This window comes from Oncorhynchus mykiss, chromosome 30, assembly GCF_013265735.2.
Source record: "Oncorhynchus mykiss isolate Arlee chromosome 30, USDA_OmykA_1.1, whole genome shotgun sequence".
Classification (NCBI taxonomy): Eukaryota; Metazoa; Chordata; class Actinopteri; order Salmoniformes; family Salmonidae; genus Oncorhynchus; species Oncorhynchus mykiss.
In genome coordinates this window covers 4,204,601-4,276,689 of record NC_050570.1, presented here as the reverse complement: position 1 = coordinate 4,276,689, position 72,089 = coordinate 4,204,601, and the positions used below count along the sequence as shown (strand labels likewise).

Genomic DNA, 72,089 nt, shown 5'->3' with positions numbered 1-72,089 from the left:
GGAGGGAACAGCAGTGACAGAAAGAGAGAGAGAGGAGGGAACAGCAGTGACAGAAAGAGAGAGAGGATGGAACAACAGTGTCAGAGAGAGAGGAGGGAACAGCAGTGTCAGAGAGAGAGAGAGGATGGAACAACAGTGTCAGAGAGAGAGGAGGGAACAGCAGTGTCAGAGAGAGAGAGGAGGGAACAACGGTGTCAGAGAGAGAGAGAGAGAGGAGGGAACAGCAGTGTCAGAGAGAGAGAGGAGGGAACAGCAGTGACAGAAAGAGAGAGGAGGGAACAGCAGTGACAGAAAGAGAGAGGAGTGAACACCAGTGTCGGAAAGAGAGAGGAGGGAACAGCAGTGTCAGAAAGAGAGAGGAGGGAACAGCAGTGTCAGAAAGAGAGAGGAGGGAACAGCAGTGTCAGAAAGAGAGAGGAGGAAACAGCAGTGACAGAAAGAGAGAGGAGGGAACAGCAGTGTCGGAAAGAGAGAGGAGGGAACAGCAGTGTCGGAAAGAGAGAGGAGGGAACAGCAGTGTCAGAAAGAGAGAGAGAGAGAGAGTGAGGAGGGAACAGCAGTGTCAGAAAGAGAGAGAGAGGTATGAACAGCAGTGTCAGAAAGAGTGAGCGAGAGGAGGGAACAGCAGTGTCAGAGAAAGAGAGGAGGGAATAGCAGTGTCAGAGAAAGAGAGGAGGGAATAGCAGTGACAGAAAGAGAGAGAGAGAGGAGGGAACAGCAGTGACAGAAAGAGAGAGAGAGGAGGGAACAGCAGTGACAGAAAGAGAGAGAGGATGGAACAACAGTGTCAGAGAGAGAGAGAGAGAGAGGAGGGAACAGCAGTGTCAGAGAGAGAGAGGAGGGAACAACAGTGACAGAAAGAGAGAGAGAGGAGGGAACAGCAGTGACAGAAAGCGAGAGGAGGGAACAGCAGTGTTAGAAAGAGAGAGGAGGGAACAGCAGTGTCAGAAAGAGAGAGGAGGGAACAGCAGTGACAGAAAGAGAGAGGAGGAAACAGCAGTGACAGAGAGAGAGAGAGAGAGAGAGAGAGAGAGAGGAGGGAACAGCAGTGTCAGAAAGAGAGAGGAGAGAACAGCAGTGTCAGAAAGAGAGAGGAGGGAACAGCAGTGTCGGAAAGAGAGAGGAGGGAACAGCAGTGTCGGAAAGAGAGAGGAGGGAACAGCAGTGTCAGAAAGAGAGAGAGAGAGAGAGAGGAGGGAACAGCAGTGTCAGAAAGAGAGAGGAGGGAACAGCAGTGACAGAAAGATGGGAGGGAACAGCAGTGTCAGAGAGAGAGAGGAGGGAACAACAGTGTCAGAGAGAGAGAGAGAGAGGAGGGAACAGCAGTGTCAGAGAGAGAGAGGAGGGAACAGCAGTGACAGAAAGAGAGAGAGAGGAGGGAACAGCAGTGACAGAAAGAGAGAGGAGGGAACAGCAGTGTTAGAAAGAGAGAGGAGGGAACAGCAGTGTCAGAAAGAGAGAGGAGGGAACAGCAGTGACAGAAAGAGAGAGGAGGGAACAGCAGTGACAGAAATAGAGAGAGAGAGAGAGAGAGAGAGAGAGAGGAGGGAACAGCAGTGTCAGAAAGAGAGAGGAGGGAACAGCAGTGACAGAAAGAGAGAGAGAGAGAGAGGAGGGAACAGCAGTGTCAGAAAGAGAGAGGAGGGAACAGCAGTGTCAGAAAGAGAGAGGAGGGAACAGCAGTGACAGAAAGAGAGAGAGAGGAGGGAACAGCAGTGTCAGAAAGAGAGAGGAGGGAACAGCAGTGACAGAAAGATGGGAGGGAACAGCAGTGTCAGAGAGAGAGAGGAGGGAACAGCAGTGTCAGAGAGAGAGAGGAGGGAACAGCAGTGTCAGAAAGAGAGAGGAGTGAACAGCAGTGCCAGAAAGAGAGAGGAGGGAACAGCAGTGTCAGAGAGAGAGGGGAGGGAACAGCAGTTTCAGAGAGAGAGAGGAGGGAACAGCAGTGACAGAAAGAGAGAGAGAGAGGAGGGAACAGCAGTGTCAGAGAGAGAGGGGAGGGAACAGCAGTGTCGGAGAGAGAGAGGATGGAACAGCAGTGACAGAAAGAGAGAGAGAGAGAGAGGAGGGAACAGCAGTGTCAGAAAGAGAGAGGAGGGAACTGCAGTGTCAGAAAGAGAGAGGAGGGAACAGCAGTGACAGAAAGAGAGAGAGAGAGGAGGGAACAGCAGTGTCAGAAAGAGAGAGGAGGGAACAGCAGTGACAGAAAGATGGGAGGGAACAGCAGTGTCAGAGAGAGAGAGGAGGGAACAGCAGTGTCAGAGAGAGAGAGGAGGGAACAGCAGTGTCAGAAAGACAGAGGAGTGAACAGCAGTGCCAGAAAGAGAGAGGAGGGAACAGCAGTGTCAGAGAGAGAGGGGAGGGAACAGCAGTTTCAGAGAGAGAGAGGAGGGAACAGCAGTGACAGAAAGAGAGAGAGAGAGGAGGGAACAGCAGTGTCAGAGAGAGAGGGGAGGGAACAGCAGTGTCGGAGAGAGAGAGGATGGAACAGCAGTGACAGAAAGAGAGAGAGAGAGGAGGGAACAGCAGTGTCAGAGAGAGAGAGGAGGGAACAGCAGTGACAGAAAGAGAGAGAGAGAGAGAGAGAGAGGGAGAGAGAGAGAGAGAGAGAGGAGGGAACAGCAATGTCAGAGAGAGAGAGGAGGGAACTGCAGTGGCAGAAAGCGAGAGGATGGAACAGCAGTGACAGAAAGAGAGAGAGAGAGAGGAGTTAACAGCAGTGTCAGAAAGAGAGGAGGGAACAGCAGTGTCAGAAAGAGAGAGGAGGGAACAGCAGTGTCAGAAAGAGAGGAGGGAACAGCAGTGTCAGAAAGAGAGAGGAGGGAACAGCAGTGTCAGAAAGAGAGAGGAGGGAATAGCAGTGACAGTAAGAGGGATAGAGAGAGGAGGGAACAGCAGTGTCAGAAAGTGAGAGGAGGGAACAGCAGTGTCAGAAAGAGAGAGGAGGGAACAGCAGTGACAGAAAGAGAGAGAGAGAGAGGAGTTAACCTTTCTGATCTCCCCATCCCGGATCCGGGTTCGTGAATACAGACTCAAGCTCATTACCATAACGCAACGTTAACTATTCATGAAAATCGCAAATGAAATGAAATAAATATGCTAGCTCTCAAGCTTAGCCTTTTGTTAACAACACTGTCATCTCAGATTTTCAAAATATGCTTCTCAACCATTGCAAAACAAGCATTTGTGTAACAGTATTGATGGCTAACGTAGCATTTAGCATTAGCATTCAGCTGGCAACATTTACACAAAAAAACAGAAAAGCATTCAAAAAAATAATTTACCTTTGAAGAACTTCAGATGTTTTCAATGAGGAGACTCTCAGATAGCAAATGTTCAGTTTTTCCTGAAAGATTATTTGTTTAGGACAAATCGCTCCGTTTTCTGCGTCACGTTTAGCTATGAAAAAACCCCTGTATCCAGGATTGTGTAAATCTATCAGCAAGCTCATTAGCATAACACAACGTTAACTATTTATGAAAATCGCAAATGAAATGAAATAAATATGCCATCTCTCAAGCTTAGCCTTTTGTAAACAACACTGTCATCTCAGATTTTCAAAATATGCTTCTCAACCATAGGAAAACAATCATTTGTGTAAAAGTAGCTAGCTAGAGTTAGCATTTCGCGTTAGCATTTAGCGTTAGCATTAGCGTTAGCATCCAGCACGCAACATTAACAAAAACATAAAAGCCTTCAAATAAAATCATTTACCTTTGAATAACTTCTGATGTTTTCAATGAGGATACTCTCAGTTAGATAGCAGATGCTCAGTTTTTCCAAAAAGATTCCTTGTGTATTAGAAATAGCTCCGTTTTATACATCACATTTGGCTACCAAAAAAAATCCATAAATTCAGTCCTCAAAACGCAAACTTTTTTCCAAATTAACTCCATAATATCGACTGAAAACATGGCAAACGTTGTTTAGAATCAATCCTCAAGGTGTTTTTCACATATCTCTTCATTGATACATCGTTCTTGGACACATGCTTTCTCTCCTGAATCCCAGGAGAAAATGCCCGCACCTGAAGATTACGCACAAATTTAGACAAAGGACACCGGGCGGACCTCTGGAAAATGTAGTCTCTTATGGCCAATCTTCCAATGATATGCCTACAAATACGTCACAATGCTGCTAAGACCTTGGGCGAACGACAGAAAGTGTAGGCTCATTCCTTGCGCAATCACAGCCATATAAGGAGAGAATGGAAAACAGCGCTTCAGAAATTCTGCTAATTCCTGGGTGATGCATCATCTTGGTTTCGCCTGTAGAATGAGTTCTGGGGCACTTACAGACAAAATCTTTGCAGATTCTGAAACTTCAGAGTGTTTTCTTTCCAAAACTGCATAGTGCATGCATAGTCGAGCATCTTTTCGTGACAAAATATCGCGCTTAAAACGGGAACGTTTTTTATCCAAAAATGAAATAGCGCCCCTAGAGCTCTAAGAGGTTTTAACAGCAGTGTCAGAAAGAGAGAGAGAGAGAGGTGTTAACAGCAGTGACAGAAAGAGAGAGAGAGAGAGAGAGAGGAGGGAACAGCAGTGTCAGAAAGAGAGAGAGAGAGAGAGAGAGAGGAGGGAACAGCAGTGACAGAAAGAGAGAGGAGGGAACAGCAGTGACAGAAAGAGAGAGAGAAAGAGAGAGGAGGGAACAGCAGTGACAGAAAGAGAGAGGAGGGAACAGCAGTGACAGAAAGAGAGAGGAGGGAACAGCAGTGTCGGAAAGAGAGAGGAGGGAACAGCAGTGTCAGAAAGAGAGAGAGAGAGAGAGGAGGGAACAGCAGTGTCAGAGAGAGAGAGGAGGGAACTGCAGTGGCAGAAAGTGAGAGGATGGAACAGCAGTGACAGAAAGAGAGAGAGAGAGAGGAGTTAACAGCAGTGTCAGAAAGAGAGGAGGGAACAGCAGTGTCAGAAAGAGAGAGGAGGGAACAGCAGTGTCAGAAAGAGAGGAGGGAACAGCAGTGTCAGAAAGAGAGAGGAGGGAACAGCAGTGTCAGAAAGAGAGAGGAGGGAATAGCAGTGACAGTAAGAGGGATAGAGAGAGGAGGGAACAGCAGTGTCAGAAAGTGAGAGGAGGGAACAGCAGTGTCAGAAAGAGAGAGGAGGGAACAGCAGTGACAGAAAGAGAGAGAGAGAGAGGAGTTAACAGCAGTGTCAGAAAGAGAGAGAGAGAGAGGAGTTAACAGCAGTGACAGAAAGAGAGAGAGAGAGAGAGAGAGAGAGGAGGGAACAGCAGTGTCAGAAAGAGAGAGAGAGAGAGAGAGAGAGAGGAGGGAACAGCAGTGACAGAAAGAGAGAGAGAGAGAGAGAGGAGGGAACAGCAGTGACAGAAAGAGAGAGGAGGGAACAGCAGTGACAGAAAGAGAGAGAGAAAGAGAGAGGAGGGAACAGCAGTGACAGAAAGAGAGAGGAGGGAACAGCAGTGACAGAAAGAGAGAGGAGGGAACAGCAGTGTCGGAAAGAGAGAGGAGGGAACAGCAGTGTCAGAGAGAGAGAGAGGAGGGAACAGCAGTGTCAGAAAGAGAGAGAGAGAGAGAGGAGGGAACAGCAGTGTCAGAGAGAGAGAGAGGAGGGAACAGCAGTGTCAGAGAGAGAGAGAGAGGAGGAGACAGCAGTGTCAGAAAGAGCGAGAGAGGAGGGAACAGCAGTGTAGTTTAGACTCCCTTTGAAATGTTGCATGTTTGAGATTGACTGCATCGCGGACTGATCTACACATTAGAATGTGTCTGAATTTAGAAGGTGGTTTGTAGTTTGAGCAGTTGGTAATTACAGACTGAGCTAATGGTATAGGTGTGTTAAGCAAAAACACATTAGCTCATCACACATACAAGTATCAAGATTGTGCCTTATAAAAAAACATGACATTTTTAACATACACAGCAAGCTGCAGGGTTTGTCCTTCTAAAAATATACAGTGCCTTCGGTACAGTATTCAGACCCCTTGACTTTTTCCACATTTTGTTACGTTACAGCCTTATTCGAAAATAGATTGTTATTTTTTTTAAACATCCTCAGCAATCTACACACACTACCCAATAATGACATCACAATACCCAATAATGACATCACAATACTCCATAATGACATCACAATACCCCATAATGACATCACAATACCCCATAATGACATCACAATACCCCATAATGACATCACAATACCCCATAATGACAAAGTGAACACAGGTTTTTAGAACATTTTGCAAATGTATAAAACATTTAAAACATCTTCTTCAGGCTAGGGCCTATTTTTCTCCATTTCCGCCTGACTGATGTGCCCAAAGTAAACTGCCTGTTGCTCAGGCCCTGAAGCCAGGATATGCATATAATTGGTACCATTGGAAAGAAAACACTCTGAGTTTTGTATAAATGTTAAGATAATGCAGGAGACTATAACACAATAGATATGGTAGGAGAAAATCCAAAGAGCACATGCTCTTACATTGGAAAGTATAGGGGAAAAATGTAATCTAGCTCCCAGTATGCTATTCTTATTGCTTCCACTGGGTGTCAGTAGTCTTTGTTCAAGGTTTCAGGCTTGTTTCTTCCAAAACAAAGAATAATAATGAGTTTTGGTACAGGGACACAGACTTGGAAATTCGTGTACGCACGACAAAGAGGACACGCACCTGCTAATATCGTTTTCCTATTGAACATACTTCTTTCCATATGAAATATTATAGTTTGATTACATTTTAGGATATCTGAGGATTAAATAGAAAAGTATTTTGACTTGTTTTAACAAAGTTTAGCGGTAGAGTTTTGGATTCCTTTCTTTGCAAGTTGAACAAGTGGATTACTCAAATCGATGGTGCCAACTAAACATACTTTTTGGGATATAAAGAAGGGTTTTATCTAACAAAATGACACTACATGTTATAGCTGCAACCCTTTAGATGACAAATCAGAGGAAGATTTTCAAAAAAGTAAGTGAACATTTAATCGCTATTTGTGAATTTATGAAACCTGTGCCGGTGGAAAAATATTTTGATGTGGGGTGCCGTTCCTCAAACAATCGCATGGCATGCTGTCGCTGTAATAGCTACTGTAAATCGGACAGTGCAGATAGATTAACAAGAATTTAAGCTTTTTAGCGACACTTGTATGTACCTACATGTTTAATATCCATAGTCTGATTATTTATTTGAATTTCGCGCCCACCCGTTTCACCGGAAGTTGACCCCTTATTCATTTAAAACAGAAATACCTTAATTAAGTATTCAGTATTCAGACCCTTTGCTTGGTTGACTTTCTATGTAATGAAAATAAAATGTGTCTCCTTGCCTACGTAACAGACATATTTGGGAAACTGGAAAGAACTTAACGCAAGCATTCAGGAGAAATACAAAGAAATTCTACAGATGAGTGACCAAATCAATTATTTTCATATGTTTGGGGTCACAAGAATTTTCAGATATCAAAACGGGATCGTGGGCCAAAAGAGTTAGGGAACACCTGCTATGTAACCCGATGAAACTGACACCATCGCACAGTCAGAGAGCCTAATATAGAGGACACCATCGCACAGGCAGAGAGCCTAATATAGCTGACACCATCGCACAGGCAGAGAGCCTAATATAGCTGACACCATCGCACAGGCAGAGAGCCTAATATAGAGGACACCATCGCACAGGCAGAGAGCCTAATATAGCTGACACCATCGCACAGGCAGAGAGCCTAATATAGCTGACACCATCGCACAGGCAGAGAGCCTAATATAGCTGTCACCATCGCACAGGCAGAGAGCCTAATATAGATGACACCATCACACAGTCAGAGAGCCTAATATAGCTGACACCATCGCTCAATCAGAGAGCCTAATATAGCTGACACCATCACACAGTCAGAGAGCCTAATATAGATGACACCATCACACAGTCAGAGAGCCTAATATAGCTGACACCATCGCTCAATCAGAGAGCCTAATATAGCTGACACCATCACACAGGCAGAGAGCCTAATATAGATGACACCATCACACAGGCAGAGAGCCTAATATAGCTGACACCATCGCACAGGCAGAGAGACTAATATAGCTGTCACCATCACACAGTCAGAGAGCCTAATATAGCTGACACCATCACACAGGCAGAGAGCCTAATATAGCTGTCACCATCGCACAGGCAGAGAGCCTAATATAGCTGACACCATCGCACAGGCAGAGAGCCTAATATAGCTGTCACCATCGCACAGTCAGAGTTGGACGGAGGGGAAGGAGGAGGAATTTCTTATTTGGGTAAATTTGGGGTTATGACGTCAGATCTACTGAAAAATACATTTTTGGGAATACGTCCCAAATAGCACTGTATTCTATTTGTAATGCACTACTTGACCAGGGCCTTTAAGGAATAGGGTGCCATTTGGCTATAGGCCCTGGTCTAAAGTAGTGCACTACATAGGGAATAGGGTGCCATTTGGCTATAGGCCCTGGTCTAAAGTAGTGCACTACATAGGGAATAGGGTGCCATTTGGCTACAGGCCCTGGTCTAAAGTAGTGCACTACATAGGGAATAGGGTGCCATTTGGCTACAGGCCCTGGTCTAAAGTAGTGCACTACATAGGGAATAGGGTGCCATTTGGGATGCATTCTTGATGTAAAAAAATGTCACATCATGTCTTGAGCTGAGGGTCAAAGGAGAATAAGGAGGACAGTGTGTTCGGTCCAATTAACTGCAATGTGAATTTGTGGGTTTTCAATGTGGTTTTGTTTCCACCTGCTGGTTAATATCGGTAGTGGTTGAGCTGAAACAAACTCTTGTTCAAGGTTGAATGAATGGGTTGCGTTTATATAGCGTGTGCCCACACTGATATTAATCGGCACGTGCGCTTTTGCCAACTGCTCGCAGAAACGGTGAGGGTATAGCCTGTATCCCTTCTAATAGGGATGTATCAGGCAGAACAGAAAACCAGCAGGCTTTCGGATCTTGTAGGGTCAGAGTTGAGTACCACTGGCCAACGTGATGAGATTATTATGGACAAAAGAGTGAGATTATGTTTATTTGTCAAACGGCAACCCAAGCATCGATGATCATGTCACCAGAGTAAGATCCTCGATATTTATTGGGAAGGAGCGTCAAAACTCCTTTCGCCATCCTGTGATGTTCACCATCATTTATTTCATCTGTAGCCTAATAAACAGCGTGGTTTCCCGCCGAGTCATAGTGGCAGGACTACACAACATGGCATTGCATGACTCCAAGTTAACATCGATATAAATGGTTATTAAATAAATAGTTGTGCATAAAAATGATTGCACTGACATTTCTCGCACAATTCATTTTAGCGACACAAAAAGATCCAACCTTGTCTAGCGTGTTTTTGTTACCCCGGGCAAACCCAAACCCGGACGACGCTGGGGCCAATGGTGCTCCACCCTATGGGACTCCCAATCACGGCCGATTGTGATACAGCCTGGAAATCGAACCACGGTGTCTGTAGTGACACCTCTAGCACTGAGACGCAGTGCCTTAGACCGCTGCGCCTCTCAGGAGTCCCATGCTAAAAAGCCAACCTTACTGAAGCAAGTTATTCCTATCACTCTCTATTGGCATCGGTCTAGTCACAGGGAACCTCCTCGCCCTGAACACATCTTCCTCTGCTACTCTCTTCACTGCCTCAGCATATGACACCTGTACTACTCTGATCCTGGCAACCTAAACCTGCCTTTCCCTCACAGGACACTTCTGATCTGGGTACCCCTACAGTAATCACACACAACTTCTTCCACCAATACTACACACTCCTTTGACTCATGCCCTCCTGCACACTTCTCACATCTAGGAATCTCCCTCCTTCCTACACACTACATGCAACATGACCATAAGTTTGGCACCTAAAACACTGTTATGGGACAAAAAGTTCTACAAACAAGAAAGCTCTTACAAGCATTTATGAAATTTCTCCTTCCAGTTATTGATAAACATGTACTTATTAAGAAAGGGACTGTTAGATCTGCTGAGGCACCATAGATCGATGAGGAACTGAAGAATTGTGTGGTTGAGAGAGAGAGGAAGTTAAAGAAGTGGCTAATAAGTCTGGCTGCTCATCTGACTGGAAAACCGACCGCAAATGGAGAAATGATGTGACTGAACTGAACAAAAAAGAAGAAGAAAAACTGTATTATGAAACTTAGATAAATTATATAAAATATGGCGTAAAAAAAAGCTTTGGAGAATTTCATATGAAATTATGGGCAAAAAAGACTAATTCAACATCGTTATTTATTAAATCAGATGACTCATTCATCACCAAACCCTGTGGCCAATTATTTAAATAACTTCTTCATTGGCAAAGTGGGCAAACTCAGACATGAAATGCTAACTGCCGAAGACGTGGATGTCAATTTAAGGCAGCCCCACCCCCAACCCCCCACCCCCCTGCACCTCTCTGATTCATAGGGTTTGGGTTACATGCGGAAGGACACGTTTCAGTTGAATAAATTTCCCTTTCCAGCAACAAACTGTGAGCTATCCAGACATAAAATACCTAATTATGAAAGAAAAGCAATTTAATAAGGTTAGCATGGAACATTTTTCTGAGTGTTCCTGGCCATTAATAATGAGATACCAAAGCTACTGAGGATAATAGCAGAATATGTTGCCGTTATCTTCAATCTGAGCTTGAAGAAAAACAGTTTTCACCTCAGGTAGGGAAGCTAAAGTCATGATACCTTTACTTTCGAATGGTAAAGGGCTGTTTTTTTGTCTCAAACAGCAGACCAATAAGTCTACTGTCGGCTCTTATTAACAAACACTTTCGAAATCATTGTGTTTGAATCAAATACAATGCTATTTGTCTATGAAGAAATGAACAACAGACTTTCAGCATGCCTATAGAGAAGGGTATTCTACATGTACTGCACTGACACAAGGGAAAGGGGGATAGCTAGTCAGTTGTTCAATTGAATGTGTTCAACTGAAATGTGTCTTCCCGCATTTCCTGCCTTAAATCAACATCCACGTCTTCCCGCATTTAACCCAACGCCTCTGAATCAGAGAGGTGCCTTAATCAACATCCACGTCTTCCCGCATTTAACCCAACCCCTCTGAATCAGAGAGGTGCCTTAATCAACATCCACGTCTTCCCGCATTTAACCCAACGCCTCTGAATCAGAGAGGTGCCTTAATCAACATCCACGTCTTCCCGCATTTAACCCAACGCCTCTGAATCAGAGAGGTGCCTTAATCAACATCCACGTCTTCCCGCATTTAACCCAACGCCTCTGAATCAGAGAGGTGCCTTAATCAACATCCGCGTCTTCCCGCATTTAACCCAACGCCTCTGAATCAGAGAGGTGCCTTAATCAACGTCCACGTCTTCCCGCATTTAACCCAACGCCTCTGAATCAGAGAGGTGCCTTAATAATCAACATCCACGTCTTCCCGCATTTAACCCAACGCCTCTGAATCAGAGAGGTGCCTTAATCAACATCCACGTCTTCCCGCATTTAACCCAACGCCTCTGAATCAGAGAGGTGCCTTAATCAACATCCACGTCTTCCCGCATTTAACCCAACGCCTCTGAATCAGAGAGGTGCCTTAATCAACATCCACGTCTTCCCGCATTTAACCCAACGCCTCTGAATCAGAGAGGTGCCTTAATCAACATCCACGTCTTCCCGCATTTAACCCAACCCCTCTGAATCAGAGAGGTGCCTTAATCAACATCCACGTCTTCCCGCATTTAACCCAACGCCTCTGAATCAGAGAGGAGCCTTAATCAACATCCACGTTTTCTCGCATTTAACCCAACACCTCTGAATCAGAGAGGTGCCTTAATCAACATCCACGTCTTCCCGCATTTAACCCAACCCCTCTGAATCAGAGAGGTGCCTTAATCAACATCCACGTCTTTGGCGCTCGGGGAACAGTGGGCAAAATAAATAAAAATAATGTATTTCACCTTTATTTAACCAGGTAGGCTAGTTCACCTTTATTTAACCAGGTAGGCTAGTTCACCTTTATTTAACTAGGTAAGCTAGTTCACCTTTATTTAACCAGGTAGGCTAGTTCACCTTTATTTAACCAGGTAGGCTAGTTCACCTTTATTTAACCAGGTAGGCTAGTTCACCTTTATTTAACCAGGTAGGCTAGTTCACCTTTATTTAACTAGGTAAGCTAGTTCACCTTTATTTAACCAGGTAGGCTAGTTCACCTTTATTTAACCAGGTAGGCTAGTTCACCTTTATTTAACCAGGTAGGCTAGTTCACCTTTATTTAACCAGGTAGGCTAGTTGAGAACAAGTTCTCATTTACAACTGCGACCTGGCCAAGATAAAGCAAAGCAGTTTGACACAAACAACAACACAGAGTTACACATGGAATGAACAACTAATAACAACAAATAACTGATGAATGCATAAAATGCATAAAACTTAAAATAAAAAACAGAAATAACTTATTTACAGAAGTATTCAGACTCTTTGCTATGAGACTCTAAATTGATCTCAGGTGCATCCTGTTTCCATTGATCATCCTTCAGATGATTCTACAACTCTATTGGTGTCCACCTGGGGTAAATTCAATTGATTGGACATGATTTGGAAAGGCACACACCTGTCTATATAAGGTCCCACAGTTGACAGTGCAATATGTCGGAGGAAACACTGTACAACTGGCGACCGAGGTCAGCTTGCAGGCTCCCAGCCCGCCACAAGGAGTCGCTAAAGCACAATGGGACAAAGAAATCCCGTCCGGCCAAACTCTCCCCAGACGAACCCGGGTCTGTAGTGACACCTCAAGCACACGTGATGTAGTGCATGAGACTGTTGCACCACTCGGGAGGCCAACTTTGACACCGTTTAATCAGCTTCTTGATATGCCACACCTGTCAGGTGGATGGATTATCTTGACGAAGGAGAAATGCTCACTAACAGGGATGTAAACACATTTGTGCACAACATTTGAGAGAAACAAGCTCTATGTGCATATGGAACATTTCTGGGATAATTTTGTTTCAACTCATGAAACACTTTACATGTCGTGTTTTATATTTTTGTTTTGTGTATTGTAATTTCACGTTATTTTATTTATTTTAATGAATGTAGTTCTGTATCTGTCTATTCATGTTGTGTATTATGTCATGTTTTATGTTTTGTGTGGACCTTAGGAAGAGTAGAAGCAGCTTTGCCTGTAGCTAATGGGGATCCGGATAAAATACTACACAGGAAAGCATCAGGGGGGAGGGAGCAGTCCTTTCTTCTTCTTGAGACAGCATGTAAACAGGCACTGTGTCAGGGGCGGGGCCCTGATTGCGTCCAAGAACGTCCTGATTGGTTGGAATAGGTAAACTATTGACATAGGAAAGTGATTGACAGACCAGAAAGCCAATCAGATAGAGAGGGCCGGCCTTTATTTTTTTTTTATATAATTCGGAAAGGCTGTTATGAACCAATTGCAGATATGGCAGCAGGCTAGTGAAACAACTCTATTGGACTAGAGACCCTCGAATGATCGGCTTTGAATTGTATAGTGAACGAGTGGGTGAATGACTGAGTGAGCTATAGGAACGAAATATACAGTTAGTAGCCTACTGGTGATTTGATTGGATAGATGATGAGACGGGTAATCAGAAAGAAGTAAATGTATTTTTATGAATAAGAGACGGAGCGAGGAGAGGATTGCACATCTGGAAATGTTGGTGAGTGCAGCTATTCTATTCATTCTGTATCCACATCATCATTGTATAATTGCGTTATATTGTTGATCGCAATATAGCCTGATTTAATGTAATGTCATGTAGCCTGGGGATTTCTGTAACGGTTGACACGACTTTTCGATTTTATCATGTGTGTCATTATACAGACATTAACATGAACCACTCATAAAGGTTTGCACTGTGTGTCACATAAAACTCGGGAAACATATGCGGAAAAGAAGAGGAGTCCATGCCTACACAATGGCGTTATCTTTTTTGTTAGAAAAGGAACTCCACAGAATTACAGGACCCAGACTGGCTGACATTCTTGCGCCTCTACAGGTATTCGTCATTCGATATTTTCAGCAAATGAATTGAACAACACATTTTGTTGTACAACGTTGTCTGGAAAACATCTCCCTTCCCTCTGGCAGAAGAATCGCAGGTTAGCGTTTTTCGTCATGAATGTTGTTCTGGAGGCAGCTCTGCCGAATGGTCACTAGCTAGCACAGCCACAGTCATCAAATCAGATTTTAAACCTAACCCTAATCTTAAATTAAGACCAAAAAGGAAATGTTTGTTTTTATAAATGTTTTAATATAACCAATTTTGACTTTGCAGTTGGCTTATCTAGTGGAAATCTCTCAGATCTGCCTCCAGGACAAGACTCATCCCAATAAACATCAAACTGTAGAAGAGTCACACCATTTCACCATGTAGGTGTGACTTGGCTCAGACAGCATGATCTGATTCTGATTCCATTCCCTGACTTCCTCTCTGTACGTTGCATTTGACTGGTCCTCAGTGTGTTTCAGTTGGACAGACTGGTCAGAGCGCAGCCGACACAGCGACGGTGTGAGTGGAGCAGAGAGAACCGAGGATGGGGGGCGGAGGTCAGCAGACGGAGTCAAGCGAGCCGGCCAAGGGTGACGGGGTTGGGCCCGGTGGAGGGCGAGGTGGCAGTGCAGTCTACACCTGGGAAGAGGTTCAGAAGCACTGCCACAGAGGCGACCAGTGGTTGGTCATCGACAGGAAGGTCTATAATATTACCCAGTGGGCGAAGAGACACCCGGGGGGCATCAGGGTCATCAGTCACTTTGCTGGAGAAGATGCCACGGTCAGTAGCCTAACTATGGAAGTTGTTGGTGAAATGTTTTCAAGTTATTCCAAGAAGACTGTTGCAAATGTTATAATGTTTTAGGTATGACATATTACACTAGTTGTTAGTGGATCGTACATTGTGACTCTATTACATATTACACTAGTTGTTAGTGGATCGTACATTATGACTCTATTACATATTACATTAGTTGTTAGTGGATCGTACATTGTGATAATGACATATTACACTAGTTGTTAGTGGATCGTACATAGTGATAATGACATATTACACTAGTTGTTAGTGGATCGTACATTGTGATAATGACATATTACACTAGTTGTTAGTGGATCGTACATTGTGATAATGACATATTACACTAGTTGTTAGTGGATCGTACATTGTGATAATGACATATTACACTAGTTGTTAGTGGATCGTACATTGTGATAATGACATATTACACTAGTTGTTAGTGGATCGTACATTGTGATAATGACATATTACACTAGTTGTTAGTGGATCCTACATTGCGATAATGACTTATTACATTAGTTGTTAGTGGATCCTACATTGCGATAATGACTTATTACATTAGTTGTTAGTGGATCGTACATTGTGATAATGACATATTACACTAGTTGTTAGTGGATCGTACATTGTGATAATGACATATTACACTAGTTGTTAGTGGATCGTACATTGTGATAATGACATATTACACTAGTTGTTAGTGGATCGTACATTGATGGATCATGATAATGATCTTAAAGCTGCAATATGCAAATGTTTAATAAGCAGTTCTATCTGTTCTATTTCTATGCTTCCTGTTCTTAAGTTTTCATTTTTCTTTTTTCTTTTACTTTCGGTTTTGTTGTTTTGTTTGCTGAGATATGCAAATATTTTTTGGTTATGAAAAAGTTATTTCCCATTTTTTCTCATACAATGATTCTCTACATATTATTATATATGATCCTCTACATATTATTATATATATTCTCTACACTATATTATTATATATGATTCTCTACACTATATTATTATATATATTCTCTACACTATATTATTATATATGATTCTCTACACTATATTATTATATATGATTCTCTACTCTATATTATTATATATGATTCTCTACACTATATTATTATATATGATTCTCTACATATTATTATATATATTCTCTACACTATATTATTATATATGATTCTCTACACTATATTATTATATATATTCTCTACACTATATTATTATATATATTCTCTACACTATATTATTATATATATTCTCTACACTATATTATTATATATATTCTCTACACTATATTATTATATATATTCTCTACACTATATTATTATATATATTCTCTACACTATATTATTATATATGATTCTCTACACTATATTATTATATATATTCTCTACACTATATTATTATATATATTCTCTACACTATATTATTATATATATTCTCTACACTATATTATTATATATGATTCTCTACACTATATTATTATATATGATTCTCTACTCTATATTATTATATATATTCTCTACACTATATTATTATATATGATTCTCTACATATTATTATATATATTCTCTACATATTATTATATATGATTCTCTACACTATATTATTATATATATTCTCTACACTATATTATTATATATATTCTCTACACTATATTATTATATATATTCTCTACACTATATTATTATATATATTCTCTACACTATATTATTATATATATTCTCTACACTATATTATTATATATATTCTCTACACTATATTATTATATATGATTCTCTACTCTATATTATTATATATGATTCTCTACTCTATATTATTATATATGATTCTCTACACTATATTATTATATATGATCCTCTACATATTATTATATATATTCTCTACACTATATTATTATATATGATTCTCTACACTATATTATTATATATGATTCTCTACACTATATTATTATATATGATTCTCTACACTATATTATTATATATGATCCTCTACATATTATTATATATATTCTCTACACTATATTATTATATATATTCTCTACACTATATTATTATATATGATTCTCTACACTATATTATTATATATGATTCTCTACACTATATTATTATATATATTCTCTACACTATATTATTATATATGATTCTCTACACTATATTATTATATATATTCTCTACACTATATTATTATATATGATTCTCTACATATTATTATATATGATTCTCTACACTATATTATTATATATGATTCTCTACACTATATTATTATATATGATTCTCTACACTATATTATTATATATGATTCTCTACACTATATTATTATATATGATTCTCTACACTATATTATATATATGATTCTCTACTCTATATTATTATATATATTCTCTACACTATATTATTATATATATATTCTCTACACTATATTATTATATATATATTCTCTACATATTATTATATATATTCTCTACACTATATTATTATATATGATTCTCTACACTATATTATTATATATGATTCTCTACACTATATTATTATATATGATTCTCTACACTATATTATTATATATATTCTCTACATATTATTATATATATTCTCTACACTATATTATTATATATATTCTCTACTCTATATTATTATATATGATTCTCTACACTATATTATTATATATGATTCTCTACTCTATATTATTATATATATTCTCTACACTATATTATTATATATATATTCTCTACACTATATTATTATATATATATTCTCTACATATTATTATATATATTCTCTACACTATATTATTATATATGATTCTCTACACTATATTATTATATATGATCCTCTACATATTATTATATATATTCTCTACACTATATTATTATATATGATTCTCTACACTATATTATTATATATATTCTCTACACTATATTATTATATATATTCTCTACACTATATTATTATATATGATTCTCTACACTATATTATTATATATGATTCTCTACACTATATTATTATATATGATTCTCTACACTATATTATTATATATGATTCTCTACACTATATTATTATATATATTCTCTACACTATATTATTATATATGATTCTCTACACTATATTATTATATATGATCCTCTACATATTATTATATATGATTCTCTACACTATATTATTATATATATTCTCTACACTATATTATTATATATATTCTCTACACTATATTATTATATATATTCTCTACACTATATTATTATATATATTCTCTACACTATATTATTATATATATTCTCTACACTATATTATTATATATATTCTCTACACTATATTATTATATATGATTCTCTACTCTATATTATTATATATATATTCTCTACACTATATTATTATATATATTCTCTACACTATATTATTATATATATTCTCTACACTATATTATTATATATATTCTCTACACTATATTATTATATATGATTCTCTACTCTATATTATTATATATGATTCTCTACTCTATATTATTATATATGATTCTCTACACTATATTATTATATATGATTCTCTACACTATATTATTATATATGATTCTCTACACTATATTATTATATATGATTCTCTACACTATATTATTATATATGATTCTCTACACTATATTATTATATATATTCTCTACACTATATTATTATATATGATTCTCTACACTATATTATTATATATGATTCTCTACTCTATATTATTATATATGATTCTCTACACTATATTATTATATATGATTCTCTACACTATATTATTATATATGATTCTCTACACTATATTATTATATATGATTCTCTACACTATATTATTATATATGATTCTCTACACTATATTATTATATATATTCTCTACACTATATTATTATATATGATTCTCTACACTATATTATTATATATATTCTCTACATATTATTATATATATTCTCTACACTATATTATTATATATGATTCTCTACTCTATATTATTATATATGATTCTCTACACTATATTATTATATATGATTCTCTACTCTATATTATTATATATGATTCTCTACACTATATTATTATATATGATTCTCTACACTATATTATTATATATGATTCTCTACACTATATTATTATATATATTCTCTACACTATATTATTATATATATTCTCTACACTATATTATTATATATATTCTCTACACTATATTATTATATATGATTCTCTACACTATATTATTATATATATTCTCTACACTATATTATTATATATGATTCTCTACACTATATTATTATATATATTCTCTACACTATATTATTATATATATATATTCTCTACACTATATTATTATATATGATTCTCTACACTATATTATTTATTATATATATTCTCTACACTATATTATTATATATATTCTCTACACTATATTATTATATATGATTCTCTACACTATATTATTTATTATATATATTCTCTACACTATATTATTATATATATTCTCTACACTATATTATTATATATGATTCTCTACTCTATATTATTATATATATTCTCTACACTATATTATTATATATGATTCTCTACACTATATTATTATATATATTCTCTACACTATATTATTATATATGATTCTCTACACTATATTATTATATATGATTCTCTACTCTATATTATTATATATATTCTCTACACTATATTATTATATATGATTCTCTACACTATATTATTATATATGATTCTCTACACTATATTATTATATATATTCTCTACACTATATTATTATATATGATTCTCTACTCTATATTATTATATATATTCTCTACACTATATTATTATATATATTCTCTACACTATATTATTATATATGATTCTCTACACTATATTATTATATATATTCTCTACACTATATTATTATATATGATTCTCTACTCTATATTATTATATATATTCTCTACACTATATTATTATATATGATTCTCTACACTATATTATTTATTATATATATTCTCTACTCTATATTATTATATATGATTCTCTACTCTATATTATTATATATATTCTCTACACTATATTATTATATATGATTCTCTACACTATATTATTATATATATTCTCTACACTATATTATTTATTATATATATTCTCTACTCTATATTATTATATATGATTCTCTACTCCATATTATTATATATATTCTCTACACTATATTATTATATATGATTCTCTACACTATATTATTATATATATTCTCTACACTATATTATATATATGATTCTCTACACTATATTATTATATATATTCTCTACACTATATTATTATATATGATTCTCTACACTATATTATTATATATGATTCTCTACTCTATATTATTATATATGATTCTCTACACTATATTATTATATATATTCTCTACACTATATTATTATATATGATTCTCTACACTATATTATTATATATATTCTCTACACTATATTATTATATATATTCTCTACACTATATTATTATATATATTCTCTACACTATATTATTATATATATTCTCTACACTATATTATTATATATATTCTCTACACTATATTATTATATATATTCTCTACACTATATTATTATATATATTCTCTACACTATATTATTTATTATATATATTCTCTACACTATATTATTATATATGATTCTCTACACTATATTATTTATTATATATATTCTCTACACTATATTATTATATATGATTCTCTACTCTATATTATTATATATATTCTCTACACTATATTATTATATATGATTCTCTACACTATATTATTATATATGATTCTCTACACTATATTATTATATATGATTCTCTACACTATATTATTATATATATTCTCTACACTATATTATTATATATATTCTCTACTCTATATTATTATATATGATTCTCTACACTATATTATTATATATGATTCTCTACACTATATTATTATATATGATTCTCTACACTATATTATTATATATATTCTCTACACTATATTATATATATATTCTCTACACTATATTATTATATATATTCTCTACACTATATTATATATATATTCTCTACACTATATTATTATATATATTCTCTACACTATATTATTATATATGATTCTCTACACTATATTATTATATATATTCTCTACTCTATATTATTTATTATATATATTCTCTACACTATATTATTATATATATTCTCTACACTATATTATATATATATTCTCTACACTATATTATTATATATATTCTCTACACTATATTATATATATATTCTCTACACTATATTATTATATATATTCTCTACACTATATTATTATATATGATTCTCTACACTATATTATTATATATATTCTCTACTCTATATTATTTATTATATATATTCTCTACACTATATTATTATATATGATTCTCTACACTATATTATTATATATATTCTCTACACTATATTATTATATATATTCTCTACACTATATTATTATATATGATTCTCTACACTATATTATTATATATGATTCTCTACTCTATATTATTTATTATATATATTCTCTACACTATATTATTATATATGATTCTCTACACTATATTATTATATATATTCTCTACTCTATATTATTTATTATATATATTCTCTACACTATATTATTATATATATTCTCTACACTATATTATTATATATATTCTCTACTCTATATTATTATATATATTCTCTACACTATATTATTATATATGATTCTCTACACTATATTATTATATATATTCTCTACACTATATTATTATATATATTCTCTACACTATATTATTATATATGATTCTCTACACTATATTATTATATATGATTCTCTACTCTATATTATTTATTATATATATTCTCTACACTATATTATTATATATGATTCTCTACACTATATTATTATATATATTCTCTACTCTATATTATTTATTATATATATTCTCTACACTATATTATTATATATATTCTCTACACTATATTATTATATATATATTCTCTACACTATATTATTATATATATTCTCTACTCTATATTATTATATATATTCTCTACTCTATATTATTATATATGATTCTCTACACTATATTATTATATATGATTCTCTACTCTATATTATTATATATGATTCTCTACACTATATTATTATATATGATTCTCTACATATTATTATATATGATTCTCTACTCTATATTATTATATATGATTCTCTACACTATATTATTATATATATTCTCTACACTATATTATTATATATGATTCTCTACACTATATTATTATATATGATTCTCTACACTATATTATTATATATATTCTCTACACTATATTATTATATATGATTCTCTACACTATATTATATATATGATTCTCTACACTATATTATTATATATGATTCTCTACATATTATTATATATGATTCTCTACTCTATATTATTATATATATTCTCTACACTATATTATTATATATGATTCTCTACACTATATTATTATATATATTCTCTACACTATATTATTATATATATTCTCTACACTATATTATTATATATGATTCTCTACTCTATATTATTATATATATTCTCTACACTATATTATATATATGATTCTCTACACTATATTATATATATTCTCTACATTATACTTGCTTGTTTTGTCACATGAACTGAAATTAGGGCGAACTATTAGAATTGTAACAACCAGGAAACGGCGGAGCGATTTCTGCATGATGCGTCTTTATTTAATCACTCTGTGAATATTAATTATATTTTTGTACTGAGAGACAAATAAAGGACATTTGTATGTATTTCTCTTAAACAACATAGATGAATCTATGTCTCTAATTTCTAGGAAGCATTTGTCGCATTCCATCCCGATCCTAATTTTGTCAGGAAGTTTCTGAAGCCGTTGCTGATTGGAGAGCTGGCACCGACAGAGCCCAGCCAGGACCAGGGGAAAAACGTGAGGAGGCCCATCTTTATTTCTCTCCCTCTACAGCACCACGCCCATAACATACATCGTTGTAGGCTACATAATGAAACATAGAATGTGAAGCCTACAGCATCTCTCCCTCTGACATAGCACCACACCCACTCTAACATACTGTAGGTTTAGGTAGGGACCCGGGGACCAATGTGAGGCCTGTCTTTCTCTGGCTGATAGGGAATTACATGCATCTCAGACTGAATGCTGTGCAGAATGATCCTTTCTACAATGTGTCAGAAGAACCGGGGACCAAGTCGTAGTGTGTCATCTTCAGTCATCTACTATAATAACTAGGGCACATTATACCAGCCTGTCTATGTGCCCAGATGCCCCTATAACTAGATCACATTATACCAGCCTGTCTATATGCCCAGATGCTCCTGTAACTAGATCACATTATACCAGCCTGTCTATATGCCCAGATGCCCCTATAACTAGATCACATTATACCAGCCTGTCTATGTGCCCAGATGCCCCTATAACTAGATCACATTATACCAGCCTGTCTATATGCCCAGATGCCCCTATAACTAGATCACATTATACCAGCCTGTCTATGTCCCCAGATGCCCCTATAACTAGATCACATTATACCAGCCTGTCTATATGCCCAGATGCTCCTGTAACTAGATCACATTATACCAGCCTGTCTATATGCCCAGATGCCCCTATAACTAGATCACATTATACCAGCCTGTCTATGTGCCCAGATGCCCCTATAACTAGATCACATTATACCAGCCTGTCTATGTCCCCAGATGCCCCTATAACTAGATCACATTATACCAGCCTGTCTATATGCCCAGATGCCCCTATAACTAGATCACATTATACCAGCCTGTCTATATGCCCAGATGCCCCTATAACTAGATCACATTATACCAGCCTGTCTATGTCCCCAGATGCCCCTATAACTAGATCACATTATACCAGCCTGTCTATGTCCCCAGATGCCCCTATAACTAGATCACATTATACCAGCCTGTCTATATGCCCAGATGCCCCTATAACTAGATCACATTATACCAGCCTGTCTATATGCCCAGATGCCCCTATAACTAGATCACATTATACCAGCCTGTCTATATGCCCAGATGCCCCTATAACTAGATCACATTATACCAGCCTGTCTATGTCCCCAGATGCCCCTATAACTAGATCACATTATACCAGCCTGTCTATGTGCCCAGATGCCCCTATAACTAGATCACATTATACCAGCCTGTCTATATGCCCAGATGCCCCTATAACTAGATCACATTATACCAGCCTGTCTATGTGCCCAGATGCCCCTATAACTAGATCACATTATATCAGCCTGTCTATGTGCCCAGATGCCCCTATAACTAGATCACATTATACCAGCCTGTCTGTATGCCCAGATGCCCCTATAACTAGATCACATTATACCAGCCTGTCTATGTCCCCAGATGCCCCTATAACTAGATCACATTATACCAGCCTGTCTATGTCCCCAGATGCCCCTATAACTAGATCACATTATACCAGCCTGTGTATGTGCCCAGATGCCCCTATAACTAGATCACATTATACCAGCCTGTCTATATGCCCAGATGCCCCTATAACTAGATCACATTATACCAGCCTGTCTATATGCCCAGATGCCCCTATAACTAGATCACATTATACCAGCCTGTCTATGTCCCCAGATGCCCCTATAACTAGATCACATTATACCAGCCTGTCTATGTCCCCAGATGCCCCTATAACTAGATCACATTATACCAGCCTGTGTATGTGCCCAGATGCCCCTATAACTAGATCACATTATACCAGCCTGTCTATGTGCCCAGATGCCCCTATAACTAGATCACATTATACCAGCCTGTGTATGTCCCCAGATGCCCCTATAACTAGATCACATTATACCAGCCTGTCTATGTGCCCAGATGCCCCTATAACTAGATCACATTATACCAGCCTGTCTATATGCCCAGATGCCCCTATAACTAGATCACATTATACCAGCCTGTCTATGTGCCCAGATGCCCCTATAACTAGATCACATTATATCAGCCTGTCTATGTGCCCAGATGCCCCTATAACTAGATCACATTATACCAGCCTGTCTGTATGCCCAGATGCCCCTATAACTAGATCACATTATACCAGCCTGTCTATGTCCCCAGATGCCCCTATAACTAGATCACATTATACCAGCCTGTCTATGTCCCCAGATGCCCCTATAACTAGATCACATTATACCAGCCTGTGTATGTGCCCAGATGCCCCTATAACTAGATCACATTATACCAGCCTGTCTATATGCCCAGATGCCCCTATAACTAGATCACATTATACCAGCCTGTCTATATGCCCAGATGCCCCTATAACTAGATCACATTATACCAGCCTGTCTATGTCCCCAGATGCCCCTATAACTAGATCACATTATACCAGCCTGTCTATGTCCCCAGATGCCCCTATAACTAGATCACATTATACCAGCCTGTGTATGTGCCCAGATGCCCCTATAACTAGATCACATTATACCAGCCTGTCTATGTGCCCAGATGCCCCTATAACTAGATCACATTATACCAGCCTGTGTATGTGCCCAGATGCCCCTATAACTAGATCACATTATACCAGCCTGTCTATATGCCCAGATGCCCCTATAACTAGATCACATTATACCAGCCTGTCTATATGCCCAGATGCCCCTATAACTAGATCACATTATACCAGCCTGTCTATATGCCCAGATGCCCCTATAACTAGATCACATTATACCAGCCTGTCTATGTGCCCAGATGCCCCTATAACTAGATCACATTATACCAGCCTGTCTATATGCCCAGATGCCCCTATAACTAGATCACATTATACCAGCCTGTCTATGTGCCCAGATGCCCCTATAACTAGATCACATTATATCAGCCTGTCTATGTGCCCAGATGCCCCTATAACTAGATCACATTATACCAGCCTGTCTATATGCCCAGATGCCCCTATAACTAGATCACATTATACCAGCCTGTCTATGTCCCCAGATGCCCCTATAACTAGATCACATTATACCAGCCTGTCTATATGCCCAGATGCTCCTGTAACTAGATCACATTATACCAGCCTGTCTATATGCCCAGATGCCCCTATAACTAGATCACATTATACCAGCCTGTCTATGTGCCCAGATGCCCCTATAACTAGATCACATTATACCAGCCTGTCTATGTCCCCAGATGCCCCTATAACTAGATCACATTATACCAGCCTGTCTATATGCCCAGATGCCCCTATAACTAGATCACATTATACCAGCCTGTCTATATGCCCAGATGCCCCTATAACTAGATCACATTATACCAGCCTGTCTATGTCCCCAGATGCCCCTATAACTAGATCACATTATACCAGCCTGTCTATGTCCCCAGATGCCCCTATAACTAGATCACATTATACCAGCCTGTCTATATGCCCAGATGCCCCTATAACTAGATCACATTATACCAGCCTGTCTATATGCCCAGATGCCCCTATAACTAGATCACATTATACCAGCCTGTCTATATGCCCAGATGCCCCTATAACTAGATCACATTATACCAGCCTGTCTATGTCCCCAGATGCCCCTATAACTAGATCACATTATACCAGCCTGTCTATGTGCCCAGATGCCCCTATAACTAGATCACATTATACCAGCCTGTCTATATGCCCAGATGCCCCTATAACTAGATCACATTATACCAGCCTGTCTATGTGCCCAGATGCCCCTATAACTAGATCACATTATATCAGCCTGTCTATGTGCCCAGATGCCCCTATAACTAGATCACATTATACCAGCCTGTCTGTATGCCCAGATGCCCCTATAACTAGATCACATTATACCAGCCTGTCTATGTCCCCAGATGCCCCTATAACTAGATCACATTATACCAGCCTGTCTATGTCCCCAGATGCCCCTATAACTAGATCACATTATACCAGCCTGTGTATGTGCCCAGATGCCCCTATAACTAGATCACATTATACCAGCCTGTCTATATGCCCAGATGCCCCTATAACTAGATCACATTATACCAGCCTGTCTATATGCCCAGATGCCCCTATAACTAGATCACATTATACCAGCCTGTCTATGTCCCCAGATGCCCCTATAACTAGATCACATTATACCAGCCTGTCTATGTCCCCAGATGCCCCTATAACTAGATCACATTATACCAGCCTGTGTATGTGCCCAGATGCCCCTATAACTAGATCACATTATACCAGCCTGTCTATGTGCCCAGATGCCCCTATAACTAGATCACATTATACCAGCCTGTGTATGTGCCCAGATGCCCCTATAACTAGATCACATTATACCAGCCTGTCTATATGCCCAGATGCCCCTATAACTAGATCACATTATACCAGCCTGTCTATATGCCCAGATGCCCCTATAACTAGATCACATTATACCAGCCTGTCTATATGCCCAGATGCCCCTATAACTAGATCACATTATACCAGCCTGTCTATGTGCCCAGATTCCCCGCTGCCCGCTGTCTGTTTACCTATTCAGGAGTCTTACATCTTATCCTGGTTCTCTTCAGCTTTCTGTTACTTCTATTTCCTCACCCTTCCTCTTATTCTTCCTCTTCTTCTCTACAGGGTTCTCTTCTCAATTTACACTGTCCTTATCCCTCTCCTGTCCTTCTCCCTCTCCTGTCCTCTTCCTCCCCTCTTCTCCCTCAATTCTCATCTTTCTACCATCGTCCATCTTCCTCCTGGTTCATCTACTTTGAGAAAGATCTCATTACATATGTATTGATTATTGATCACCTCTAATCCATACAGGCAGTACTGGTGCAGGACTTCCAGGCCCTGCGCGACCGTCTGGAGAGGGAGGGTCTCCTCCGTGCCCGCCCCCTCTTCTTCAGCCTCTACCTGGGCCACATCCTGCTACTAGAGGCCCTGGCTTTGGGCCTGCTCTGGGTCTGGGGGACCAGCTGGAGCCTCACACTGCTCTGTTCCCTCATGCTGGCCACATCTCAGGTACCATTACAGTATTATTAGGGAGTACAAGAAGATATTTGACAGGCAGATTCAAAGGTCAGGCAAAAGGATCTAAGGTTAGGGTTAGGGTTAAGATTATGGTTATGGTTAGGTTTCAGATTAAGGTTAGAATTAGAGGATTAGGGTTAGCGTTAAGGTTGGGGTATTAGGTTAGGGTTACGATTAAGGTGAAGGTTGGGGGTGGTGAGGTTAGGTTAGGGTTTAGCTTAGTGATAGGGTTACCAAACCACCTTTCAGACACCGTTCAAAATCTGCCTTTCTTTCTCCCTCTCAGGCCCAGGCTGGCTGGCTGCAGCATGACTACGGCCACCTGTCAGTCTGCAAGAAATCCAGCTGGAATCACGTACTGCACAAGTTTGTCATTGGACACCTAAAGGTAGGCTACTGGACAATGGTTGGACATTCGACAATACTGTTTCTTTAGGCTGATCTTCTGCTACTCTTTGGTTAAGTTAACCGGACACAGTTTAAACCTAGTTCTAGACTGAAAACCATTCTCAATGGATAATCTCCTTTGAAAGTACAAGTTTAATCTGTGTTCATGGAAACGGTCCTTTTCACTTTCCTACATTCACCAGAGCAGTGTTACATTTCAAAGTTCACTGTTATACATTAGCCGTATTTCGTGTAGTGTCCAACAGGTGTAAGTTACAGTAAGTGTAATTGTGTGTACCATTACTAAGTAACAGTAGCTGTGTGTTTCCAGGGTGCCTCTGCTAACTGGTGGAACCATCGTCACTTCCAGCACCACGCTAAGCCCAACGTGTTTAGTAAAGATCCTGATGTCAACTCACTGCATGTCTTCGTCCTGGGAGACAAACAGCCTGTAGAGGTAGTTATCACTATAATATATTTGTGATTCCTGCCCCAACTGGACTCACAACCTTAGTGCTTTATGACCCATCTGACTTCCTGTCATATTTGAATAATAATCTAAATATTCATGTAATATTATTAATGTAGTATTTAAATAACCATGTAATAGCTCATTAATTTAATTTAATATTCATGAAATAACCATACAATAATATTCATGTAAAATTCTAATATCCTCTTAACCTGTGTAGTCTTAACATTCTGTCTGCTCTGTACACAATGACCGGCCTTCACTAAACCCCTAAAATAAAACATCTTGATTGAATTTTAAACCCCAAATCTATTTTGCATGAAGAAACAACCTGTCATTCATCACAAACGTTGTGAATATCTGGGGTTTTCCCTCTTCACAATGCAGAAAGACTGCATTCGATCAGTGGTCACCACTCGTTTCTATTACAGCACACCTGTCACACCTGTCATAATTGTTTAGAGGTTTACTATTATTATTAATGGTAAAGGTAGGTGTAAAAAGGTGTAAACAAACTTTTTAGCACACGTGTAGCCGAAGAAAATAGCGGCAAAGAAAGTAGAAAGTAGTTTTGAAACAATAGTAGTCGTGACATTTTTTTGGCAACATAGTGATATATTCTTATATACTGTACAATGAGGAATTCAACTACAAAATACTAGTCTTCTCCCATTTTTTTTAACCATTGCCCCCAACCACAATGTGTATCAACAACAACAATAAATAAGAATAAAATAAGATAATAGATAGAAAACAAAAATGTGAAGAACATAAATCAATCAACTCCAATTATCACATGTAGGACAGTATGTAAGTGTGTGTGCCTGGACATTGCAGATGTATTTCTCACATGTGCAGCACTTAGTATTGTTTTACAGTCCTTCTTTGGGGGGCAGAAGTGGCATCTCCTCCTCTTGTCTACCATCTCTGGCATACCCCAGCTGCAGCCTCAGGTGGATCAGGACAAGATGCAAACCCCCTGAACAGCTTTCACAAGCGCTGCAGATGCTGCTGTGCAGGGGAGGCACTCCCTTCTTTGAATGTGTGGGGTTACAAGTGTCTTTCCCAGCTGCTCCAGGAACACTGCTTATCGGGCATCCAGATAGGGTTGATCTTGTTCCGTATCATGAAGGCATTGTATGAGGACACATCAATGATGTTATGGAAGATGACCAGGGGCCTGCGGGCAGTCATCCTCCTGCAGCTGTAAGTTCAAATCACCTTGTCCAGGTTGTCCACGCCTCCTTTGTTGTAGCCTCGCCTCGGGACCTATACACACCCTCTAAGATTAGCAGCCCTGTGTAGGCACGCAGGTCAATTTCATCCATCCCTCTTCCAGTTGTCTCCATATCTACGGAAACCCTCCAAATTTGTCATCTCCAGGAGGATTTTTCAGATGGCTGGTGTGATGAACATGTAGAATGTTGAGGTGATGTCCTGGGCATGGGAAACGGCATGTCTTGTGTGCCGTGGGGTCATCCTTAGGACATTTTGTGCTGCCATCCCGCCCTGGTTGTCATATGGTGACAAGGAACATGTTATTTTGCTGTTCTTTGACAAAAATGTCTCTCTTTCAGCTTGGGGGATTTCTTCTTCATCTGAAGATGATACATCGTGCTCTGGGTTGTATTCTTCCCCCTCTTCTTCTTCATCTGAAGATGATGCATCGTGCTCTGGGTTGTATTCTTCCCCATCTTCTTCTTCATCTGAAGATGATGTATCGTGCTCTGGGTTGTATTCTTCCCCATCTTCTTCTTCATCTGAAGATGATGTATCGTCCTCTGGGTTGTATTCTTCCCCATCTTCTTCTTCAGATACCTCCTCCTCTTCTAAATCATTGTTCTCTGGTTCCTCCTGGACATCTGATAAAATCAGATCTATGACCTGTTGGGCACTGAAACCTGCACTCATGGCTTCAGCAAAGAGAGAACTGGGAGGATCTGCAGCATCTTTATAGCCTCTGACTGCATTCCCCATTATTAAACATTATTAAAGCTTTCAAGACATGTTTATTTTGTCTGAAAATATGTTTATTTTGTCTGAAATTTGGATGATTTAGTCCCCTCCATGTGTGGGCTCGTGGAAGGGTCATGGAGGGGTTATGGAGGGGTCGTGGAGGGGTCGTAGAAGGGTCGTGGAAGGGTCGTGGAAGGGGCGTGGAGGGGAGACGCTGCACATCCACAAGAAAGTTTTAGTTTGGTCTGAGTTCAATCAGCAGCACATAATCTACATTTATCATTGTGTGTGTGTGCGTGCGTGCGTGCGCACGTGTGTGTGTGTGTGTGTTTGTGGTGTGTAAATTAATTTATAACTGCCGGGTCAAAAATGACCCTAAAACAAGCTTTGTACCCTGGTGGTTTACAGACAATCTTTGTACCCTGTTGGTGTACAGTTTAAATGGAAATATGAACAGAGGCGATGTTTCACTTGTTGTAATGTTGGGGGTCACTCTAGGAAACGTCATCAAATTTCAAGTTGAAAAAATACCCTTTATGGGGTTTTCTCTGCTGTTAAACATAGTGGGTTATGTTTTACCTTTAAGACAACATGTTAATTAATTTAATGTAATATTCATGAAATAACCATGTAATATTATTAATGTAGTATTTAAATATCCATGTAATAGCTCATTAATTTAATGTAATATTCATGAAATAACCATGTAATATTATTAATGTAGTATTTAAATATCCATGTAATAGCTCATTAATTTAATGTAATATTCATGAAATAACCATGTAATAATATCCATGTAATAGCTCATTAATTTAATGTAATATTCATGAAATAACCATGTAATAATATCCATGTAATAGCTCATTAATTTAATGTAATATTCATGAAATATCCATGTAATAGCTCATTAATTGAATGCAATATTCATGAAATACCCATGTAATAATGTCCATATAAGGGTTTGTCTCAGTCGTGTTAAAACGGTATTAGTGTTTCTGTGTAAGATCCATCTGACTCCTTGTCTCTGTCTATTGCAGTATGGTATAAAGAAGTTGAAGTACATGCCCTACCATCACCAACACCAGTACTTCTTCCTCAGTAAGTTGCTGAACACGTTTCATGGATTTCTGTATAGAATCACATCAACTTCCATTGAACAGGTAAAAGACAGACCACTGTGTGTCATACCAATATTTCCCTTCTGTGTTTCAGTTGGACCTCCACTACTTATTCCAGTGTATTTCCACATCCAGATATTACGGACCATGTTTTTACGACAGGACTGGGTGGTGAGATTTCATACCAACTAAATGTAGACTTAATCCTCTTCATTCCCATCTGGAACATAAGGGCTTCCACGAGAGAGTAAAATGATATGATGTTTAGGACCTTGAGCGTGGCTGAGGTGCACCTATGACCAGCTCGGGAAAGCAGATTGCATAGCGGAGAAGGTACGGTGGGATTCGAAATGGTCGGTGATCTGTTTGTTAACTTGGCTTTCGAAGGCCTTAGAAAGGCAGGGCAGGATAGGTATGACTATGTGAACACCTGGGGGCACTAAATCCTTGTCCGTTGCTCACTAAAGCTAGTGAGCAATAATATTGTACTACCAACAACACACTGACTGTACCATCAGAAATGACTAAATCAAATCAAATTTTATCACATACACATGGTTAGCAGATGTTAATGCGAGTGTAGTGAAATGCTTGTGGTTCTAGTTCCCGACCGTGCAGTAATATCTAACAAGTAATCTAACAATTTCACAACAACTACGTTATACACACAAGTGTAAAGGAATGAATAAGAATATGCACATATAAATATATGGATGAGCGATGGCCGAACGGCATAGGCAAAATGCAGTAGATGGTATAGAGTACAGTATATACATATGAGATGAGTAATGTAGGGTATGTAAACATTATATAAAGTGGCATTGTTTAAAGTGACTAGTGATACATTTATTACACCCAATTTTGTATTATTAAAGTGGCTGGAGATGAGTCAGTATGTTGGCAGCAACCACTCAATGTTAGTGGTGGCTGTTTAACAGTCTGATGGCCTTGAGATAGAAGCTGTTTTTCAGTCTCTCGGTCCCCAGCTTTGATGCACCTGTACTGACCTCGCCTTCTGGATGATAGCGGGGTGAACAGGCAGTGGCTCGGGTGGTTGTTGTCCTTGATCTTTATGGACTTCCTGTGACATCGGGTGAACTATCTTCCTTATCACTGTGATAATTGTTGCTTTGCAGTCATCCTATAGGGGAATAGGGGTGATTTTAGCAAAAACAAAAAAAGTGGGATGCATGCCAGCAAAGCCACTACACAACACTAAATAATACATTAATTGCACTATAATGGTGACAAATGGTGCCCACAAACTGTTAGGGCCTACATAAAGCTGTCCCAACAGCAGAGTCCCAACAGCAGTCCCTTCATCTTACCACTGCTACACCTGGCTATCAGCGGAGCCTTGTCTGGCAGCGAAACAGTTCATTCAGCCTCATTTACTGTCTTTTAAAAAACATTGCTGATATGGCTGACTTGCTTAAACAAATGTGGTTTCTACTGACAATTTGAGATGTACAAACTATGGCGTAAGGGGACGACAAGTGGATAAGAGGCAATCTGCAATTTCGTTTAAGACATTAATGAGCGAGCTAGGACGGATGTAGTCAATATAACTACTTGTTCAGCACTTTTGAAATGTACCGCGACAGAATTCAGAACATGGGCCGTTCTTCAAGTGTTCAACCTGTACACCAAGTCACAACCATAGGATAAATAAAGGGGGATATAAGCAGACAAGGAAAGCTCTTAAAATATGAAATGATAACATGTCTCTAAACCAGGCTGTAGGCTACATGTGCACCACCAAGTCAGAACAGTAGAGTAAGTTATGAGGTGGAAAAGGACCAAATTGTTAGGGTGAGGCACATGGGCTACTAACAGCTTACTACACAACATACACTTGTATTACTTTCTTAGCTACAGTATACATATCTCCCTGGTATATTACATCATCAACCAACTTGTTGTGTAATGTCTATGTCCAATGGCGGATGAGCATCGATACGTTCCATCTATAATTTCTAATAAATGTGGGGCTCAAAAAAATTAATGATGTGTTGCCACTGGGTAGGAACCCCAGATGTATAATGTCTGGCCTAATACCAATCTTTGTCTCCTGTGAAGGATCTGGCATGGTCGATGAGTTTCTACCTTCGCTTCTTCTGCTGTTACTATCCCTTCTTTGGTTTCTTTGGCTCAGTAGCATTGATCAGCTTCGTCAGGTAAAGTATGAACTGAGAGGGAGCTCAAAGATGAACTCATTCATTCGTTTTATTCAAACTATCTACAGTATTAGAAAACAACACAATGTTGTGCTTGATGTAATAATGTAATATAATATTGTGGCTGAATAATTATATTGTGAATATTGTACTGTATATAGGTTTTTGGAAAGCCACTGGTTTGTATGGGTGACCCAGATGAATCACCTTCCTATGGAGATAGATCACGAGAGACACCAGGACTGGCTCACCATGCAGGTAACATGTCATTACTAGACAACTGGGTCTTGTCTTGGAGTAGGAGGGCTGATTTAGGATCAGGTCCCCCCTGTCCATACATTCCTATTCATTATAATCTTAAAAGGCTAAACTGATCTGGGAACAGCAGTCCTGAGTACAGGTCCAGGAGTGTTTTCTGGGGCTGTGCCTTCTGTAGTTCTCCAGCAGAGGGAGCTATAACGTGTCTCTTTCTCTGGTCTTAGTTGAGTGCTACTTGCAACATTGAACAGTCAACCTTCAACGACTGGTTCAGTGGACACCTCAACTTTCAGATTGAACACCAGTAAGTGAAGCAAATATCCCACCTTACTGTTATCTGTCAACAGTATATACTGTATTGTTGTGTCTTTGGCATCATTAAACTGAAGACCTTTAGTTTATCAAATCAATTCTCTGTAATTATTATTACGTGATTAACTAATCAGGTAAATGCAATTAACTAGGAAGTCGGGGCACCAAGGAAAATATTCAGATTACAAAGTTATAATTTTCCTAATATAACTTTCAGATATTTTAATATCTGATCAATTAGTCTTCTATTAATTAATTATTCTTTACCTCACGTTAGTCTCATTCCAAACGTCGTAAATTGTTGGTTATCTGCACGAACCCAGTCTTCACTATGAATCATCCATACATCAATTGTCTCAATCATTTATTTATTAACTAACTAAATAATCACAGAAATGCACACACAAACAAACAAAGTAGATATGGTTACAAGGCAATGATAGGGGATGTGCCCTAGTGGGCTAAACCGGCATCGCGGCTTGGTAGACAAAGGGACTGAGAAGGGCGCCAAAGATAAGACACGACACAGTTGATAATTATAACCATTGAAATGCTAATCCTTTGCACATGAACGCTCACTCATTCGGGAACAATTGCAATCAATATATATATATTTACGCTCAGTGTGTCGTCGTGATCTCTGTTGGAAGTTCATCCGCCCCTCTCTCTGCGTACCTGGAGTCTTTGGTTAGAATGGATAGTTCAGAGTAAGTAACATTCAGAAATGTAGAATAGATGTTTCGGCGGTTGTCGGCTTTCGCATTCACGGGTACATCATTTCTAGCTGCAGACTACTAATTAGTATCGAAGAGTAGCTCTTATTCTGTCGGATCAATAGTCTCAGAGTTTAACCACATGGTATGGTTATAAGATTCAGCAATCTACTCAAACCTTAACTCCCTCTCGTGGTAATCGAGGTTCAGCTGGTCTGAAGAGGATTTTATTAGGTGGGGGTTATATTTGGAACAGTAGAATATATCCTGTCTGTGCTCATGGGAGCGGGCCAATGACTTGGCTAGATTTTAAAGGGAATGCTTTCATTAACAGGATTAACATCACTTTACATAATTTCACAAATAGTTTCATCTTTACTCATTCATTTTATACAACAATTAGATGCAAACCCCACAACTGAGACTCTTGTATAAACAGAGTTCTAGTAACGTGGCCGTATTGTCTCATGAGTTTCACAAAATTGTACAAAACGGACCAGTTCGTAGCTGGATTCTTCCCCGACCATGAACACATTCTCCAAAACATGGACATTGTTCAGTTCTCAAGTTCTGTGATTTGGAAGAGGTTCCTTTGTTCTCCTGTGAACCTCACTCTCTCTATACTCTTGCCATGAGGAGAGAAACTCCTCTAGGAATTGATGACCTGCCTAACAGAGCCTGAGTGTAGGGGGAAGAGAGAGAGAGGTGGTGCAGAGAGAGGGGGATGGTGCTCGCTGTACTCAAAGAGGCCCACTTCATGACAGTATTTATATGGTCATTTATCAGGTCACTGACATACTAAAGTTATAGTTTAAGCAGCATTCAGCTTCATTTGATCTTAAATATAACTTGTTGTTTGTACTAAATACTCTACCTCGTAATAGTGTTTAGATACAATATCGATACAATCCTACTCAGAAAAGGAGGTTTCTCTGAAAAACTCTGATTGTGTCTGATCTCTCTCTTCTTCCTCCTCCCCCACTCTCTCTCTCTCTCTGCCTCTTTCTCTAATCTCTCTCTCCCTCTCTCTCCTCCCCCCCACTCTTTCTCTACCCCCACTCTCTCTCTGCCTCTTTCTTTAATCTCTCTCTCCCTCACTCTCTCTCTCTGCCTCTCTTTCTCTGTCTCCCCCTCTGTCTCCCAGTCTGTTTCCTACCATGCCCCGTCATAACTACCACCTGGTGGCTCCTCTGGTTCGTGCTTTGTGTGAGAAACATGGAGTTCCCTACCAGGTCAAGACTTTGCAGAAAGGCATGACTGATGTTGTCAGGTAAAGTATTTTAATGAATACTTGTATAGTGCTATTCCTCTGGGAATAGATTGTACATCATAAGGTGATACCTGCTGCTCTCAGTCTCCTATGTGATTTACCTGGTTCTTTATCCACCTCTGTTCTTCTCCAGGTCTCTGAAGAAGTCAGGAGATCTGTGGCTGGATGCGTATCTCCATAAATAAATCCCTTCCTGACTCTGGACGGGATTTAATCCATCGCAGATTAACCACCTGCGAACAGAGAGGACATTTCCTGGATGTTTTTGATGATAATGATCGCTGCAAACATTATTGTGATATAATTGTTTTAATCCTTGTCAGCAGTGAATGGGGATCCATAGCATAAATAGAGGGTTTATATAGTAGGGCCAGGCGTTTTTAAAAAAACTAAAAAGTATTTATTGACCAAAATTCCAGCATTATCCACTGGGTTTGATGCAGGCAGAAAATCCTAAGAAATGCTCTGTAATTGACACAAGTCTCAGTCATTCCAGTCTGGTTGTCCATTCGTTTTTGGTGGAGGGATCGCCTGAACCAGGGGAGGCGCAGCATATGAGTCATAATTTCACAAAACCTATTATTTGACAGGGAATTCTATTCGTAGATCAGTGATTTTACACCTCGTTTTTCTCAAGCTGATCGCCTCCAACAGACTCAATCCCTGATCACAGGAGGTTATATAAATGGGGCAATTAGGACACCTAAAGGGGAAAGACTATGAATCCAAGCAGAAAATATAAGTGTACAATAAAACATCTCTATCGCTTGAAATTCCCCGCTGGGATGTTCTTCGCAGACAACAATATATTCTGCAAAACCTGAAATTTAGCGTCACATTTTAAATGGAAAGACAGGATAGACAGCCATCTGACATAATTATGCCGTCTCAGAAGAATGCTTCAACCTTGAAACGTTGTGGGGCATATATAGTGAAACAGTCTCGTCCTTACATAACCATTAACAACAATATTTCACGACGTCTTCGTTGTCTGTTAATTAACATATGGGTATGATAGGCATTTTTATATCCGAAAATGTAGAGGGTGAAATATAAACTATTTTCAGAATACTAATGGCTCGCCTATTTTCATTTACTATAGACATAACACCTTTTATCCATCTCTGTTAAGACGGCAGTATTTGGAGAGATGCGCTTCTCCGCCTCCACAAGGTTCATGTAAAAGCGAAGCTACTCGGAGTGATATTCTAACACTGTTGAATAGTTCTCTGCCTGTAAATACACTCTATCAGCCAGAACAACTTTAACATCTTCACCCAGCTCTCATACACAATGTGTGACAGTGGATTTGTCCGTTACTATGGAGATGCTTTCTCTTGTGTTTTTTTCCGGGCTGCGGCTCCGTTCTTTTCACGTGTCTTAATGAAGGTGCGCAATTTGGGATTGTCAACTTTGTTTAGAGGGAAGATGGCGCTTGCAAAAGCAATATATATATCCTCATCATTGACGTTTGTACACGTGTTTAATGAAAATGGCTAGTTTTTGTTTGGCTACATTTTCTTAGATAACGTGCCTACTATTCCTATATAATTTTGATAACAGACAATGAGTAAGTAAAATATTTATGCCGATGTATTTCCTTAGGCTAATCATTGGGTGCATTAGTCTAAAGGGCATGCTGTTGATACAAATATTTTCTTTTAAATCTCATTTGAAGTCAAACCACACGGTTGGGAATTGATTTTGGACTAATTGGATAATTATGTCAGATGATCACGGTGTGAGAAAGTGCTACATCGGTAGAAAAACAACAACTGAAGAACAACCAAAACGCCTGGCCCTAATCATTGGTGCCACCCTGTTTGAACAACATTAATGTATTTACGTATATTAAAATAAATATGTGTTTAAGCCTTATATTACATATATTTAAATATATGGACATATTACAAAATGGGCCTTTTTGATATATTTCTACATATATGTTTATATATTTAAATATATGGAAATACATTTTGAGAGCATGCTGTGGTAGCTAGTAAAATAAATGCCCAAATATATTTCATAAATATATGTTGCCATGTATTTAAATGAATGAATGGAAATGTTTGCTTTTTACCTTAATGATACTGTAGCTAAGCTACATAAATAAAAACAATCAATGTGTAAAACTACAGAGGTCAGGACTGAATCACAGTGGCCTGTTGTGGTTTACGTTGAAAAGTCTGACTGAATGACTGACAACTAAAAGAGTCGTTTCAATCATCTTTATCGTTGGCTCAAATAACTTGGTCCGTTGTTGAATTGTTACCTGGGAGTCAACGGAAGGTCGCATCTGAAACAATACAATGTATATAATTAACTCTGTGCTCTAAACATCCGAATGTTGAAATTATATCTTTCTACTACATCCGGTTGCTACTAACGACGTTGATTCCTTCACCTCCAGTGTCCATTTTCAGACTCACAAGTTGACAGTTACCCTGTGGATAATGCTGAGACAGGTTGACAGTTACCTGGTGGATAATGCTGAGACAGGTTGACAGTTACCCTGTGGATAATGCTGAGACGGGTTGGCAGTTACCCTGTGGATAATGCTGAGACAGGTTGGCAGTTACCCTGTAGATAATGCTGAGACAGGTTGGCAGTTACCCTGTGGATAATGCTGAGACAGGTTGACAGTTACCCTGTGGATAATGCTGAGGCAGGTTGGCAGTTACCCTGTGGATAATGCTGAGACAGGTTGGCAGTTACCCTGTGGATAATGCTGAGACAGGTTGACAGTTACCCTGTGGATAATGCTGAGACAGGTTGGCAGTTACCCTGTGGATAATGCTGAGACAGGTTGGCAGTTACCCTGTTGATAATTCTGAGACAGGTTGGCAGTTACCCTGTGGATAATGCTGAGACAGGTTGGCAGTTACTATGTTGATAATGCTGAGACAGGTTGACAGTTACCCTGTGGATAATGCTGAGACAGGTTGGCAGTTACCCTGTGGATAATGCTGGGACAGGTTGGCAGTTACCCAGTGGATAATGCTGAGACAGGTTGGCAGTTACTCTGTTGATAATGCTGAGACAGGTTGACAGTTACCCTGTGGATAATGCAGAGACAGGTTGACAGTTACCCTGCGGATAATGCTGAGACAGGTTGACAGTTACCCTGTGGATAATGCGGAGACAGGTTGACAGTTACCCTGTGGATAATGCTGAGACAGGTTGACAGTTACCCTGCGGATAATGCTAAGACAGGCTGACAGTTACCCTGTTGATAATGCGGAGACAGGTTGACAGTTACCCTGTGGATAATGCTGAGACAGGTTGACAGTTACCCTGCGGATAATGCTGAGACAGGTTGGCAGTTACCCTGTGGATAATGCTGAGACAGGTTGACAGTTACCCTGTGGATAATGCTGAGACAGGTTGACAGTTACCCTGCGGATAATGCTAAGACAGGCTGACAGTTACCCTGTGGATAATGCTGAGACAGGTTGGCAGTTACCCTGTGGATAATGCTGAGACAGGTTGGCAGTTACCCTGTGGATAATGCTGAGACAGGTTGACAGTTACCCTGTGGATAATGCTGAGACAGGTTGACAGTTACCTTGCGGATAATGCTAAGACAGGCTGACAGTTACCCTGTGGATAATGCTGAGACAGGTTGACAGTTACCCTGTGGATAATGCTGAGACAGGTTGACAGTTACCCTGTGGATAATACTGAGACAGGTTGACAGTTACCCTGCGGATAATACTGAGACAGGCTGACAGTTACCCTGTGGATAATGCTGAGACAGGTTGACAGTTACCCTGTGGATAATACTGAGACAGGCTGACAGTTACCCTGTGGATAATGCTAAGACAGGCTGACAGTTACCCTGTGGATAATACTGAGACAGGCTGACAGTTACCCTGTGGATAATGCTGAGACAGGTTGGCAGTTACCCTGTGGATAATGCTGGGACAGGCTGACAGTTACCCTGTGGATCAGTGAAACAATTCCCCACAAGATGAAGAATAAATAAGGTGTCAATGTTCAAATTTGTATTTGTCAAATGCTTTGTAAACAGTGACTTTCAACGTGGCACGGTCATAGAATTCCACCTTTACAAGTCAGTTTGTCAAATTTCTGCCCTGCTAGAGCTGCCCGGGTCAACTGTAAGTGCTGTTATTTTGAAGTGGAAAGGTCTAGAAGCAACAACAGCTCAGCCGGTAAGTTGTAGGCCACACAAGCTCACAGAACGGGACCGCCGAGTGCTGAAACGGGTAAAAATAATCTGCCACCTGATGCAACACACACCACCGAGTTCCAAACTGCCTCTGGAAGCAACGTCAGAACAAGGACTGTTAGTTTGGGAACTTGATTCAATGGGTTTCCGTGGCCGAGCAGGCGCACGCAAGCCTAAGATCACCACGCGCAATGCCAAGCATCGGCTGGAGCGATGTAAATCTCGCCATCTGCCATTGGACTCTGGAGCAGTGGAAACGCGTTCTCTGCAGCGATCCATCACGCTTCACCAATGTGGCAGTCCGACGAACGGATTTCGGTTTGGCGGATGCCAGGAAAACGCTACCTGACGCAATGCAAAGCGACAAATGGAAAGGAGTAATGCTCTTAAGGGGGTTTTCATGGTTCAGGCTGTAAAGTTTGGTGGAGGAGGAATAATGGGCTAGGCCCCTTACAGTAGTTCCAATGAAGGGCAATCTTAACTGTACAGCATACAATGACATTCTAGAGGATTCTGTACCTCCAACTTTGTGGCAACAGTTTTGGGGAAGGTCTTTTCCTATTTCAGCAAGACAACGCCCCCCCCCCCCCCCCCCCCCCCCCCTCCTCCCGTGCACAAAGGGGTGCCACTCTTCAGAATTGAAGTCTGTGGGTGTCCCGGAGCAGGCTGATACCCTGTTTCATCGACCCAAGATCCATAGGTAAGACTGTACAGAGTATATAAGTATGCCCCCAATCCAATTCTGAAGTCGGATACATCAACAGTGGGATTTCAACAGTTGTTTTTATTTTTGTGTAAAATGTAATATGGCCTGTTCCCATTATTTGTATCCGTTTGCATCACTTTCAATGGGGAACTTTTATTTTGAAGGCAAACTGCAAATTCCACTACTGTGACTAATCCTTATTGTGCTAGCTTCACATAGGTGTGAATTCCCGAAGTCAGTTGCTTCCCGCAGTTGTAGCCTATAGCATGCTGCCGGCAGTATCTAAAGTGGCCAAAATTTGTGGTTAAGGCTAAGGTTAGGTTGAAATCCCATTGTAAGTAATTCATTGTAGAAATAGGCAGCCTGTATGACTTTGTGGATGTGGTAAATAGTGACGAATTAGCACATATGGCTTCATCAACAACAGTAATGTGTAATATGTGAAAAGTTGTACAATAAAAATACCCCGTAAGTTTAACTAGTTACCCAGCCAAGCAGATACCACTAGTAGAGTGATTTTGGGGTTCCCCAGTTGCACAGCGGTCTAAGACACTGCATCTTAGTGCTAGAGGCGTCACTACAGACCCTGGTTTGATTCCAGGCTGTATCGCAACCGGCCGTGATTGGGAGTTCCACAATTGACCTAGCGTCGTCCAGGTTAGGGTTTGGCCGGGGTAGGCCGTCATTGTAAATAAGAATTCGTTCTTAACTGACTTGCCAAGTTAAATAAAGGTTAAATAAAGATACGATAAAAAATGAAAAGATTTGTCCTTTAGAACAAAAAGCACTTTACCACTTGGCTGTAAATGGAACAGGTAGGACACTTGAATCAGGCTAGTGACATCTGACCTGTCCCAATTCACCTTCGTAACCTAGCCTGACGTAACCTGTCCCAATTCACCTTCATAACCTAGCCTGGTGGAACCAGCCTGTCCCAATTCAACTTCATAACCTAGCCTGGTGGAACCTGTCCCAATTCACCTTCAAAACCTAGCCTGGTGGAACATGTCTCAATTCACCTTCATAACCTAGCCTGGTGGAACAGCATGTCCCAATTCACCTTCATAACATTGCCTGGTGGGACCAACCTGTTACAATTCACCTTCATAACCTAGCCTGGTGGAACCTGTCCCAATTCATCTTCCTAACCTAGCCTGGTGGAACCAACCTGTCCCAATTAACCTTCATAACCTAGCCTGGTGGAACCTGTCCCAATTCACCTTCATAACCTAGCCTGGTGGAACCTGTCCCAATTCACCTTCATAACCTAGCCTGGTGGAACCAACCTGTCCCAATTCACCTTCATAACCTAGCCTGTGGAACCTGTCCCAATTCACCTTCATAACCTAGCCTGGTGGAACCTGTCCCAATTCACCTTCATAACCTAGCCTGGTGGAATCAGCCTGTCCCAATTCACCTTCATAACCTAGCCTGGTGGAACCTGTCCCAATTTACCTTCATAAACTAGCCTGTTGGAATCAGCCTGTCCCAATTCACCTTCATAACCTAGCCTGGTGGAACCTGTCCCAATTTACCTTCAGAACCTAGCCTGGTGGAACCAACATGTCCCAATTTACCTTCAGAACCTAGCCTGGTGGAACCAACATGTCCCAATTAACCTTCATAACCTAGCCTGGTGGAATCTGTCCCAATTCACCTTCATCAGTGGGTGCGGTTCCCCTTTAAATCTCGTGTAAGGCCAGATTCTGTTTCAAGAGACACCCAACCCTTCTCTAAGGCTAGCAAGCAACACATTGCTTGGCTAGTCAAGATAATTTTTTTATTCATTTTTAAAATAGCTTTGGCAATTCAATTATATTTAATACATACTTGACATTAACTGAACTCAACTTAAATTTTTATAACAATTCTAACCTTGGTTAGTCACACTGCACATTTGTGGCAAGCTAAAGAAGGAGCTAGCTAGCTAGGTGTTTTAGCAAGCTTAATGAAAACTTATTTATTTTTTACCTTTATTTAACTAGGCAAGTCAGTTAAGAACAAATTCTTATTTTCAATGACGGCCTAGGAACAGTGGGTTAACTGCCTGTTCAGGGGAAAAACGACAGAGTTGTACCATGTCAGCTCGGGGGTTACTAGTCCAACGCTCTAACCACTAGGCCACCCTGCCACCTCTACACTCTAACCACTAGGCCACCCTGCCACCTCTACACTCTAACCACTAGGCCACCCTGCCACCTCTACACTCTAACCACTAGGCTACCTGCCACCTCTACACTCTAACCACTAGGCCACCCTGCCACCTCTACACTCTAACCACTAGGCCACCCTGCCGCCTCTACACTCTAACCACTAGGCCACCCTGCCACCTCTACACTCTAACCACTAGGCCACCCTGCCACCTCTACACTCTAACCACTAGGCCACCCTGCCACCTCTACACTCTAACCACTAGGCCACCTGTCACCTCTACACTCTAACCACTAGGCTACCTGCCACCTCTACACTCTAACCACTAGGCCACCCTGCCACCTCTACACTCTAACCACTAGGCCACCTGCCACCTCTACACTCTAACCACTAGGCCACCCTGCCACCTCTACACTCTAACCACTAGGCCACCCTGCCACCTCTACACTCTAACCACTAGGCCACCTGCCACCTCTACACTCTAACCACTAGGCCACCCTGCCACCTCTACACTCTAACCACTAGGCCACCCTGCCACCTCTACACTCTAACCACTAGGCCACCCTGCCACCTCTACACTCTAACCACTAGGCCACCTGCCACCTCTACACTCTAACCACTAGGCCACCCTGCCACCTCTACACTCTAACCACTAGGCCACCCTGCCACCTCTACACTCTAACCACTAGGCCACCCTGCAACCTCTACACTCTAACCACTAGGCCACCCTGCCACCTCTACACTCTAACCACTAGGCCACCTGCCACCTCTACACTCTAACCACTAGGCCACCCTGCCACCTCTACACTCTAACCAGTAGGCTACCTGCCACCTCTACACTCTAACCACTAGGCCACCCTACCACCTCTACACTCTAACCACTAGGCTACCTGCCACCTCTACACTCTAACCACTAGGCTACCTGCCACCTCTACACTCTAACCACTAGGCTACCTGCCACCTCTACACTCTAACCACTAGGCCACCCTGCCACCTCTACACTCTAACCACTAGGCCACCCTGCCACCTCTACACTCTAACCACTAGGCCACCCTGCCACCTCTACACTCTAACCACTAGGCTACCTGCCACCTCTACACTCTAACCACTAGGCCACCTGCCACCTCTACACTCTAACCACTAGGCCACCCTGCCACCTCTACACTCTAACCACTAGGCCACCCTGCCACCTCTACACTCTAACCACTAGGCCACCCTGCCACCTCTACACTCTAACCACTAGGCCACCCTGCCACCTCTACACTCTAACCAGTAGGCTACCTGCCACCTCTACACTCTAACCACTAGGCCACCCTGCCACCTCTACACTCTAACCACTAGGCCACCCTGCCACCTCTACACTCTAACCACTAGGCTACCTGCCACCTCTACACTCTAACCACTAGGCCACCTGTCACCTCTACACTCTAACCACTAGGCCACCCTGCCACCTCTACACTCTAACCACTAGGCCACCCTGCCACCTCTACACTCTAACCACTAGGCCACCCTGCCACCTCTACACTCTAACCACTAGGCTACCTGCCACCTCTACACTCTAACCACTAGGCCACCCTGCCACCTCTACACTCTAACCAGTAGGCTACCTGCCACCTCTACACTCTAACCACTAGGCCACCCTGCCACCTCTACACTCTAACCACTAGGCTACCTGCCACCTCTACACTCTAACCACTAGGCTACCTGCCACCTCTACACTCTAACCACTAGGCCACCCTGCCACCTCTACACTCTAACCACTAGGCCACCCTGCCACCTCTACACTCTAACCACTAGGCCACCCTGCCACCTCTACACTCTAACCACTAGGCTACCTGCCACCTCTACACTCTAACCACTAGGCCACCTGTCACCTCTACACTCTAACCACTAGGCCACCCTGCCACCTCTACACTCTAACCACTAGGCCACCCTGCCACCTCTACACTCTAACCACTAGGCCACCCTGCCACCTCTACACTCTAACCACTAGGCCACCCTGCCACCTCTACACTCTAACCACTAGGCCACCCTGCCACCTCTACACTCTAACCACTAGGCCACCCTGCCACCTCTACACTCTAACCACTAGGCTACCTGCCACCTCTACACTCTAACCACTAGACTACCTGCCACCTCTACACTCTAACCACTAGGCCACCCTGCCACCTCTACACTCTAACCACTAGGCCACCCTGCCACCTCTACACTCTAACCACTAGGCTACCTGCCACCTCTACACTCTAACCACTAGGCCACCTGTCACCTCTACACTCTAACCACTAGGCCACCCTGCCACCTCTACACTCTAACCACTAGGCCACCCTGCCACCTCTACACTCTAACCACTAGGCCACCCTGTCACCTCTACACTCTAACCACTAGGCCACCCTGCCACCTCTACACTCTAACCACTAGGCCACCCTGCCACCTCTACACTCTAACCACTAGGCCACCCTGCCACCTCTACACTCTAACCACTAGGCCACCCTGCCACCTCTACACTCTAACCACTAGGCTACCTGCCACCTCTACACTCTAACCACTAGGCCACCCTGCCACCTCTACACTCTAACCACTAGGCCACCCTGCCACCTCTACACTCTAACCACTAGGCCACCCTGCCACCTCTACACTCTAACCACTAGGCTACCTGCCACCTCTACACTCTAACCACTAGGCCACCTGTCACCTCTACACTCTAACCACTAGGCCACCCTGCCACCTCTACACTCTAACCACTAGGCCACCCTGCCACCTCTACACTCTAACCACTAGGCCACCCTGCCACCTCTACACTCTAACCACTAGGCTACCTGCCACCTCTACACTCTAACCACTAGGCCACCCTGCCACCTCTACACTCTAACCAGTAGGCTACCTGCCACCTCTACACTCTAACCACTAGGCCACCCTGCCACCTCTACACTCTAACCACTAGGCTACCTGCCACCTCTACACTCTAACCACTAGGCTACCTGCCACCTCTACACTCTAACCACTAGGCCACCCTGCCACCTCTACACTCTAACCACTAGGCCACCCTGCCACCTCTACACTCTAACCACTAGGCCACCCTGCCACCTCTACACTCTAACCACTAGGCTACCTGCCACCTCTACACTCTAACCACTAGGCCACCCTGCCACCTCTACACTCTAACCACTAGGCCACCCTGCCACCTCTACACTCTAACCACTAGGCCACCCTGCCACCTCTACACTCTAACCACTAGGCTACCTGCCACCTCTACACTCTAACCACTAGACTACCTGCCACCTCTACACTCTAACCACTAGGCCACCCTGCCACCTCTACACTCTAACCACTAGGCCACCCTGCCACCTCTACACTCTAACCACTAGGCTACCTGCCACCTCTACACTCTAACCACTAGGCCACCTGTCACCTCTACACTCTAACCACTAGGCCACCCTGCCACCTCTACACTCTAACCACTAGGCCACCCTGCCACCTCTACACTCTAACCACTAGGCCACCCTGCCACCTCTACACTCTAACCACTAGGCCACCCTACCACCTCTACACTCTAACCACTAGGCCACCCTGCCACCTCTACACTCTAACCACTAGGCCACCCTGCCACCTCTACACTCTAACCACTAGGCCACCCTGCCACCTCTACACTCTAACCACTAGGCCACCCTGCCACCTCTACACTCTAACCACTAGGCCACCCTGCCACCTCTACACTCTAACCAGTAGGCTACCTGCCACCTCTACACTCTAACCACTAGGCTACCTGCCACCTCTACACTCTAACCACTAGGCTACCTGCCACCTCTACACTCTAACCACTAGGCCACCCTGCCACCTCTACACTCTAACCACTAGGCTACCTGCCACCTCTACACTCTAACCACTAGGCCACCTGTCACCTCTACACTCTAACCACTAGGCCACCCTGCCACCTCTACACTCTAACCACTAGGCCACCCTGCCACCTCTACACTCTAACCACTAGGCCACCCTGCCACCTCTACACTCTAACCACTAGGCCACCCTACCACCTCTACACTCTAACCACTAGGCCACCCTGCCACCTCTACACTCTAACCACTAGGCCACCCTGCCACCTCTACACTCTAACCACTAGGCCACCCTGCCACCTCTACACTCTAACCACTAGGCCACCCTGCCACCTCTACACTCTAACCACTAGGCCACCCTGCCACCTCTACACTCTAACCAGTAGGCTACCTGCCACCTCTACACTCTAACCACTAGGCCACCCTGCCACCTCTACACTCTAACCACTAGGCTACCTGCCACCTCTACACTCTAACCACTAGGCTACCTGCCACCTCTACACTCTAACCACTAGGCCACCCTGCCACCTCTACACTCTAACCACTAGGCCACCCTGTCACCTCTACACTCTAACCACTAGGCCACCCTGCCACCTCTACACTCTAACCACTAGGCCACCCTACCACCTCTACACTCTAACCACTAGACTACCTGCCTCCTCTACACTCTAACCACTAGGCCACCCTGTCACCTCTACACTCTAACCACTAGGCCACCCTGCCACCTCTACACTCTAACCACTAGGCTACCTGCCACCTCTACACTCTAACCACTAGGCCACCCTGCCACCTCTACACTCTAACCAGTAGGCTACCTGCCACCTCTACACTCTAACCACTAGGCCACCCTGTCACCTCTACACTCTAACCACTAGGCCACCCTGCCACCTCTACACTCTAACCACTAGGCCACCCTACCACCTCTACACTCTAACCACTAGGCCACCCTGCCACCTCTACACTCTAACCACTAGGCCACCCTGTCACCTCTACACTCTAACCACTAGGCCACCCTGCCACCTCTACACTCTAACCACTAGGCCACCCTACCACCTCTACACTCTAACCACTAGGCCACCCTGCCACCTCTACACTCTAACCACTAGGCTACCTGCCACCTCTACACTCTAACCACTAGGCCACCCTGCCACCTCTACACTCTAACCACTAGGCCACCCTGCCACCTCTACACTCTAACCACTAGGCCACCCTACCACCTCTACACTCTAACCACTAGGCCACCCTACCACCTCTACACTCTAACCACTAGGCTACCTGCCACCTCTACACTCTAACCACTAGGCCACCCTACCACCTCTACACTCTAACCACTAGGCCACCCTGCCACCTCTACACTCTAACCACTAGGCCACCCTGCCACCTCTACACTCTAACCACTAGGCCACCCTACCACCTCTACACTCTAACCACTAGGCTACCTGCCACCTCTACACTCTAACCACTAGGCCACCCTACCACCTCTACACTCTAACCACTAGGCCACCCTACCACCTCTACACTCTAACCACTAGGCTACCTACCACCTCTACACTCTAACCACTAGGCCACCCTGCCACCTCTACACTCTAACCACTACCCTACCGCCCCAAAACGCTTGCTTGCAGGTGAAGAAGTCTTTTCCTCTGTCACCAAAACAGGTTAAAAACATATTTTAATAAAATTGTATGAGTGTTTAGTAAAATATATTTTCCTTCTGAATAAAATTCTAAATTGTCAGTTGGAGCCGGGGATGGGGCTCGGGACCATTTCAAATTGTGATGGACGGACAGCTCGGGACACCAAGGATGGACAGTACATTATCATATTTACAAATATGTTCTATGTTCAAGTGCTTTTCGAAATATACATCTTGTTTAATTTTTTACTATGTTTCATAAGTGGCAGGTGGGCTATACCTCAATGGCTGCGGAATGTATTTCCCACTACAACTTGTGCATGCAAAACACCACTTTAGAAACCTGATGCTGGGTACTAGAGGGCAATAGAGACTCAACCAGTGGAGGCTGGTGGGAGGAGCTATAAGAGGACATGATCATTGTAATGGTTGGAATGGAATCAATGGAACGGTATCAAAGACATGGAAACCACATGTTTGACTCCATTCCATTGATTCCATTCCAGCCTTTACAATGAGCCCGTCCTCCTATAGCTCCTCCCACCAGCTTCCATTGGACTCAAAACATATCATCAGGGTAGAGAAGGTTGTCAGGTGCAAGTGTATATTTTACACATATTTTACAAATATGTTAACATGTTAATTTATATTTTATGAACTTTTTAGTTGTCATTCATTATTTTGTTGTCACACTTGCCAAAGTATAGGTCTGAACTTGGTGGTTTTATGCATTGGATTTTAATGTAGCCTAGCAACAGTATTCAGGTAAAAGGCAAACATTTCAATTCATTAAAATATGGCAAAATATATTTATGAAATATAATTGGTAAATTATTTTACTAGCTACCACAGCACGCTATCAAAATGTATTTCCATATATTTAAAGATATAAACATATTTGTAGAAATATGAAAAAGGCCAATTTTGTAATATGTCGATATATTTAAATATATGTAATATAAGGCTTAAACATATATTTAGATATCTGTAATTTACATATACGTACATGCATGTACATACATGTTGTTAAAATATATATCAATGTATTTTTTTTCCGTTTGGGGAGGAATAGTCTATCTAGTCACCAATGATTAAGGCCAGGCGTTTCGGTTGCTGTTCGATAAACTGACCTCAAGTTGCTGATATAGCACTTTCTTACACCATGATCATATAACATAAATATCCAATAAATCCAAAATCAATTCCCAACCATGTGGATTGACTTCAAATTAAATAATCGCCAACAATTATTCTCATCAGCAGTATTAGCGTATTTTAAGGACATAAATAGTTTACTTATTCATTGCCTGGTATTAACATTATTATGGGAATAATAGGTATTTTATGTAAGAAAATGTAGCACAATTCAGAACCAAGTAGGCATTTTAATTTGCTATAGAATAAATTATGAGGATATGGCTTTTGCAAGCACCATCTTCCCTCTCGAAAAAGTTGACAATCCCAAATTGCGCACCTTCATTAACACACGTAAAGAACGGAGCCGCAGCCCGGAAAAAACACAGTAATGGACAAATCCACTGTCACACATTGTGTATGAGAGCTGGGTGAAGATGTTAAAGTTGTTCTGGCTGATAGAGTGTATTTACAGGCAGAGAACTATTCAACAGTGTTAGAATATCACTCCGAGTAGCTTCGCTTTTACATGAACCTTGTGGAGGCGGAGAAGCGCATCTCTCCAAATACTGCCGTCTTAACAGAGATGGATAAAAGGTGTTATTTCTATAGTAAATGAAAATAGGCGAGCCATTAGTATTCTGAAAATAGTTTATATTTCACCCTCTACATTTTCGGATACAAAAATGCCTATCATACCCATATGTTAATTAACAGACAACAAAGACGTCGTGAAATATTGTTAATTGATGTTGTCTTGTTATGTAAGGACGAGACTGTTTCACTATATATCCCCCACAACCTTTCAAGGTTGAAACATTCTTCTGAGACGGCATAATTATGTCAGATGGCTGTCTATCCTGTCTTTCCATTTAAAATGTGACGCTAAATTTCAGGTTTTGCAGAATATATTGTCGTCTGCAAAGAACATCCCAGCGGGGAATCTCAAGCGATAGAGATTTTTTATTGTACACTTATATTTTCTGCTTGGATTCATAGTATTACCCCTTTAAGTGTCCTAATTGCCCCATTTATATAACCTCCTGTGATCAGGGATTGAGTCTGTTGGAGGCGATCAGCTTGAGAAAAACGAGGTGTAAAATCACTGATCTACGAATAGAATTCCCTGTCAAATAATAGGTTTGTGAAATTATGACTCATATGCTGCGCCTCCCCTGGTTCAGGCGATCCCTCCACCAAAAACGAATGGACAACCAGACTGGAATGACTGAGACTTGTGTCAATTATAGAGCATTTCCTAGGATTTTCTGCCTGCATCAAACCCAGTGGATAATGCTGCAAATATTGGTCAATAAATACTTTTTAGTTGTTTAAAAACGCCTGGCCCTACTATATAAACCCTCTATTTATGCTATGGATCCCCATTCACTGCTGACAAGGATTAAAACAATTATATCACAATAATGTTTGCAGCGATCATTATCATCAAAAACATCCAGGAAATGTCCTCTCTGTTCGCAGGTGGTTAATCTGCGATGGATTAAATCCCGTCCAGAGTCAGGAAGGGATTTATTTATGGAGATATGCATCCAGCCACAGATCCCCTGACTTCTTCAGTGACCTGGAGAACAACAGAGGTGGATAAAGAACCAGGTAAATCACATAGGAGACTGAGAGCAGCAGGTATCACCTTATGATGTACAATCTATTCCCGAGAGGAATAGCACTATACAAGTATTCATTAAAACACTTTACCTGACAACATCAGTCATGCCTTTCTGCAAAGTCTTGACCTGGTAGGGAACTCCATGTTTCTCACACAAAGCACGAACCAGAGGAGCCACCAGGTGGTAGTTATGACGGGGCATGGTAGGAAACAGACTGGGAGACAGAGGGGGAGACAGAGAAAGAGAGGCAGAGAGAGAGAGTGGGGGGGAGGAGGAAGGAGAGAGAGGGAGAGAGAGATTAGAGAAAGAGGCAGAGAGAGAGAGTGTGGGGGGGAGGAAGGAGAGAGAGGGAGAGAGAGATTAGAGAAAGAGGCAGAGAGAGAGAAGGAGAGAGAGAGAGTGGGGGGGGGGAAGGAGAGAGAGGGAGAGAGACAGAGAGAGAGAGTGGGGAGGAGGAAGGAGAGAGAGGGAGAGAGAGATTAGAGAAAGAGGCAGAAAGAGAGAGAGTGGGGAGGAGGAAGGAGAGAGAGATCAGACACAATCATAGTTTTTCAGAGAAACCTCAGTTTTTGAGCAGGATTGTATCTAAACACTCTTACGAGGTAGAGTATTTAGTACAAACAACAAGTTATATTTAAGATCAAATGAAGCTGAATACTTAAACTATAAACTTAAACTATAACTTAAACTATAACTTTAGTATGTCAGTGACCTGATAAATGGCCATATAAATGCAGTATATACTGTTTGACAGATAACAGTAAGGTGGGATATTTGTTTCACTTACTGGTGTTCAATCTGAAAGTTGAGGTGTCCACTGAACCAGTCGTTGAAGGTTGACTGTTCAATGTTGCAAGTAGCACTCAACTAAGACCAGAGAAAGAGACACGTTATACCTCCCTCTGCTGGAGAACTACAGAAGGCACAGCCCCAGAAAACACTCCTGGGCCTGTACTCAGGACTGCTGTTCCCAGATCAGTTTAGCCTTTTAAGATTATAATGAATAGGAATGTATGGACAGGGGGGACCTGATCCTAGATCAGTTGTCTAGTAATGATGACATGCTACCTGCATGGTGAGCCAGTCCTGGTGTCTAGTAATGATGACATGTTACCTGCATGGTAAGCCAGTCCTGGTGTCTAGTAATGATGACATGTTACCTGCATGGTGAGCCAGTCCTGGTGTCTAGTAATGATGACATGTTACCTGCATGGTGAGCCAGTCCTGGTGTCGCTCGTGATCCATCTCCATAGGAAGGTGACTCATCTGGGTCACCCATACAAACCAGTGGCTTTCCAAAAACCTATATATACAGTACAATATTCACAATATAATTATTCAGTCACAATATTATATTACATTATTACATCAAGCACAGCATTGTGTTGTGTTCTAATACTGTAGATAGTTTGAATACAAAGAATGAATGAGTTAATCTTTGAGCTCCCTCTCAGTTCATACTTTACCTGACAAAGCTGATCAATGCTACTGAGCCAAAGAAACCAAAGAAGGGATAGTAACAGCAGAAGAAGCGAAGGTAGAAACTCATTGACCACGCCAGATCCTTCACAGGAGACAAAGATTGGTATTACGGACAGACATGATCACATCTGGGGTTCCTAGCAAAGCAACAATTATCACTGTTGATTAGGAAGCTAGTCATTTCTGATGGTACAGTCAGTGTTAGTGGTATTATGCTCGCTAGCTTTAGTGAGCAACGAACAAGGATTTAGTGCCCCCAGGTGTTCACATAGTCATATCTATCCTACCCTTCTTTCTAAGGTCTTCGAAAGCCAAGTTAACAAACAGATCACCGACCATTTCGAATCCCACCGTACCTTCTCCGCTATGCAATCTGGTTTCAGAGCTGGTCGTGGGTGCACCTCAGCCACGCTCAAGGTCCTAAATGATATCATAACCGCCATCGATAAGATACAGTACTGTACAGCTGTATTCATCGACCTGGTCAAGGCTTTCGACTCTGTCAATCACCACATTCTTATTGGCAGACTCAACAGCCTTGGTTTCTCAAATGACTGCCTCGCCTGGATCACCAACTATTTCTCAGACAGAGTTCAGTGTGTCAAATCGGAGGGCCTGTTGTCCTGACCTCTGGCAGTCTCTATGGGGGTGCCTCAGGGTTCAATTCTTGGGCCGACTATTTTCTCTGTATATATCAATGATGTCGCTCTTGCTGCTGGTGATTCTCTGATCCACCTCTATGCAGACAACACCATTCTGTATACTTCTGGCCCTTCTTTGGACACTGTGTTAATTAACTAACCTCCAGACGAACTTCAATGCCATACAACACTCCTTACGTGGCCTCCAACTGCTCTTAAATGCAAGTAAAAATAAATGCATGCTCTTCAACCGTTTGCTTCGCACACCTGTCTACCTGTTCTGACCTAGAATTCGTGGACAACTACAAATACCTAGGTGTCTGGCTAGACTGTAAACTCTCCTTCCAGACTCACATTAAGCATCTCCAATCCAAAATTATATCTAGAATCAGCTTCCTATTTCACAACCAAGCATCCTTCACTCATGCTGCCAAACATACCCTTGTAAAACTTACTATCCTACCGATCTTTGACTTCGGCGATGTCATTTACAAATTAGCCTCCAACACTCTACTCAGCAAATTGGATGCAGTCTATCACAGTGCCATCCGTTTTGTCACCAAAGCCCCATATACTACCCACCACTGTGACCTGTACGCTCTCGTTGGCTGGCCCTCGCTTCATATTCGTCGCCAAACCCACTGGCTCCAGGTCATCTATAAGTCTTTGCTAGGTAAAGTCCCGCCTTATCTCAGCTCACTGGTCACCATAGCAGCACCCACCCATAGCACACGCTCCAGCAGGTATCTCTCTCTGGTCACCCCCATTATTATTGCCTTACCTCTGTTATCCTACCTCATTTGCACACACTGTATATAGACTCTTCTATTGTGCTATTGACTGTATGTTTGTAACTGTGTTGTTTGTGTTGCACTGCTTTGCTTTATCTTGGCCAGGTCACAGTTGTAAATGAGAACTACTCTCTCGTGGAAGCCTTTACGTTCCAGATAAGAATGAAGAGGATTAAGTCTACATTTAGTTGGTATGAAATCTCACCACCCAGTCCCGTTGTGAAAACATGGTCCGGAATATCTGGATGTTGAAAAACACTGGAACGATTAGTGGAGGTCCAACTGAAACACAGACGGATAATATTGGTATTACATACATACATACAGTGGTCTGTCTTTTGGCTTTGTGTGTTCAATGGAAGTTGATGTGATTCTATACAGAAATCCATGAAACGTGTTCAGCAACTTACTGAGGAAGAAGTACTGGTGTTGGTGATGGTAGGGCATGTACTTCAACTTCTTTATACCATACTGCAATAGACAGAGACGAGGAGTCAGATGGATCTCACACAGAAACACTAATACCGTTTTAACACGACTGAGACAAACCCTTACATGGACATTATTACATGGGTATTTCATGAATATTGCATTCAATTAATGAGCTATTACATGGATATTATTACATGGTTATTTCATGAATATTACATTCAATTAATGAGCTATTACATGGATATTATTACATGGTTATTTCATGAATATTACATTAAATTAATGAGCTATTACATGGTTATTTCATGAATATTACATTAATGAACTATTACATAGATATTTAAATATTAATAATAATAATAATATTATTTAAATATTACATGAATATTTAGATTATTATTCAAATATGACAGGAAGTCAGATGGGTCACAAAGCACTAAGTTTTTTAAATATTTGTATTTTACTAGGCAAGTCAGTTAAGAACAAATTCTTATTTTCAATGATGGCCTAGGTGGGTTAACTGCCTGTTCAGGGGAATAACGACAGAGTTGTACCTTGTCAGCTCGGGGGTTTGAACTTGCAACCTTCCGGTTACTAGTCCAACACTCTAACCACTTGGCTACCTACTAGGTTGTGAGTCCAGTTGGGGCAGGAATCACAAATATACTATAGTGATAACTACCTCTACAGGCTGTTTGTCTCCCAGGACGAAGACATGTAGTGAGTTGATATCAGGATCTTTACTAAACACGTTGGGCTTAGCGTGGTGCTGGAAGTGACGATGGTTCCACCAGTTAGCAGAGGCACCCTGGAAACACACAGCTACTGTTACTTATTAATGGTACACACAATTACACTTACTGTAACTTACACCTGTTGGACACTACACAAAATAGGGTTAATGTATAGCAGTGAACTTGGAAATGTAACACTGCTCTGGTGAATGTAGGAAAGTGAAAGGGACAGTTTCCTGAACACAGATTTAACATAGTCCTGGAGTAAAATGTACTTTCAAAGCTGATTATCCATTGGGAATGGTTTTCAGTCTAGAACTAGGTTTAAACTGTGTCCGGTTAACTTAACCAAATAGTAGCAGAAGATCAGCCTAAAGAAACAGTATTGTCAAATGTCCAACCATTGTCCAGTAGCCTACCTTTAGGTGTCCAATGACAAACTTGTGCAGTTTGTGGTTCCAGCCGGATTTCTTGCAGACTGACAGGTGGCCGTAGTCATGCTGCAGCCAGCCAGCTTGGGCCTGAGAGTGAAAAAGAAAGGCAGCTAGCGACTGGAACGAGCTGCAACAAACACTCAAACTGGACAGTTTTATCTCCATCTCTTCATTCAAAGACTCAATCATGGACACTCTTACTGACGGGTGTGGCTGCTTAGCGTGATGTATTGTTGTCTCTACCTTCTTGCCCTTTGTGCTGTTGTCTGTGTCCAATAATGTTTGTACCATGTTTTGTGTTGTTTATTATTTTTTCCCAGCCCCCGTCCCCGCAGGAGGCCTTTTGTCATTTGGTAGGCCGTCAATGTAAATAAGAATTTGTTCTTTAACTGACTTGCCTAATTAAATAATGGTAAATAAATAAATTAAATAAATAAATAAAATTAAATCTTAAACCTAACCTAAACCCTTACCCTAACCTAAATCTTAATCTATTCGTCTAATTCTAACCTTAATCCTAAACCTAACTTTAACCTTAACCTTAATCCTAACCCTAACCTAATCATCTAATTCTAACCTTAATCCTAACCCTACCTTAATCCTCTAATTCTAACTTTAATCCTAAACCTAACCTTAACCTTAATCCTAACCTAATCCTCTAATTCTAACCTTAAACATAAACCTAACCTAATCCTTAATCTTAACCCTAACCCTAACCTTCGATCCCTATGCCTAACCTTTGAATCTGCCTGTCAAATATCTTCTTGTACTCCCTAATAATACTGTAATGGTACCTGAGATGTGGCCAGCATGAGGGAACAGAGCAGTGTGAGGCTCCAGCTGGTCCCCCAGACCCAGAGCAGGCCCAAAGCCAGGGCCTCTAGTAGCAGGATGTGGCCCAGGTAGAGGCTGAAGAAGAGGGGGCGGGCACGGAGGAGACCCTCACTCTCCACACGGTCACGCAGGGCCTGGAAGTCCTGCACCAGTACTGCCTGTATGGGTTAGAGGTGATCAATAATCATTACAGACGTATGAAGTCTATCTCAATTAATCTGTCCTTGATTTCAGGATGTGAGAAATTAGGATGCTTGGAATTACAGAAAGACCCACTGTGATAGAGCAAAATAGATGAACCAGGAGGAAGGTGGATGATGGTAGAGAGATGAGAATTGAGGGAGTGGAGGGGAGGAAGAGGACAGGAGAGGGAGAGGGAGAAGGACAGGAGAGGGATAAGGACAGGAGAGGAAGAGGACAGGAGAGGGAGAAGGACAGGAGGGGGATAAGACAGGAGAGAGATAAGGACAGGAGAGGGATAAGGACAGGACAGGGATAAGGACAGGAAAGGGATAAGGACAGGAGAGGGATAAGGACAGGAGAGGGAGAGGGAGAAAGAGAAGGAGAGGGATAAGGACAGGACAGGGATAAGGAGAGGGATAAGGACAGGAGAGGGAGAGGGAGAAAGAGAAGGAGAGGGATAAGGACAGGACAGGGATAAGGAGAGGGATAAGGACAGGGATGACGACAGTGTAAATTGAGAAGAGAAACCTGTAGAGAAGAAGAAGAAGAATAGAATAAAACTTTATTGTCCACATCCAGGATGGACATTTTTTGTTTGGCATCACTTTCATTAAAATAATCACATACACATGCAGCTGAAGTCTGAAGGTTACATACACCTTTAGCCAAATACATATAAACTCAGTTTTCACAATTCCTGACACTTAATCTGGCGGCAGGGTAGCCTAGTGGTTAGAGCGGTAGACTAATAACCAGAAGGTTGCAAGTTCAAACCCCCGAGCAAATCTGTCGTTCTGCCCCTGAACAGGCAGTAAAACCCACTGTTCCTAGGCAATCATTGAAAATAAGAATTTGTTCTTAACTGAAATTGCCTAGTTAAGTAAAAAATGTAAATAAATCCTAGTAAAAATTCCCTGTCCCTCAGTTAGGCTCACCATGTCATTTTAAGAACGTGAAATGTCAGAAAAATAGTAGAGAATTATTTATTTCAGCTTTTATTTCTTTCATCACATTCCCAGCGGGTCAGACGTTTACATACACTCAATTAGTATTTGGTAGCATTACCTTTAAATTGTTTAACTTGGGTCAAACATTTTGGGTAGCCTTCTACAAGCTTCCCACAATAAGTTGTGTGAAGTTTGGCCCATTCCTCCTGATAGAGCTGGTGTAACTGAGTCAGGTTTGTAGGCCTCCTTGCTCACACACAATTTTTCAGTTCTGTGGTCAGGGCTTTGAGGTCAGGGCTTTGTGATGGCCACTCCAAACCTTGACTTTGTTGTTCTAAAGCCATTTTGCCACAACTTTGGAAGTATGCTTGGGGTCATTGTCCATTTGGAAGATCCATTTGTGACCAAGCTTTAACTTCTTGACTGATGTCTTGAGATGTAGCTTCAAAATATCCACATAATTTTACTTCCTCATGATGCCATCTATTTTGTGACGTGCATCAGTCCCTCCTGCAGCAAAGCACCCCCACAACATGATGCTGCCACCCACATGCTTCATGGATGGGATAGTGTTCTTTGGCTTGCAAGTCTCCCCTTTTTCCTCCAAATATAACGATGGTCATTATGGCCAAACAGTTCGATTTTTGTTTCATCAGACCAGAGGACATGTCTCCAAAAATGACGATCTTTGTCCCCATGTGCAGTTGCAAACCGTAGTCTGGCTTTTTTATGGCGGTTTTGGAACAGTGGCTTCTTCATTGCTCAGCGGCCTTTCAGGTTCTGTCGATATAGGACTCGTTTTACTGTGGATATAGATACTTTTGTACCTGTTTCCTCCAGCATCTTCACAAGGTCCTTTGCTGTTGTTCTGGGATTAATTTGCACTTTTCGCACCAAAATACGTTCATCTCTAGGAGACAGAACGAGTCTCCTTCCTGAGCGGTATGATGGCTGCATGGTCCCATGGTGTTTATACTTGCGTACTATTGTTTGTACAGATGAACGTGGTACCTTCAGGAGTTTGGAATTTGCTCCCAAGGATGAACCAGACTTGTGGAGGTCTACACATTTTTTTCTGAGGTCTTGGCTGATTTCATTTGATTTTCCCATGATGTCAAGCAAAGAGGCACTGAGTTTGAAGGTAGGCCTTGAAATACATCCACAGGTACACCTTGACTAAAATTATGTCAATTAGCTGTAACGGGTCAAGTTGATCTGCTATGGACAGGGTAAGGTGCTTACTAACAACCCTTTCCATGCATTTGGCCAAAAGGGGGCGAGGGCCAAAGGTCAAAGGTTATTTGGTGATTTGGCTCCTGACTTCTTAGGCACTGGTACAATGGTTGACACTTTCCAGGATTTTGGCACTGTACAGGTGCTCAGCAGGAGTTGAAACAGTTGTGTGGAGCAGACCAGCTCAAGAAGAAGAAGAAGAGGAAGAAGAAGAGGAAGAAGAAGGGTAAGGAAATAGAAGTAACAGAAAGCTGAAGAGAACCAGGATAAGATGTAAGACTCCTGATTAGGTAAACAGACAGCGGGCAGCGGGGAATCTGGGCACATAGACAGGCTGGTAATGTGATCTAGTTATAGGGGCATCTGGGCATATAGACAGGCTGGTATAATGTGATCTAGTTATAGGGGCATCTCGGCACATAGACAGGCTGGTATAATGTGCCCTAGTTATTATAGTAGATGACTGAAGATGACACACTACGACTTGGTCCCCGGTTCTTCTGACACATTGTAGAAAGGATCATTCTGCACAGCATTCAGTCTGAGAAGCATGTAATTCCCTATCAGCCAGAGAAAGACAGGCCTCACATTGGTCCCCGGGTCCCTACCTAAACCTACAGTATGTTAGAGTGGGAGTGATGCTGTGTCAGAGGGAGAGATGCTGTAGGCTTCACATTCTATGTTTCATTATGTAGCCTACAACGATGTATGTTATGGGCATGGTGCTGTAGAGGGAGAGAAATAAAGATGGGCCTCCTCACGTTTTTCCCCTGGTCCTGGCTGGGCTCTGTCGGTGCCAGCTCTCCAATCAGCAACGGCTTCAGAAACTTCCTGACAAAATTTGGATCGAGATGGAATGCAACAAATGCTTCCTAGAAATTAGAGACATAGATCAATCTATGTTGTTTAAGAGAAATATATACACATGTCATTAATTTGTCTCTCAGATAATTTAACAAATATTTTAAAAAGTACAAATAAATACTAAATAATTAACTGTGAGATTAGTTAAGAGATTATCATGAAATTAGGATCCAGCAATGTACGATCCACTAACAACTAGTGTAATATGTAATAGAGTCATAATGTACGATCCACTAACAACTACTGTAATATGTAATAGAGTCATAATGTACGATCCACTAACAACTAGTGTAATATGTCATAGAGTCACAATGTACGATCCACTAACAACTAGTGTAATATGTAATAGAGTCATAATGTACGATCCACTAACAACTAGTGTAATATGTAATAGAGTCACAATGTACGATCCACTAACAACTAGTGTAATATGTCATACCTACAACATTATAACATTTGCAACAGTCTTCTTGGAATAACTTGAAAACATTTCACCAACAACTTCCATAGTTAGGCTACTGACCGTGGCATCTTCTCCAGCAAAGTGACTGATGACCCTGATGCCCCCCGGGTGTCTCTTCGCCCACTGGGTAATATTATAGACCTTCCTGTCGATGACCAACCACTGGTCGCTTCTGTGGCAGTGCCTCTGAACCTCTTCCCAGGTGTAGACTGCACTGCCACCTCGCTCTCCATCGGGCCCAACCCCGTCACCCTTGGCCGGCTCGCTTGACTCCGTCTGCTGACCTCCGCCCCCCATCCTCGGTTCTCTCTGCTCCACTCACACCGTCGCTGTGTCGGCTGCGCTCTGTCCAGTCTGTCCAACTGAAACACACTGAGGACCAGTCAAATGCAACGTACAGAGAGGAAGTCAGGGAATGGAATCAGAATCAGATCATGCTGTCTGAGCCAAGTCACACCTACGTGGTGAAATGGTGTGACTCTTCTACAGTTTGATGTTTATTGGGATGAGTCTTGTCCTGGAGGCAGATCTGAGAGATTTCCACTAGATAAGCCAGCTGCAAAGTCAAAATTGGCTATATAATTTTTTTTATAAAAGCAAACATTTGCTTTTTGGTCTTAATTTAAGATTAGGGTTAGGTTTAAAATCTGATTTGATGACTGTGGCTGTGCTAGCTAGTGACCATTCGGCAGAGCTGCCTCCAGAACAACATTCATGACGAAAAACGCTAACCTGCGATTCTTCTGCCAGAGGGAAGGGAGATGTTTTCCAGACAACGATGTACAACAAAATGTGTTGTTCAATTCAGTTGCTGAAAATATCGAATGACGAATACCTGTAGAGGCGCAAGAATGTCAGCCAGTCTGGGTCCTGTAATTCTGTGGAGTTCCTTTTCTACCAACATCGAAACCATTAAAAATGTTGCTCAAAATATCTAATAACGAAAACCTGTAGCATTCTGTATGGAGTTTCTATTCTAATCTGTGGAGCATCGATGCAATTTACCACGATGTTTATTTGTAACACTATATTAGAATAGAGACAAAGAGCATTGAAATGTTCTCATCAATAAATAATAAAGAATACGGAGATGCGCCATTGTGTGGGCATGGACTCCTCTTCTGTTCCGCATATGTTTCCCGAGTTTTATATGACACACAGTGCAAATCTTTATGAGTGTTTCATGTTAATGTCTGCATAATGACACACATGATAAAATCCAATAGTCCATTGGCGTGTCATCCCTTACAGAAATCCCCAGGCTACATGACATTACATTAAAGTAGATTAAAGTACATTTAAAGTAAATTAAATGATACAATGATGATGTGGATACAGAATGAATAGAATAGCTGCACTCACCAACATTTCCAGATGTGCAATCCTCTCCTCGCTCCGTCTCTTATTCATAAAAATACATTTACTTCTTTCTGATCACCCGTCTCATCATCTATCCAATCAAATCACCAGTAGGCTACTAACGGTATATTTCGTTACATAACTAACTGTAGCTCACTCTGGTCATTCACCCACCCTCAAGTTCCCTAAACAATTCCATGCCGATCATTCGAGTCTCTCGTCCAATGGGGTTATTTCACTAGACCGCTGGCATATCTGCAATTGGTTCACAACAGTTTATCCGAATTGTATAAAAAAAGTCCGTCCCTATTAATCTAATTGGCCTTCAGGACTATCAAAGGCTTGCCTATTTCAACCAATCAGGACGCTCTTGGACGCCCTCACGCTGTCACAAGAAGATAGGACAGCCCCGTTTGTGTTTTCTCCAACTGAAGTTTAACATTTAATTATTCACTTTAGTTACATACGTGTTTTTATTTATTTTTAATAGATCCATCAATCCACTCCGTTAAATAAATGTAACCCGAGTCATCATTATCTAGTGGATAGAAATGACCTAAACCAAAACATTTTCCGTGCTACCCTTTTACAGTCACGAAGGGTTCATTTAACTGCGGTATTAGTGTAACGAGTTATAATCTACAGCCCATAAGGGTTCGCTAAGGTATGGTGCGCGGACTTTGTACATTAATAAAATGAGTAAAGTCCCCTTGATATGGATTTTTCCTCCTGTTCTCTAAACGGAGTTCTTGATTTGCGTATCCATTTTCATTTCCCCGCACCACACTCACACCCCAGTAGCAAACCACCACCAGTCACATACAAAAATAAGAATAAACCTTCATACACTTCAATAAAACTTTGCTCTAATGACTAACATCAAGTAAGATGACCAGACTACCGTATCATATGGAGCGATTACCTTCTTTCTCTATGGAGGCTTTGCTTACGAATGCTTTCTCTGATCAGGTCCCCGATGTCCTGTTGCCAAGGCAACACCTTATACATAAAACATAACATAATACGTATGTAAAATGATATAATACATAACTTTAATAGACAGGTACGGAACTACATAAATTAGATATAAAAAAAAAAAAGACAATAGAGCAACACAGTGGAGGTGTCATGATACCCAGAAAACCTTGCGGTCAAACAGTGAAATGGTACCCATTGTTTTCCACCATTTATTTTTTCCCATGAGGGATTTTCGAAACACTGAAACAATGAATGGTGGGAAAAATGATTGGCACCATTTCCCTGTTTGACTGCTAGGTTTTGTGGCTATTGTGAATTATACTGTGTTAGACTGAATAAAAAATATAAACGCAACATGTAAATCATTGGTCCCATGTTTCATGTGCAGAAAAAAATATATATATATCCACATGAAAAGGTTATTTCTCTCAAATTCTGTGCACAAATTTGCTTACATCCCTGTTAGTGAGCATTTCTCCATTGCCAAGATAATCCATCCACCTGACAAATGTGGCATATCAATAAACTGATTAAACAGCATGATCATTACACAGATGCACCTTGTGCCGGGGACAATAAAAGGCCACTCTAAAACGTGCCGTTTTGTCACACAACACAATGCCACAGATGTCTCAAGTTTTGAGGGAGAGTGCAATTGGCATGTTGACTGCAAGAATGTCCATCAGAGCTGTAGCCAGAGTATTTAATGTTGATTTATCTACCATAAGCCGCCTCCAACGTTGTTTTAGAGAATTTGGCAGTACGTCAAACCGGCCTCGCAACAGCTGACCGTGAACCACACCATCCCAGGACCTTTACATCCAGCTTCTTCACCTGTGGGATCGTCTGAGACCAGCCACCCAGACAGGTGATGAAAGCTGTGGGTTTGCACAACCAAACCATTTCTGCACAAACCGTTAGAAACCGTCTCAGGGAAGCTCATCTGCATATTCGTCATCCTCACCAGGTTCATGACCTGTCTGCAGTTCGTCATCGTAACTGACTTCAGTGGGCAAAAGTTCACATTCGATGGCCACTGGCATGCTGGAAAAATGTGCTCTTCAAGGATTAATTCCGGTTTCAACTGTACCGGGAAGATAGCATCATGTGGGCGAGTGGTTTGCTGATGTCAAAGTTGTGGACAGAGTGCCCCCATGGTGGCGGTGGGGTTATGGGTTTGGCAGGCATAAGCTTTCAGATGTCGAACACAATTGCATTTTATTGATGTCAGTTTGAATGCACAGAGATACTGTGACAAGATCCTGAGTTCCATTGTCGTGCCATTCATCCACCACCATCACCTCATGTTTCAGCATGATAATACATGGCCCCATGTCTCAAGGATCTGTACATAATTCCTGGAAACTGAAAATGTCCCAGTTCTTCCATGGCCTGCATACATACCAGACATGTCACCCATTGAGCATGTTTGGGATGCTCTGGATTGACGTGTACAACAGCGTGTTTCAGTTCCCGCCAATATCCTGAAACTTAACACAGAAAACCCATTCTGGTGGGAAGCTGCTATAGACCACCAAGTGCTAACAGTCAGTATCTGGGTAATATGTGTGAAATGCTTGATAATGTATTTGATATCAACAGAGAAGTATATTTTCTGACTGACCTAAATATTGACTGGCTGCTCACTCAAGAAAAACCTTCAAACTGGAACCAGTGCATGCAACCTGGTTCAGGTTATCAGTCAACCTACCAGGTAGTTACAAACAGCACAGGAATGAAATCATCAACATGTATTGATCACATCTTTACTAATACTGCAGAAATCTGCTGTAAAGCAGTATCCAAATCCATCAGATGTATTGATCATAAAATAGAAGCCATACCTAGGAAAATTATTCCGATGTTGATGATGTAAAAAAGTATTAGCTGGTCTGTGGTTTGTAATGAGGAGCAACAAGACTCTACACTTGATAGATTTATGAAATGACTTACTTCAGTTACTAATAGACCCTTTCTTCTTCAAGGTTGCTGCCCCTATCATCGCCACGCCTCTCTCTGACCATTTTTAACCAGTCTCTCCTCTCTGGGAAGGTTCCCATAGCTTAGAAAGCAGCCAAGGTCCGTCTTTTATTGGAAGGGGGAGATCAATCTGATCCTAACTGTTACAGGTCTATTTCTATTTTGCCCTGTTTATCAAAAGTGTTGGAAAAACGTAATAATCAACTGACTGGCTTTCTTGATGACTACAGTATTCTCTCTGCTATGCAATCTGGTTTCTTTTCAGGTTATGGATGTGTCACTGCAACCTTAAAGGTACTCAATGATGTCCCCATTGCCCTTGATTCTAAGCAATGTTGTGCTGCTATTTTTATTGACTTGGCCAAAGCTTTTGATACGCTAGACCATTCCATTCTTGTGGGCTGGCTAAGGATTACTGGTGTCTCTGAGGGGTCTTTGGTCAAGTTTGCTAACTACCTCTCTCAAAGAGCGCAGTGTATAGTGTCAGAACATCTGCTGTCTCAGCCACTGCCTGTCACCAAGGGAGTACCCCAAGGCTCGATCCTAGGTTCTTCTCAATTTACATCAACAACATAGCTCAGGCAGTAGGAAGCTCTCTTATCCATTTATATGCAGATTATACAGTCTTATACTCAGCTGGCCCCTCCCCGGATTTTGTGTTAAACGCTCAACAACAAAGCTTTCTTAGTGTCCAATAAGCTTTCTCTGCCATTAACCTTGTTCTGAACACCTCCAAAACAAAGGTCACGTGGTTTGGTAGGAAGAATGCCCATCTCCCGACAGGTGTGATTACTACCTCTGAAGGTTTAGAGCTTGAGGTTGTCACCGCATACAAGTACTTGAGAGGATGGCTCGATGGTACACTGTCCTTCTCTCAGCACATATCAAAGCTGCAGGCTAAAGTTAAATCTAGACATGTTTTCCTCTATTGTAATCGCTCCTCTTTCACCCCAGCTGCCAAGCTAACCCTAAGTGAGATGACCATCCTACCCATGCTAGATTATGGAGACATAATTTAGAGATCGGCAGGTAAGGGTGCTCTCGAGTGGGTAGATGTTCTTTCCCTGCAGCCCTCATCCTCCACATACAACACCCGTTTTGCCAGTCACATTCTGTTAAAGGTCCCCAAAGCACACACATCCCTGGGTCGCTCGTCTTTTCAGTTCGCTGCAGCTAGCGACTGGAACGAGCTGCAACAAACACTCAAACTGGACAGTTTCATCTCAACCTCTTAATTTAAAAACTCAATCATGGAGACTCTTACTGACAGTTGTGGCTGCTTTGCGTGATGTATTGTTGCCTCTATTCTCTTTCCCTTTTTCCTGTTGTCTTTGCCAAATAATGTGTGTGCCATGTTTTGTGTTGCTACCATGTTGTGCTGCTTCCATGTTGCTACCATGTTGTTGTCATGTTGTGTTGCTACCATGCTGTGTTGTCATGTGTTGCTGCCTTCCTATGTTGTCTTAGGTCTCTCTTGTCGTGTAGTGTAGTGTTGTCTCTCTTGTCGTGATGTGTGTTTTGTCCTATATTTTAAATTATGAATAATAATTATTATTATTTATATTTGATTTACTTTTTATTTTTAATCCCGTATCCGCAGGAGGCCTTTTTACTTTTGGTAGGCCGTCATTGTAAATAAGAATTTGTTCATAACTGACTTGCCTAGTTAAATAAAGGTAAATAAAATAAAAAATATATGTGCCCATTAAGAAAATTACTGTAAAAACGGAAAATTCCCTGTGGATTGATGAGGAATTGAAAAATGTTACCTTTGAGAGGGATGAGGCAAAAGGAATGGCAAATAAGTCTGGCTGCACAACCGATTACTAAACCTACTGCAAATTGAGAAATCATGTGACTAAACTGAATAAAAAGAAGAAGAAACAAAGACAAATGATATAAAGAATGATTGTAAAACCTTTTAAATGAAATGTTGGGCAAAAAGGCAAACTCAACACCATCATTCATTGAATCGGATGGCTCATTCATCACAAAATTCACTGATATTGCCAACTACGTTAATTACTTTTTCATTGGCAAGATTAGCAAGACATGCCAGCAACAAACGTCGAACCTACATAGAATTTTTTTTAAATGAAAGACAAGCATTGTAATTTTGAATTCCTTAAAGTGAGAGTGGAAGAGGTGAAAAAATGATGGTTGTCTATCAACATTGACAAGCCACCGGGGTCTGACAACAGATGGGAAATTACTGAGGATAATAATGGACATTATTGCCACTGCTAGTTGCCATCTCTTCAATCTAAGCTTACAAAAGAGTGTGGGCCCTCAGGTCTGGAGGGAAGCAAAAGTCATTCTGCTATCCAAGAACAGTAAAGCCCCCTTTACTGGCTCAAACAGGTGACCAATCTGCCTGTTACCAACCCTTAATAAACTGTACAATGTTACAATGCAATTTTACAGTAAATAAATTAACAATAAACTTTCAGCACATTTATACATGCACAAATTACTGATGATTGGCTGAGAGAAACTGACAATAAAATTATTGTGGAAGCTGTTTTGTTAGACTTCAGTGCGGCTTTCGACATTATCGATCATAGTATAATGCTGCAAAAACATATATATATTTACACCTCCTGCTATATTGCGGATAAAGAGTTACCTGTCTAACAGAACACAGAGGGTGTTCTTTAATAGAAGCCTCACCAACATAATCCAAGTAGAATCAGGAATTCCCCAGGGCAGCTGTCTAGGCCCTTTACTTTTTCAATGTTTACTAATGACCTGCCACTGGCTCTGAGTAAAGCCAGTGTGTCTATGTATGAGGATGACTCAACACTATTCAGGTCAGCCACTACAGTGAGTGAAATCATTGCAACACTTCACAAAGAGATGAAGTCAGTTTCAGAATGGGTGGTAAGAAATAAGTTAGTCTGACATATTTAAAAAACTAAGATCATTGTATTTGGGACAAATCATTCACTAAACCCTAAACCTCAACTAAATCTTGTAATGAATAATGTGGAAATTGAGCAAATTGAGGTGACTAAACTGCTTGGAGTAACCCTGGATTGTAACCTGTCATGGTCAAAACATATTGATACATCACTAGCTAATATGGGGAGAAGTCTGTCTATAATAAGCGTTGCTCTGCCTCCTTAACAGCACTATCAACAAGGCAGGTCCTACAGGCCCTAGTTTCTACCTTCTTAACAGCACTATCAACAAGGCAGGTCCTACAGGCCCTAGTTTCTATCTTCTTAACAGCACTATCAACAAGTCAGGTCCTACAGGCCCTAGTTTCTACCTTCTTAACAGCACTATCAACAAGGCAGGTCCTACAGGCCCTAGTTTCTACCTTCTTAACAGCACTATCAACAAGGCAGGTCCTACAGGCCCTAGTTTTGTTGCACTTGGACTACTGCCCAGTCGTGTGGTCAGGTGCCACAAAGAGGGACAAAGAGGGAAAATTACAATTGGCCCAAAACAGGGCAGCATGGCTGGCCCTTAATTTAGATGTACAGCTTATATTAATCATATGCATGCCAATCTCTCATGGCTCAAAGTAGAGGAGAGATTGACTTCATCACTACTTGTTTTTCTAAGAAGTATTGCCATTTGTTGCTCTTAAATAACGTCTACAATTGCAGGTTCTGATGCTAATCTCTCACAACCAGCTGTTCTGTTTACACCTGTGAGAATCTCACCACATTAGGAACCACCCGTGAGAATCTCACCACATTAGGAACCACCCGTGAGAATCTCACCACATTAGGAACCACCCGTGAGAATCTCACCACATTAGGAACCACCAGTGAGAATCTCACCACATTAGGAACCACCCGTGAGAATCTCACCACATTAGGAACCACCCGTGAGAATCTCACCACATTGGGAACCACCCGTGAGAATCTCACCACATTAGGAACCACCCGTGTCCTTGGTTGTCCCTTTTGACGTCAATACTGTTCATAATAATGTGATTCATAGATGCTACTGAATGCAGCAAGTGTAACAAAAATGACAATGGAAATGCAACAATTCCTCCAGCTAACCACAGCTTTTATTTTACCTTTATTTTAACAAGTCAGTTAAGAACAAATTTTTATTTTCAATGACGGCCTAAGAACAGTGGGTTAACTGCCTTGTTCAGGGGCAGAACAACAGGTTTTTACCTTGTCAGCTCGGGGGATATGGTCTTGCAACCTTTCGGTTCCAAGTCCAACACTCTAACCACTAGGCTACCTGCCGCCCCTACCCTCTAACCACTAGGCTACCTGCCGCCCCTCCACGCTAACCACTAGGCTACCTGCCGCCCCTCCACGCTAACCACTAGGCTACCTGCCGCCTACAGAACATAAAAGGTTAGCTAAGGTACAGTGTAACATGTTAAAGTCTACAGAACGTAAATGGTTAGCTAAGGTACAGTGTAATGTGTTAAAGTCTACAGAATGTAAATGGTTAGCTAAGGTACAGTGTAATGTGTTAAAGTCTACAGAATGTAAATGGTTAGCTAAGGTACAGTGTGCTGCCTTTGGACGAAACTGGACGAGTTGTGTTTTTTTTTCTCCATTTTCATTCCCTGCAGCACCACCAGTCACATACAAGATAAGAACACCACTTTCATACACTTAAATAAAACTTTGCTCTAATGACTAACATCAAGTAAGATGACCACACTATCATATCATATGGAGCAATACCTTCTTACTCTATGGAGGCTTTGCTTACAAATGCTTTCTCTGAGCAGGCCCCTGATGTCCCGTTGCCAAGGCAACACCTTATCTTGAACTTTAACCCAAACATCTGATGTGAGGGAGGGAGGGAGATGCTACAGCTATTTAGGTCAGAGGCATTGTGATGTTTTATCAGTTTTTATAAGCTAATGTTGCTGCTTGTTTGAGTGATTTGAGATGGCAGGGAGTTCCGTGCTATCGTGACTACATATTACTGTGTGTTGCCTTGAATTCGTTTTTTGCTTTAGGGACTATGAAGTACGAATGTATGTCAGAGCTGTATGTTGGTTGATGAATAGACAGTTTACAGTTTTTAAGAACTTTCAACGACAAAAAAAACAAACAAGAAATGATGCAGACAAAATCTCCGCTACTTTGAGCCAAGGAAAGGTTAACATGCCTTTTGTTTACATGAGCTATTTAGGGACATTGTAGGGTAAGACGTGCTGTTCTGTTCTGGCTCAGCTATGGCTTTATTATGTCTATCTGACCCTATTACTGGGCAATAGTCAAGATAGGATACAACTAGAGCCTGTACGACATGTTTGGTCAGTTGTGGTGAATACTGAGCATCTCCTTATCACAGACAGGCTCTCGCCTCTCCCCCATCTAGAAAACAATTGAATCGAAATGCCTTGACCATGACAGTTTACAGTCTAAGTTGACACCGAGAAGTTTAGTTTCCTCAACTTGTTCTATAGGCACATTTTTCATAACCAGATCCAGCTTAGGTCTAGAGTTTAAGGAAGGATTTGTACCAAAAACGATGCTCTTAATCTTAGATATATTCAGAACTAGTTTATTGCTGACCACCATTTCTGAAACTAACTGCAAGTCTTTGTTTAGAGTTGCAGTGATTTCACAATCTGTGGCCGCTGATAAGTACAGTGTTGAATCACAAGCCTAGATAGACACACAGGCTTTGTTAAAAGCTAATTGTAAATCATTATTAAAAATCATTATTAAAAATAGAAAACAATAAAGGGCCAAGACAGCTTCCTTGTGGAATTCCACACTTTACATGTATTACATTAGAGAGGCTTCCATTGAAGAAAAACCCTCTGTGTTCTGTTAGATAGATAGCTTTTGATCCTTGATTACGACAGAGGGTGTACAACAATAACACACACGTTTTTCTGCTGACAGGTTATGGTCAATGATATCAAAGGCTGCACTGAAATCCAAGAGTACAGCTTCTACCATCTTCGACATCAATTTATTTCAGCCAATCATCAGTCATTTGTGTCAGTGCAGTACATGTAGAATGCCCTTCTCTATAGGCATGCTGAAAGTCTGTTGTTAATTTATTCATAGAGAAATAGCATTGTATTTGATTCAAACACAATTCTTTCCAAATGTTTGCTAAGAGCCGACAGTAGACTTATTGGTCTGCTGTTAGAATCAGAAAATGGGGCTCTACCATTCCTGTGTAGTGGAAAGTCTTCTTCTCTAGGCCCAGTCCTGTACAATATTTTGCTCTAGGTGAGACAAAATAAAATGGACACACTCTTCCTATCCCCACAAAGTCGAATAGTAGCCTAGGCTATACAGTGTCATCCCAGAATGCACTTTTATGAAAGTCTATCTATGTGGTTTGCAAAACAGCCATTTTGCATAAGCTTTATTGTCCTGATACCTAACAAAAACTTAAGACCAGGAGTTGGAACCGGTTCAGGGAACAGAAAGTTTGGTTAAGCCAATATTTTGTCCATTAAAATAACATCAAATTAATCAGAAATACAGTGTAGACATTGTTAATGTTGTAAATGACTATTGTAGCTGGAAACGGCTGTTTTTTTTTAATGGAATATCTACATAGACATACAGAGGCCCATTATCAGCAACCATCACTCCTGTGTTCCAATGGCACGCTGTGTTAGTTCATATGAGGTTTATCATTTTAAAATGCTAATTGATCATTATTAAACCCCTTTGCAATTATATTAACACCTGGTATAGAGGTCCTTGAAGGCAGGGAGCTCGGCCCCAGTGATGTACTGGGCCGTACGCACTACCGTCTGTAGCGCCTTGCGGTCGGATGCCAAGCAGTTGCCATACCAGGCGGTGATGCAGCCAGTCAAGATGCTCTCAATGGTGCAGCTGTAGAACTATTTGAGGATCTGAGGACCCGTTGCCAAATAATTTCAGGGGGAAGAGCTGTTGCTGTGTTTGGACCATGATAGGTCCTTAGTGATGTGGACACCGAGGACCTTAAAGCTCTCGACCCGCCCCACTACAGCCTGTCGATGTGACATGTTCTCCATTTCCTGTAGTCAATGATAAACTCCTTTGTCTTGCCCACGTTGAGGGAGAGGGTGTTGTCCACATGGCCAGA

At 41.0% G+C, this 72,089-nt stretch overlaps 2 protein-coding genes and 1 long non-coding RNA gene across 13 annotated transcripts; 1 reads left to right on the top strand and 2 right to left on the bottom strand.

The window, feature by feature from the left end:
- Positions 1-13,407: 13,407 nt before the first annotated feature.
- fads2 (fatty acid desaturase 2) lies at positions 13,408-38,451 on the top strand. 5 transcript variants are annotated; one of them, XM_036968522.1, is made up of 15 exons: positions 13,448-13,636; positions 13,976-14,078; positions 14,255-14,349; positions 14,449-14,750; positions 22,609-22,719; positions 27,556-27,753; positions 28,049-28,150; positions 28,481-28,606; positions 31,615-31,675; positions 31,790-31,866; positions 33,775-33,872; positions 34,034-34,130; positions 34,355-34,434; positions 36,300-36,425; positions 36,559-38,451. In XM_036968522.1, exons 4-15 carry the CDS (start codon positions 14,514-14,516, stop codon positions 36,608-36,610), a joined length of 1,365 nt encoding a protein of 454 aa, XP_036824417.1. In that variant the 5' UTR covers positions 13,448-13,636; positions 13,976-14,078; positions 14,255-14,349; positions 14,449-14,513; the 3' UTR covers positions 36,611-38,451. The 5 variants fall into 5 exon arrangements, with proteins under 5 accessions (XP_036824415.1, XP_036824417.1, XP_036824418.1 ...); XM_036968521.1 differs by having other exon boundaries at positions 13,449-13,636; positions 14,439-14,750; XM_036968520.1 differs by lacking the exon at positions 14,255-14,349 and having other exon boundaries at positions 13,408-13,636; positions 14,439-14,750.
- LOC110521171 lies at positions 32,694-36,640 on the bottom strand. Its single transcript, XR_002473084.2, has 3 exons — positions 36,527-36,640; positions 35,061-35,124; positions 32,694-32,836 (listed from the first exon to the last, which is right to left on the bottom strand). It is a non-coding gene; the product is annotated as an uncharacterized LOC110521171 (long non-coding RNA).
- Positions 38,452-49,659: 11,208 nt separating the features above from the next.
- Positions 49,660-63,105, bottom strand: LOC110521168 (fatty acid desaturase 2). 7 transcript variants are annotated; one of them, XM_036968512.1, is made up of 15 exons: positions 62,100-63,100; positions 61,470-61,572; positions 61,199-61,293; positions 60,798-61,109; positions 60,172-60,282; positions 57,008-57,205; positions 56,199-56,300; positions 55,728-55,853; positions 55,024-55,084; positions 54,819-54,895; positions 53,166-53,263; positions 52,906-53,002; positions 52,487-52,566; positions 51,788-51,913; positions 51,464-51,653 (listed from the first exon to the last, which is right to left on the bottom strand). In XM_036968512.1, exons 4-15 carry the CDS (start codon positions 61,032-61,034, stop codon positions 51,602-51,604), a joined length of 1,365 nt encoding a protein of 454 aa, XP_036824407.1. In that variant the 5' UTR covers positions 61,035-61,109; positions 61,199-61,293; positions 61,470-61,572; positions 62,100-63,100; the 3' UTR covers positions 51,464-51,601. The 7 variants fall into 7 exon arrangements, with proteins under 7 accessions (XP_036824410.1, XP_036824407.1, XP_036824409.1 ...); XM_036968514.1 differs by having other exon boundaries at positions 61,199-61,266; XM_036968513.1 differs by having other exon boundaries at positions 51,469-51,653; positions 60,798-61,099; positions 62,100-63,105.
- Between the last annotated feature and the right edge of the window lie 8,984 nt (positions 63,106-72,089).

Coding starts and splice junctions, on each gene's coding strand:
- fads2 (XM_036968520.1), top strand. CDS start 14,514: ATGGGGGGCGGAGGTCAGCAGACGGAGTCAAGCGAGCCGGCCAAGGGT. Junction 28,607..31,614: donor GAGACAAACAGCCTGTAGAG/GTAGTTATCACT, acceptor TGTCTATTGCAG/TATGGTATAAAGAAGTTGAA. Junction 34,435..36,299: donor AACTTTCAGATTGAACACCA/GTAAGTGAAGCA, acceptor TCTGTCTCCCAG/TCTGTTTCCTACCATGCCCC.
- LOC110521168 (XM_036968513.1), bottom strand. CDS start 61,034: ATGGGGGGCGGAGGTCAGCAGACGGAGTCAAGCGAGCCGGCCAAGGGT. Junction 55,085..55,727: donor GAGACAAACAGCCTGTAGAG/GTAGTTATCACT, acceptor TGTCTATTGCAG/TATGGTATAAAGAAGTTGAA. Junction 53,264..54,818: donor TTTCACAACGGGACTGGGTG/GTGAGATTTCAT, acceptor TCTCCTGTGAAG/GATCTGGCGTGGTCAATGAG.